The sequence below is a fragment of the Carcharodon carcharias genome, chromosome 30, assembly GCF_017639515.1.
Source record: "Carcharodon carcharias isolate sCarCar2 chromosome 30, sCarCar2.pri, whole genome shotgun sequence".
NCBI lineage: Eukaryota > Metazoa > Chordata > Chondrichthyes > Lamniformes > Lamnidae > Carcharodon > Carcharodon carcharias.
Window position 1 is genome coordinate 30,161,837 of NC_054496.1, and position 72,089 is coordinate 30,233,925.

General features: G+C 45.8%; 1 protein-coding gene across 2 annotated transcripts; it reads right to left on the minus strand.

The window, feature by feature from the left end:
* Nucleotides 1–4,334: 4,334 nt before the first annotated feature.
* On the minus strand, nt 4,335–46,093 carry LOC121271351 (asialoglycoprotein receptor 2-like). 2 transcript variants are annotated; one of them, XM_041177302.1, is made up of 8 exons: nt 45,944–46,091; nt 45,198–45,317; nt 34,118–34,192; nt 28,502–28,573; nt 26,535–26,606; nt 22,165–22,316; nt 18,223–18,332; nt 4,335–4,811 (listed from the first exon to the last, which is right to left on the minus strand). In XM_041177302.1, exons 1-8 carry the CDS (start codon nt 46,032–46,034, stop codon nt 4,676–4,678), a joined length of 828 nt encoding a protein of 275 aa, XP_041033236.1. In that variant the 5' UTR covers nt 46,035–46,091; the 3' UTR covers nt 4,335–4,675. The 2 variants fall into 2 exon arrangements, with proteins under 2 accessions (XP_041033236.1, XP_041033237.1); XM_041177303.1 differs by lacking the exon at nt 45,198–45,317 and having other exon boundaries at nt 45,944–46,093.
* Between the last annotated feature and the right edge of the window lie 25,996 nt (nt 46,094–72,089).

A 72,089-nucleotide genomic window follows, 5' to 3' on the forward strand; every position in this document is an offset into this window, starting at 1 on the left:
CTGTGGTGGTGGGTTGAAGGTGAGAAGTGGGATAGGAATATATTGGGGGGGTTGGGGGGAGGGGGGGGGGTGGGGGGGTGGGGGGGTGGGGTGGGTTGCGGTGTTGGGACTGCTTCCTGATGCACTCCTGTTGCCGGGGTGCTTTCTCAAAGGGTTAAGAAGAGGGTCGTCCATCTGCTCCAAGGAGTGGGACATCCAATTACAATCATTTAAACTCCCAATGAGGAGGCGATTTTGTAACATCACTGACATTTCGCTGGCAGCAGAGTGGCTCCCCCAATAGGTGCGGAGGTTGTGAACCCCCTGGAGGTGGTCTCCCTGCAACAATATGACAGGCCATTATAACCGGAGACTCTGTGCTCCAGAGAGGGGATTGTGGTTACAAACAGCCAGAATGGTGGTTGAGAACAATCCAGCAGAAAGGGGTTTCCACTCCTTGCCAATTGACCCACCAGCCTGGATCCTGGTCCTTTGATGGCTGCTGTGCAGGCCAGCAAGGTCGCCTCCTGTTGGGGCTGCTGAGGCCCCAGAGCTGTTGGCCCCCCCCCTCATTCTGCCGGTAGCATTGAAACCATGCCCACCTCCCTTAACACTCCGATGTGGCCGGTTAGAAACCTGCCTCTGGGAAGATCGCTGAGCCGGTCTCACTACCGGCAAGCATGGGAGTCCCATTTTGGAGGGGGTCCCAAAATCAAGGTCTCCAGTTTGGGCTGAGTTCATTAATCATTGGTGTGGTGGTAGTAAGGGCTGGACAACTTGCCTCTACCCCCTTGGATAAGAAAGGGGAAACTTGTCATCATCCCACCCAATTGATATTTGCCAGTCTTTGCTGCAAGAGTGTGTGTGGATATTGGGTTGAGTTGAAGCAGTTCAGTCTTCTGGTTCTCTGCCATCAAATAATCTAAGCCTTTCTTCTGGTTCTCTGCCATCAAATAATCTAAGCCTTTCTCTGTCAAAGTTCAATCATGGGCTCTGCTCTTTCTCCCAAGTCTGTCCACAGGCTCGGAAGCACCAGGCTGAATTGGAATCCAGCAACATGGAGCAGCACTCGCCATTTCGGTCCCTGCTCATTTACATTGAACCTACAGCAAAGAAACAGACCATTCGGCCCAACTGGCTTATGCTGGCCTTTATGCTCGACATGAGCCTCCTCCCACTGCTCTTCATCAGATCCTGCTAGCATGACCTCCTATTCCTTTATCCCTCCTGTGTTTATCTAGCATCATCTAAAATTAAGATAGTGGCTGAATGAAGGCAAAAATAAATAAATAGGTGACCAGTTGGATTTAAGCAGCAACGGTGCCAGCAATGGCAGACAAATTACTGTTTGGATGTGGGAAGTGGCAGTGTGCAGGTAAATCACAGAATCACAGAATTGTTACAGTGTATAAGGAGGCCATTCAGCCCATTGTGTCTGCACCAGCTTTCTGAGCATTTTAACCGAGTGCCAATCTCCTGCCTTTTCCCCGTGACCCTGTACATTGTTTCTATTTAAATAATCATCCAATGCCCTCTCGAATGCCTCAATCGAACCTGCCTCCAACACACTTCCAGACAGTGCATTCCAGACCCGAACCACTCGCTGTGTGAAAAAGCTTTTTCTCACCTCATAGTTGCTTCTTTTGCAAAACACTTTAAATCTGTGCCTCTGGTTCTCGATCCTTTTATGAGCAGGAACAGTTTCTCCCTGTCTGTTCAGACCCCTCATGATTTTGAAAATCTCTATCAAGTCTTTTCTCCTCTCCAAGGAAAACAGTCCCAACCTCTTCAGTCTTTCCTCATAACTGAAGTGTCTCAGCCCTGGAACTATTCTTGTAAGCCTCTCCTGCACTCTCTCCAATACATTCAGATCCTTCCTATACTGTGGTACCCAGAACTGTACACAATACTCCAGCTGAGATCTAACCAGTGTCTTATATAAGTTCATCATAACCTCCCTGCTCTTGTACTCTATGCCTCTATTAATGAAGCCTAGAATACTGAATGCTTTAGGAACAGTTCTCTCTACCTGTCCCACCACCTTTAATGAATTATGTACATATACGCTCAGGTTTCAATATATTTTTGGTTAGTATCCATTGGCCCCTTGAAACCTGCTTGAAATTTTGGGTTGAGGACCCCAATTTCCTCAATTACTCTCACATGTGTTTCCCACATTCTCACCATTGTCTGGGTAATGAAGATTCTCCTGAATTCCATATTGGATTTATTAGTGATAATCTTATATTTTTGGCCCTTAGATTTGGTATCCCTTACAAGTGGAAACTTATTCTCTCCATTTGCTCAATCAAACCCCTTCGAGACACTATCAAGTCACCCCTCAACCTTTCTCTTTTCTAGAGAAAAGAAATCCAGCCTGTTCTGTCCTTCCTGAACAGTTGTACCTCTCAGTTTTGGTATCATGCTTGTAAATCTTTCTTTATGCCTCCTCCAATGCCTCTATTTCTTTCTATGTAATATAGAGAACAGGTCTGTGCACAGTGCTCCGTGTGGTCTAACCACATGGTTCCACTCAAGTTTAACACAACTTCTCTGTTTTTCAACCCTGTACCTCTAGAAAAATAACACCTCAAACCCAGCTTGTGTTTCTCATGCTCTTATTAATCTGCATCACGTTTACATCCATTCTGTCTGGAACCACGGTCTCTACTCTGTCTCTTATGGACAACTGAAGGAAAATGCTGTTTGATTCAAACAGCCGATGACTGGGACTTACAGCCTATGTACATGGCTTCATACATTAATACACGTTCACATTCATACATGATGCTGCACAACTGAGTGGCAGGAAATCCTTTTCTTGGACTGGCAGCAACACAGGAAATACCACTCGAGTAGCAACTGCAGAGAGTGGCAATCTGAAAGTACTTGCTCAATCTGCCATCCAAATTGTTTTCCATATCTTGCCTTTCCAGGGTAATTTGAGGTAGGCCAGGCACTTTTTAGGTCCGAAAGTGTCAGCCTTTGGCCAATTTGTTAGTTTGCTCGATACACAGCGAACAAAGATCCAATCAGTATAGCCACTGTCCTGCAGGGTAACTTTGATGTGGCTCTGTTTCTGCATCAAGCCTGCAAAGTGCCCTATTTCCAAGATTGCTGATAAGGCCAATCTCACAGCACTTGGAGCTCTATGAATCCAAACATGTATATTGACAGGTAAAGTAGGCTTGTGGTAGACAGTGGTAGACAATCCATTTGTGGATTTCTCAACTAGCACGTCAAAAAGACTACTTCATCTCAAAGGTGAATTCGAGCACAGGATGGAGCAGATTAAGGTGTAAAAGGAAAACCTTAAACTCAGCTGACATTCAAAGATTGTGAGTGTGTCATCTACGTATCAGAAATCAGCATGGGTTGGAGGTTAGGTTTATTCCATCAAAAATGCATCTCTCATTTCGGCAAAAATGTTAGTGAGCCTGGACCTAGAGAGGTTCCCATTGGCTACAGCATCTATTCGGGCATACGTGGTGTCATGAAACCTGAACTCAGCTGCACGAGCCACCAGGTTCATAATTCAACCATCTAACTAGGGGAGCACAGAGATGCTGGAATGTCGTGGGGTTGCAGAAGGTTACAGAGACAGGAAAGTGTGAGGGCAGGGATGGAGCTGTAAACAACAATAAGTATTTTAAAGTCAAGGTGTTGCTTGACCAAGAGCCAAGGTAGGTCAGCAAACACAGGGCCTGATAGGAGAACAGGGACACCAGAGTTTTGAATGACCTCAATCCAGTCCTGGAAAACAGCCTTGTTGTTACAGACATATCAATCTAATCTGCTAATCGACCAACATAACCAGAGGTCTGACAGCTCCCAAGCTGCTTCACAGGGCCATTAGAAAGCAAAATGTGACAACAGGGCCACATAGTTGGATATCAGGTCAGATGGCCAAAACCTTGGTCAATGTGGTAGGTTTTCAGGAGGGAAGTGAGGTAGACAGAGGAAGAGGTGTAGGGAGGGTATTCCAGAGCTTGGGGCCCAGGCACCCAAGATGTGAACACCAATGGTGGAGCGATTAAAATCGGGGATGCTCACGAGGTCAGGATTAGAGGAGCACAGAGATCTCAGTGGGTTGAGGGTTGGAGGAGGTTGCAGGGAAGTTAAGTGAGCACAGGGGTAATAGGAGAACAGGGCTTGGTGCGAGTTATGACATGGGCACCAGAGATTTTGATGGGGTTATGAAAGGTAACATGTGGGAGACCAGCCAGAGATGTGCTCGAATAGTCAAGTGTGGAGCTAACAAGGGCATGAATGAAGGTTTCAGAGGCACTTGAGCTGAGACAGAAGTGAAGTTGGTCGATGTCCTCCTCTCTAAGGCACAGGATACGAAATACTTGTGATTTCCAGAACAGCTTTATTCCAATAGAACTTGAGGAAACAGGAAGCACAGATAGATATGCACTGGCACTCTCCAACATCCTGATGAATGGAACTGCTTCACCATTGCTCAGGACAATAGAGACATTCTACCATTGCATTTTTAGGTTAAAGTAAATGAACAATCCTGAATGTGACCAAAGACTTTTAGGGCAGTTCCAATCAAGAGGAAGAGGGAAAGCCCTGGGCAAACACATCCACCACACCAACACCAACTCCAGTCTGCTTTCCCAATGTAAACAGACTGAACATTTAAAAATAGGTTCACTTTCCATCGACTGTAACATTCAGGAAGACAATATTATGCTGATTTTTCACAGATTGTGGAATGAAATGAACTGCAAGGCCAGTCATGCCATTTTCCATCACTAGAGGTCACGACACAATCTTCATCCTCTTCACTTTCATCACCATTGGGTTGGTTAACGTACCAAAACCTGGGTGAGGAAAGAGAATAGAACAGAATAAATTGAGAGTGTTGGACACTAAACTTAGTGAAAAGACCCTTTCCAATGCACTCAATGCAATAAGAGTTTCCAATCTAAACTGATGTTTAAACATTTAATAGAGTCACTGTAACCTCTATAACAGCACAATGATGATTCAGCACATGAGCATTGGATTTCCTGTGTGTTGGTTGGTATAAACATTCATTCATAAGTTGCTGCCATTATATGCACTGACACTAACATAAGGTGCCCTCCTTCTCCCTTCCACTCCTGAAACTCTGCTGCCTGCCGGATAGTCAGGCGTTTGGCCCAAATCTTCCCATCAGAACTGGAGCCCTTTGATTCTGACCAAACAGAAAGACACCCACTTACCTGCTGACAGTGAAAAGGCTCCATCTCCCAATGGGCGGTCCCACAGGACTCCCTCAGGGTGAGAGTCCCCACAGGGAGCAGCGAAGGGAACCCCAGCACAGAGGCACTGATTTATACGGCACTAGCTGCCGGACTCTGGTAAATGTTAAGGTGACCCCAGGCTTCTCAGTGTGTTAGTGAATGAGTGTGTGCAGTCTTTTTGCAGCAGTCCTGGGCCTGAAGCTCTGAGAGTTGTGCGTGCGGCTGGACTTTAAATATGGTGCTTGGCGTGATGAAGCGGCGAGGGGATGATGTGGTGGGCGAATGAGAAGCCACCCACCCTGGAAACGGCGTGTTTCCTGGGAACGCATAAAAAGAATGTGGCGAGGAATAGGCAAGTTCATCTCTATCTGTCCATTGCCACTTGCTGAGGCTGCCAATTCGAGGCTGCTTTCTACCTTTTCCCATCCCTTCCACACTTGAACAAGCATCACTCTTACAGTATAAGAATTACGTCATGCTGAGTTTCTGCGTGAATCCAGTTAATTGGTGATTAAAAAGTTTGACTCCATGTGTTAGTGGGTCAGATCTTCCAGTCTCCAGGTTGTCAAAGACTGGAATCCCCCCCAACCCCAACTTCCCAGAGGCAATTTGGGACCCCTCAGAAGCCCCAGTCCACTGACTCCGTGGATATTGCCTGGGAAGTTTGAACACCCATTGGGGGCAATTCCCCTGCTCCCTGGTACCCTCTGAATGAGTCTCCATCTCTGACTTAGAGTCAGAGAATTCAGACAGTTCCAACCCACTCACCTGGATAGTTACCCAGGAAAAGTCAGACAGAAAAATCCTAGTCTAACCCTTAGGAACTATACAAATGATTCCCCAACTACCCCACCGAGCCCTGACTACCCTACTGACCACACCCCCACTCACCCACTGACCAGACCTGGACTAGCCCCTACCACCTGAATCCCCCCTGGCTTCCCCCACTGACCAGATCTGAATAGTCCCTGACTAGTCAACCCCTCTCAACATAACCTGACTGATCGCACCCACCCCCCCAACAGACCAACCCACCTTACCAATGTACCACCCTACCCAGCTGCCACCCTTCCAGCTGCCCACCCACTTACGTACCTACACACTCACCCTTTCGCTCACTCTTTCACTCATCCACATCCTCACCTCCCCCATTGAAGAGCTGGAAATAAGCAGCCTGGAAGACCCATCACAGCGCTTACCCACACCCTGCACCAGCCCAGAGACACACACCTCAGTGGGACTTAGATCTAGAGCAGGTTCGGGTTCACAATCTGGTGGTTACCACAAGGAGACGTGTCCACAGCAGGAGGAGGCAGGTTCAGCCGAGTTCCCCGGCACTCAGAGGGCTGCTGGGGAAGAGGCATCTGTGAGGTGTGAGTCAGATGATGAGCCTCTGGATTCAGCCTTCCAGCTCATCCTGGAGAGTCAGCAGAAGGCGGGGGAACATCACACAGAACTGTTGGAAACCCTCAACAGAGGGGCAAGTGAGTTGGAGGAGTGTGTCCGCCTGCTCTCTGATGAGGTGGTGCCCACATGTGCGCATATGGAGATCTCCATGGGGACAATGGCGGACACCATGGAAACCCTGGTCCAGCAGAACGTGGAGATGTGCGCAGACCTGCACTCGATCACGGGAGCCATGGATGAGTGGTAACAAGAGGGAAACAGGGCAGCTCGACCTCCATCCAGGTGCTCTTCCCCCTCAGCAAGTGAGGCTGGGGGCCCCAGGCACAAAAAGGGAGGAGCAGCAGCAGCTGGACACCCCTGGGTCTTCCAGTCAGGTCCAATCCCTCCAAGTCCCCTTTGCCTCTCAGCCCTTCAACCTCATCCTCTGTCACCACAGAGGGAGCAGCTGGCCAATGAGTGATCCTGGAGGGAGAAGTGTGGCAGGGCCTTTCGGAGCCTTGTGTAAGCACTCACTCCCACGAACACGGATCATTCCTGATTCACCCTCATCTCAAGGTCTGGAGCATTTTGAATGCTGCCCGCTGGGGTTCACTTTCAGTTGTCCATCCGTCCACCCACTGGTCACACTCCCATGCTGCACCTGATCTTGCCCACCATGACTGTCTTGATTCGGTTTTACTTTCACTCCCCCTTCGCTTCCCCTCTGCCAATCACCCATTTCCTGTCCCCTATCACAGTTGACGCCCCCCCGGCATCACCTTCCACCTGCCCTCCGTGACGTATCAGCCACAAACCTTTTCCTTCAGGGATGCCCACATGCACATTCCCTTCCTTCCTGAAAATCCCACCCCCATCCACATTCACCTCCCCAACCTCCAGCTTCCCACCCCCAGGGTCTGTGTCTGCCTCCGAGTCCCCACCAATCACCCTCGCCATCCCTTCTACCATCGAAAACCCCACCCTCCCACCCAAACGCCTCACTCTGCCCTTGGTCATTCTCATCATTCCCCCATACCAATCCCACCCTCAGTTCACTCCCCAGGAGGCAAATGTGGACTCATCAGACTCTCCCTTGCTCATTCACCTGCACATCCCCCCCAGGGGCATTTTTCCACCCCAGACCTTTACCCCCACCAGGACCCCGATCTCCCCCCTGGGACTTCTTGCCCCTCCAGACGGCATCCCCCCACCCCCTGGGATGCCTTCCCCACTCTTAGTCCTCCCACCCCTGGACTCCCCCTCACTTAGTCCCTCCCGCCTCCTGATTCCTTCCTCCACCCCTACTTCTTCTGCTACCATTAGTCCTTTTCCCCAACTCCTTCCTCCAGCCTCATCCTCTTCCTTTAGCCTTACTCCTTCCCCCTTCCTGACTCCCTCAGACACCTGTACTTCTTCCTCCAGATTTACCCTTTCCCCCTTCCCAGCTCCTTCCTCCACTCTTATTTCTTCCTCCACACTTACTCCCTCCACTCCCCACACACCTTCCTCCCCCTGGACTCCCTCTCCTCTCTGCAATCCTTCCTCCTCATGGACTCCCTCCCCTCTCCTTCCTCCCCCTGGACTCCCTTCTCTCTCTTCAAAATCCTTCCTCCCCCTGGTCTCCCATCCCTCTCCGCACTCCTTCCTCCCCTTGGATTCTCTCCTCTCTCTACATTCCTTTCTACTCCTGAACTCCCTGCCCTCTCCACACTCCTTCCCCCCTCCGAACTGCTTCTCTTACACCTTCACTCCCCTTACACTTACGTCCCCAGTTGCGTCTTCTCCTGTTATCCCCTCCTCCCCTCATACTCTGCACCCCTCCCAACCACACCCCCCCCGAAAACCTCTTCCTCTCCCAGTCGATCCTAGATCTTCCTCTCCCACCCCATCAGTCATCAGTGTGAGCAGTAACACTGGCTAACCAACTTGGCAGCAGAGCCATGTCCATGAGAATCCACCCAGCATGTCATAGACATTCCTCCAGTGTGCCGTTCCTGTCGGGTCCAGCATCTTCTGCTCCTCGGATGTCCACGGTTAGAGCCAGACCCTGGCGGTAAGTCCTGACCTCTGCACGTCACACTTGTCAAGAGTTGCTCTACATGAGCGTGTTTTCCAGGTGACATGGGGTGGAACGATCCAGCAGAGGGGTGGGGGAATGATTCCGGTGGGCTGGTTTTGCAATGCTGGTGTGTTACAGTGAGGGGTTCCTGGCATCCGGTGTTGGGAAACACATGCCCTCCCATCCATGGGCTGAGCCGACAACTGCAAACTGGTTTCACGACGTCGCAAAACCGATTTTTGACCTTCTCACCATATTGTCAGCTCACGCTACCGAAAATTCCACCCCTCGTTCTTCCTCCTGTAATGTGTCACCTCACGGTCATGTTCTCCATGTTCAATTCTATCTTGCTGTGTCTCAGAGCCTATTTCGCTCGCCTTTCTAAGCCCTTCTCGCTGTTTGTTCAAGCTTTCACCTTTCTCTCAGGAGGCTTTGTAGGTTGTGCTTGTTATTGTTAAAATATAAAAAGGGCCTCGAGTCCCATCGATCCACAGGGCCCTGATGTCAATGTATTTATGAGGCCGAGTCAGGCAGGTACTCAGCTGCCTATTAAAGCAGCTGTGGAAAGGTGATGGTGAGACAGGAAACCAGCGTCAAGTTCTCTGGCTTTGATTTGAACTCAGTCCCATCTCATTTTCACTGGGCGGAGGGAGTTAAAATCCCCCTTTAGATCGACAATGAAGAATATTTAAACAGGAGGTGGTAAAGATACAAATCAGGTACAAGTTAGAAAGCTGAAAAGTCTATTGAAAGTACACAAGGCTGTTCAGGATCATAGAACAGTGACAGTGCAGAAGGAGGCCATTCCACCCATTATGTTCATGCTAGCTTTCTGCAACAGCAACTCAGCTAGTCCCACTCCTCCCACCTGTCTCCTGTAATATTTTTGTCATCGTGTTGGCAAGGTAATCAGGAAAAATCTTATATTGGACCTGCGTGTTTAGCAGTGAGCCTGCCCTTGTCTAAGGTCTCTGTGTGGGGGATGAGCTGGGTAGCAGTGTTCACAGCATTTTGCAGTCTCAGTTGGCTGGCAGAACTAAAGATTGTGAAAATCAATCACACATATGCAAAGTCAGACAAGCAAACTTCACAAAACTAGCAGCTGATTTGGAATGGGTAGACCAGTCACTCCTTCTGGCTGGTGACTCGGCTGATGCAGAATACAAATCAAAAAGCAAAATAGAAAGTGTACAAGGCAAATACATACCCCGGGGGCCAAAGAACGGAATGTGGTGAAAGAAAAGCCAAGATGGCTTAGCTGGTCATATACAAAGACAAACAAGATGCACAAGAGTGTTTCTATGAATTGCTAGGTATCTAATACTTAACTCAACTGAACAGAGTTGAGTATAAGCAGCAGCCACGTTAATGAAGACTGTTATCAGATCAGCCAGAAGGTGAACAGAAAAGAGAATCATAGTTTTCCCATTATTTTTGTAATTATTGATGTGAAAAGCTCAGTAAGTATGAAGGGCTGTAATGGGCCTTAGCACTGAGATGGGGAGAAATTTCATCACTCACAGGGTTGTGAATCTTTGGGATTCTCTACTTCAGAGAGTTGTGGATGGTCAGGCGTTGAGTATGTTCATAGATCGATGGTTACTAAGGAAATTAAGGGATTTGGGGATAGTACGCAAAGGTACAATTGAGGTGTAAGTTCAGCCTAACCCCTCCTTGGGCTGTATTTTATGGTCTCCTGATAGGCATGGGGTCAACCCCCCCTTTAACCCTCCCCCCCCCGACAAGATGTCGCCCCCATCACCCCCCCTAATTTGTTCCTTCCCTTCTGGCCTCCAAAACCCACCCCTCACCCCTCTCAACCCCCTTCCGAAGACGAATGATCTCTTCTTGCTCTAAAAGTCCAGGGCTAGCCTGGGTCCGGAAGCCATTTCCAGTTCTCGTGGGCAGCACTCGCTACTGAGCTCTGGGTGTTGCTGGGACTGCGGGAGCTGCTGACAAATCTGATTGGCTGGCAGCTCTCGACCATGGGGTTTCCTGTCCGTTGAGGGGTGGAAGTCCAGCCCTCAGCTTGTCACCACCCGACAGCTCTGGGCAAGACCTTTTTCAAAAGTCGGTGAATGTGGTGGGTAATTAAAGAACTTACCAGTGGAGGAGGCTTCACAAACATCCCCATCCTCAATCCTCAATGCTGGGGGAGCCCAGCATGTCAGTGCAAAAGGAAAGGCCAAAGTGTTCACATTCATCCTCAGCTAGAAACGTTGAGTGGATGTTTAGTTCTGTTTGTGACTCCTCAGATACTGAAGCAGTCTGGATCCATGTGCAGCAAGATCTGGACACCATTCAGGCTTGGGCTGATAAGTGACAAGTAACATATCCACGACACAATAGTGCCAGGTAATGACCACCTCCAACAACAGAGAACCTAACCATCTTCCCTGGCATTACCATCACTGAATCCCCCATTATCAACATCCTAGGGGTTACCATTGACCAGAAACTGAACTGGACTAGCCATATAAATACTGTGGCTACGAGAGCAGGTCAGAGGATAGGAATTCTTCAATGAGTAACTCACCTCCTGACTCTCCAAAGCCTGTCCACCATCCACAAGGCAAAAGTCAGGAGTGGGATGGGATACTCCCCATTTGCCTGGATGAGTGCAGCTCCCACAACACTCAAGAAGCTCGATACCTTCCAGGACAAAGCAGCCCACTTGACTGGCACCACATCCACAAACATTCACTCCCTCCTCCACCGACGCACAGTAGCAGCAGTGTGTACCATCTACAAGATGCACTGCAGGACTTCACCAAGGCTCCTTAGGCAGCACCTTCTAAACCCACAACCTCTACCACCAAGAAGAACGAGGGCTGTAGATAGATGGGAACACCCTTCAAACCAACGCACCATCCTGACTTGGAAATATATCGCCGTTCCTTCACTGTCAGTGGGAAGAACTTTCAGGTCGGCGAGCAGGAAGGGAAAAGTTACTTGGATGCTTTATACCAGGAGGCAGTCACAGATTTGCTCAGCGGTAAGGGGCAGGAGGGTGTGATTGAGAGTGAGGTAAGTAAGGGGACCCAGCGGGAAGGAGTGCAGGAGTGTCAGCCTCTCCAATTGTCCATTGGTTTGAGGTTCTCTCAGCTTGTTTGGATGAGAGTGGGGGCTGCAGGGTGGATGAACAAACTGACCATGGCACCTGGCACAGGAAGCCATTCAAGGGGGGTTGGGGGGGAGAAAAAAGGAGCATAATCGTAGTATGGGGAAGTACAGTGAAGGGAACTGACACTGTTCCCTGCAGGAAAGAACGAGAATCCAGGAGGCTGTGTTGCCTGCCCGGTGCCAGGGTTCAGGATATCTGCTCAGGGTTGGAGAGGAATTTGCAGTGGGAGGGGGAGGATCCAGTGGTCATGGTCCATGTAGGTACCAATAATATAGGTAGAACTAGGAAAGAGGTTCTGCAAAGAGAATATGAGGTGTTGGCACTAAATTAAAAATCAGAACCTCAATGGTTAGAATCTCTGGATTATTACCTGAGCCGTGTGCAAATTGGCACAGGGAACATAAAATTAGAGAAATGAACATGTGGCTCAAAGATTGTGGGAGAAGTGGGGTCCGGTTTGTGGGGCACTGGAACCAGTACTGGGGAAAGTGGGGGCTGCACCATTGCGACGGTCTACACCTGAACCAGGGCCAGTGTTCTTGCAAAATGCATAACTAGGGAAGTAGAGAGGGTTTTAAACTAAGTAGCAGGGGTGAGGGATCAAATGTGGAAAGACGTGGTATGTCAAAGAGTAGAAACAAGGTAAGTGAGGAAAATGGTAATATGGGAAAGGAAGGTCAGACAACGGCAGGAAGGGCCAGAGAGAAAAAACCTACAAATGCACCAACAATCAAGACCAGATGTTACAAAGATAACCAAAAGACAAAACTGAAGGCTCTGTATCTGAATGTACACAGCATTCATAACAAAGTAAATCAATTGATAGCGCATATTGAAGTAAATTAACATGATCCGCTAGCTATTACGGAGACGTGGCTACAGTATGACAAGGTTGGGTCCTGAATATTGGGGGCTATATGACATTCAAGAAGAATAGAAAGATAGGTAAAGGTGGAGGGGTAGCACTGTTAATCAGGGAAGGCATTGGAGCAATAGTTGGAGACGACCTTGAAGATCAGGATGTAGAATTGGTTTGGGCGGAGATGAGGAGTAGTAGGGGAAAGATGTCATTAGTGAGAGTGGTCTACAGGCCCCTAACAGTAACCACAATGTAGGACAGATTACATGAAGAAATATTGGGTGAAGACATCCAAGTCAAAGGCATAAGCAGAGTTACTGTCCATTACGGAAGCCAATCAGCAAAACCTTGATGGTGGTAGCGGGTGAAGGGCCAAGTCTCCTGGGACGAAGCTGGCTAAAGGAGATTAATTAAGAATGGGCTGAAATTTTCCAGTTGAGAGCAAGTGGGTTACCAGAGCAACTACAAAAATAAGCCTCAATCTTCAAGGATGAACTTGGGAAGGGAAGATCCAGGGTCTGCAAACAAAAATTCATGAAGGCAGGAAAAGGTCAACACCAAACTGGACAGATGAGAGAAACTGGGTGTTATACAATCTGTACAGTTCTCAGAATGGGCAGCACCAATAGTCCTCATCCTTAAACCCGACCAAAGCATCTGAATTTGTGGAGGCTACAAAGTTAACAAAGTGACTAAGCTGGACAGACACCCCATACCAAAAATCGAAGGCCCTGTATGCCAAGCTGGCAGGTGGAACCACTACACGAAGCTTGACATGAGTCACGCTTATCAACAACTAGAGTTGGATAATAACTCCCAGGAATTTATCACAGTTAATACCCACAAAGGGTTGTACCAATATACTCAATTACCTTTCAGCATCTCTTCAGCTTTTGCCAAATTCCAGACAACAATAGAAAGTTTACTGCAGGGACTGCCCCAGATTGTAATTTATTTAGACAATGTTCTGGTGATGGGATTCATTGAAAAGGAGTATTTGGCGAACTTAGAAGTCTTATAACATTTCTTGCAGGCTGGAGCATGTTTAAAAATGAGTGCATGTTCCAAGTGAGGGTCTATTTGGGTCACTGGATAGATTCACAGGGCCTCCACCCAGTTGTGGAGAAAGTGGGAGCCATAAGAGAGGCACCTGCACTAAAGAACAGCTCAAAGCTCAAATCATTCCCAGGAATGATCAACTATTATGGCCGGTTCTTACCCAATTTGTCTACAGTGCTGGCCCCCCCTGCATTGCATTATCTAAACAAGAACCACCAATGTTGGTCTTGGCAAGCACCACAGAAAGAAGCTTTCATAAAGGTGAAGCAATTGTTGCACTTGTCCAACCTGTTAGGACATTCTGACCAGAGGAAAGAATTGGTGTTGACATGTGACACATCCCCCTAGATTGGGAGCAGTGCTCTCCCATTGGATGGATGATGGTGCGGAACAGCCTATAGGATGTGTCAAGAACACTCACCACAGCGGAAAAGGGATACTGACAGATAGAAAAAGGCCTGTCAATTAACTTGGGTGTCAAGAAATTTCACCCATACGTACATGGCCATCATTTTACTATTGTTTCAGAACACAAGCCATTGCTAGGATTGTTCAGCAAGGACAAGGCTATACCACCCATAGCCTCAGCAAGAATACAACAATGGGTGTTGATCCTGGCAGCATACGAGTATACTTTTGTACATAGGCCTGGAAGTCAAATTGCAAATGCCAATGTACTGAGTCGTTGGCCTTTACAAGAAAAAGATGAAGATGTCCCAGTTCCACAAGAACTCGTGTTATTGTTAAATTGCTTAGATTTACCACTGGCATGCGCTGGACAGATCAAAGACTGGAGAAGTAGGGACCCAGTCCTATCTCAACTATGAGAACCAGTGCTTTATGGTTGGTCACAGGAGCCTGTATCTGACAAAATGAAACTGTACTTTAACAGAAGACATGAAATAACCAGCCAGGATGGTATCTTATTGTGGGGAGCACGAATGATATTCCCTCCAAAGGGAAGAAAGCCATTGTTGAATGAACTACATAGTGCACATCCAGGAGTTTCCTGAATGAAGACCATAGCACGCAGCTATCTATGGTGGCCTGGGATGGATGGAGAAATAGAGAGCTTAGTGAAGAATTGTGTCCAATGTCAGAAGTTCGAAAGTTACCTTCATCAGCTCTGTTACACCTTTGGGAGCAGCCAGGAAGACCCTGGGTACGATTACACATTGACTATGTGGAACCTTTCATGGGAACCATGTTTCTGCTCATTGTTGATGCCCATTCAAAATGAATGGACACACATGAGGTGAAGTCACCAATGTTTTCTGCTGCAATTGAGAAACTATGTCAAAATTTTGCCATTCACGGACCACCAGAAGTGGCTGTATCCATTAACGGCATGGCATTTACGCGTGCTGAGTTTCAGCGGTTTATCAGCCTCAACGGAATCACTCAAGTAAACACTTCACTGTATAACCCTTCTTCAAATGGACTGGTTGAAAGAGCAGTTCAAACGGTCAAGCCTGGCATGTAAAAATTAACTGGTGATTCCATAGCAACCAAGCTAGCACGCTTTCTTTTCCACTACAGGACCACCCCTCACACAACAACAGGTGTCACGCCTGCAGAATTATTGATGAACTGCTGTCTCCGGACGCGATTGAGCTTAATAACTTAGGGGGGAAGGTGGAAGGGAGTCAGGGAAGTCAGAAAACTGGAAAAGAATGGCATAGTAGTGACAGGAAGTTTACCACAGGAGAAACAGTATACGTGAAGAACTTTGGAAAAGGACCAAAGTGGTTACCGGGTGAAATAAGTGCAGTGACTGGACCTCTTTCTTACCATGTGAAGGTGGAAGGCTGAATCATACAGAGACATGTGGATCATTTGAGGAAGAGAGAGACAAATCAGCAAGAACTGATTCCACCAGTGTTCACAACTGAGTCAATATTTCCTGTTGAGAGAACTCAACCTGGTGCAGATGTGTCAGATGTGCCTGCTGTATCTGCAGGAGTTGAGGAAACAGATTTGCAGCTACCCGCTGAAGCACCTGATGTTCAGACAACTCCAGAGAAGGAGGTTCCTGACAGGACATTTGAAGCTGTAGAGCTGAGATGTTCCACATGCATAAAGAAACCCCGAGAAAGACTGAATTTGTAAATTACAAATTACTTGTAATGTGTTATTTTGAAAAGATTGTGATTGTAAATGTAAAAATATGCTTCTGAGTAAAGGGGGAGGGATGTGGTAACTATGGTTTTATATAATGTGTTGGATATATTTAAGAAGAATGTTATAAAGGAAGATCACTTGCATAATCAATAGTGAGTAGCGTGGGCTAACTCTAATTAGTTAGTCAGTTGGAAGTCAGTTGTCTGCAAGTGAGCATCAGGAGTACATAGATAGAGTTTGGTGTAGAAACACAGATATGTAGCTGTGGAATAACATGTAAATAAACACAAATGTGTTCAACCTAAGAAGTGTCTGCAGAAATTCTCTATCTAAATCACCAACCCGTTCACCCTGCAACAAGTGTGCAAGTGTGACTCACAAGTCACAACACTTTCCTAATTACCTGCTGTACCTACATACCTCTGCTCCTATTTCACATGTTCATATGTTCAGATGATTGCACAATGTTCAGCACCATTCGCGACTCCTCAGATGCTGAAGCAGTCTATATCTATATGTAGCATGACCTGGACAACATTCAGGCTTGGACCGATAAGTGACAAGTATCATTCATGCCACACAAGTGCCAGGCAGTGACCATCTGAAAGAAGAGAGAATCCAACCATCTCCCCTTAACATTCAGTGGCATTACCATCACTGAATCCACCACTATCAACATCCTGGGGGGTTTCCAGTGACCAGAAACTGAACTGGCCTAGCCTTATAAATAATGTGGCTAATAGAGTAGACCAGAGGCTGGGAGTTCTGCAGTAAGTAACTAACCTCCTGACTCCACAAAGACTGTCCAGTTGTCCAGGCATAAGACAGGAATGTGATAGAATATTCTCCACTTGCCTGGATGAATGCAGCTCCAAAAACAGTCAAAGAAGCTTCACACCAACCAGGACAAATCAGTCTGCTTGATCGGCACCCCATCCACCTCATTAAACATTCATTCCCTCCACCACTGACGCACAGTGGCAGTAATGTGTATCATCTAGAAGACGCACAGCAGCAACTCACCAAGGCTCCTTCGACAGCACCTTGCAAACCTGTGACCCACACCACCCAGAAGGGCAAGGGTAGGAGATGGTTGGGAACACCACCACCTGCAAGTTCCTCTCCAAGCCGCAGACCATCCAGACTTGGAACTATATCGCCATTCATTCCCTGTCACTGGGCAAAAAACTGGGAACTCCCTTCCTAACAGCACTGTGGGTGTACGCCCAACACATGGGCTGCAGCAGTTTAAGGAGGTGGTTCACCACCACCTTCTCAAAGGTAATTGGGGATAAGTGGCAAATATGGACCTTGGCTTGTGATACTCACACCACATAAATTAATAAAAAGAAATGTAGGGGAATGATATTAATTGGGTAACTCTTTTAGAGATCTGGCAAAGGCAAGTTGGACATCATGGCCTCTTGCAGAGCTGTATGATTCTATGTAACTACGAAAGGTCCATTTAGCAAGGGAATGAATGGCGATATGGTTCCAAGTCTGGATTGTATGTGGCTTGGAGAGGAACATGCAGGTGGTGGTGTTCCCATGTATCTCCTACCCTTGTCTAAGGGCAGATATTAAAAATGTTGGTCCAAATATATAGGGGAAAGCTTCTGCAATAGAGATCAGAACGACTGAGGGAATAAGAGAAAAACAACTAAAAGATAAAAGGCAGTTAAAGACTTTTTCTCCACACATTGAAGTTTGAAGGATGTGTGAACTTTGGAACTAAGTGAACATAGAGAAAGGTGTAAGGCAGGTAATGGACATGATGACTCAATAAGAGATGAATATACTGAATCCTAAGGACCTAATTGGCCATTAGTGACCCTGGGGAAGCTGGGACAGACAGAAATTCCAAAAGCTCCGTTAATAGTTTTTCAAAGTTTGGTGAACAGTGAATTATGCCAGAGGAATGGAGAGGGGAAACTGGGACTCCATCTTCAAAATAATATAGACGAGGCAAGCCAGGGGATCATAGCCCAGTTATTCTCACCTAAATTATATTCTGAAATAGTAAACGCTGGGAGAATCATGAGTTAATCAGGGCCAACCCAATGGAGCTCTAAAAGGAAGATGACACTTGGCCAACCTTCCCAAATTTTTTGAAGAAAGGCGAGAGGAACGGGAAATGCGGTGGATGGGCTTTTTATGATTTTTGAAGGCATTTGATAAAGTATCAGTGGGGAGATTGAGGAAGAAGCAATTCTAGTTGAAGGTAATGGCACATGGCATTAAGGGGATGTAGCTACAGGGGTAGGAAGAAAGCTGGATGGCCGAGAGCAATGGAATAAATTTTGATTCGGTTCAATATGGTGGCTGTGCAATCTGTTAAATTACCTCACAGGCAGTGAAAGTGGAAATGACCTTACTGAGTGATGAAGGCACTACTCACTTGACATTTGAAGCATAATCTGTACCATCTACCCAGTGCCATTTCCCTTCTTTAGTAGCGTCAGTCAGTCCGATCCAATGATCATATTGTATATTCCACTGTAAATACATCTGACAGGGAAAGAAATATATACCAACGTTAATGAATTCCTGAATGGCTACCAACACCGCAAAGGGTTTTTAGTCCAATGACAATAATTCTGCCTATCATTCACACACAAGTGCTTTTATAATTCAAAACTTTATCACAGTCACCCTTTTGATCATCCATTTATACTAAATAGCACGCAAAGAATACACTAAAATAAAAGTGAAATACTGCGGATGCTGGGAACCTGAAACAAAAACAGAAAATCCTGGAAAAACTCAGCAGGTCTGACAGCATCTGTGGAGAGAGAAAGAGAGTTAACGCTTTGCGCCCCCTCTGAAGAAGGGTCATACGGACTCGAAATGTTCACCCTGTTTCTCTCTCTCCCCCAGACAGTGTCAGGCCTGCTGAATTTTTCCAGAATTTGCTGTTTTTGATGCAAATACTACAACCACGTTCCCAGGCTTTGACCACCTCGAGAGTGCACTCTGACACCCCCCCCCCACCCACCCCACCCCCCCCGCGCCCCCCCCGCCCCCCCACCAAGGAGAATAACAGAAATCCTGGAGTGACCAGCTCCTGCCCTCCAGACCTGCATTGAAGGCTGCCTTGCACCTGACCCTTGAGAATGCTCCGAAGTAAAAGAAGACCCAGTTCTATTCTTATACTATAATACAGCCTTAACCTGTGCCTACGTAATACATAGGTACAAATGGATAGTTTACATACTTAACTGACTCTTGCATTTATAGTGTGTTTACCCACTTGCTTTCTTTCAGCCTTTGTCTCTGTGCCCCAGTTTCTAGTGCAATAGGTGCTGCAGCCAAATGTCTATTCTGTTCCCAAGACCCGGATATTTCATTCTCTGCCTGTGTGTTTCCAAACCGTCTCTTGCTCACAGGCAAAATTAAGGCTTTCTCTTTCTCTCATGTTTACTCTACCACCAAGCTTGCTAAAAGGTAGGAGTTAATCTTAATCTTAAAATATTTTCATGATCTAGATCAAAAAAAAATCCCTAACGAAAGTTAATTCCAAGCTTATCTCCACTATATTGGAATGAAATACAGGAGGGTGTTGAAGCACATTTATCTCTCTGAATGTTGTGCCAAGAGTTAAGTAAAAGCAAGAGGGGAGGACATTTGTGTGTTTCTCAAATATCCTGTTCTAATTTTATTTTCTTTATTCATTTCTTTTTTCTTTATTCTTTCATGGGATTTCGGCTCCGCTGGCAAGGCCAGCGTTTGTTGCCCATCTCTAATTGCCCTTTGAATTGATTGGCTTTCCAGACCATTTCAGAGAGCAGTTAAGAGTCATGGGTCATGTAGGCCAGGCCAAAGATGGCAGGTTTCCTTCGCTAAAGGGCATTAGTGAACCAGGTGGGTTGTACAATGATCAATGATAGTTTTATGGCCACCATTACTGAGACTAGCTTTATATTCTAGTTTTATTAATTAAATTTGAGTTCCACCAGCTGCTATGTCAGGATTTGAACCCATGTTGCCAGAGCATTGGCCTGCACATCTCTGGATTATTAGCCCAGTGACATTACCACTAAACCACTGTCTCCCCAAGTTGGTACACCTACCCCTGACACAGGCAGCCTTGATTTTTCATGGTGAATTGCCCTTGGGAAGGTGGAGATTGCTCTCCTCCTAGGCCCACACCAGTCTGTGTGGTGTCGATACTCCCAGTTGTTAGGGAGGGAGATTTGGACACAGCAACAGTGGAGGAATGGTGATAACTTTCCAGGTCTGGATGGCATGTGAATTGGAGGGAAGCTTAAAGGGTGGTGGAAGGTAGGTCCAAGTGTTGACAAGGTGGTGTAACTGGCCATCTTTGGCCGCTTCTACAAGCGTCCGACACATCTCTTACTGGAGAATAACCGTGACATTTTAAACTCACTGGGGAAGTTTTCACACCCAGAAAACATATAGGTTTAGACAGGGTGAGAGGATTAAAGAATCTGAAACTCAAAACCAACATGCACTGAAGCTGCCCAATCCTGCTTTAACTGGAGGCAAGGTGAGAGGTGGGTGACCAGTCTGCCCCCCATGGGGAAGGATGCTTATTTTAATATTATAATGAGGTTGCATGTACTCTGATTTAATCTCCATTTTAAATTTAACTCAACAACTAGGCCCATCGGGTAAGTGCCTTACAAATTTTCTTTATCTTGCTAGTGGGATCCAGCGTACTTACTTTCTCAGCACCCTCCCCTTCCCCACAAGTGAAAGATCCAATAGACACTATCTCCTGCTGATCTGACGTCTGATTGATTTGCTTTCACATCCTCCGACATCTATCCCCTAGTGATACCTCTAATCTAATTCCCTACACCCCTTATCCCACTGATCTCTATCTCCCCCTCTGGCCTCAAACTTGCCTCCCCCTCACACCCACCCCTAATGCCTCTGACTCCCCCACCCCCCCCAAACCCACTCTGGCCACTCTGATGTGTCTCTGTCATCCAATGTGTCTGGCTTCCTAAGTGTCTCCAACACCCTCACCCCACCCCCACCCGACCAACCGACCAACCCCGACCCATCATCACCACCTCCACCCCCTGATCGATCCAGGACCCCCGGTCCACAAGCTCTCCCTCCCTCCTCTCAGCTTGCCAGCTGCGAGATTTCCCCGCCCGATACCCAGCATCTCAATCGGACACCTGCAGACGAGAACTGGAGATAGAAAGTGTTTATCAGGTTAAATTCGCCAAGTCCTGAGGGAAACAGCCCCTCCCCCACTCCCTTCCTGCCATTGGGCTAACATCAGGCAATGCGTCTTGCACATTGGGATTGTCACACACACACGCCTCAGAACTCACTTGAGTATTTTTCAGAGCTGACTGGGTCCCAGAGATTTCCAGAGCTAAACCCCAGGGGATCAGAAAACAAAAATGGTTTTCATCTTAAAATAAAGGAACAAAGCACGATCCCCATTAAAAAGCTGGAAATCCAACATCAATTGTTGGGAATGTGTTGAAAAACGTAATGAGGAATGATAAAGGAGCATCTTGAAGGCATGAGATAGGCTCATTTATTGAATTCTTTGAGGAGATGGTTGATAGCCAATAGGGGAGATTGCGGATGTTAGCTATCTGGATTTAACAAAGGCTTTTGACATAAGACACTACTACACAAGGTCCAAGTCCATGGCATGAATGGGAAGGTATTTAAATAGAATGCCCACCAACCATTTACTGATGATGAGTAGCAGTGGATGGACAGGTACCTGGTTGACAGCCAGTTACAGGTGGGGTGCCACCAGGCTCAGTGTTGGGGCCACTAGTGTTTATAATTTTTGTAGCTGATAGTGAGGAAGGAATTGGGTCCAAAGTATCCAAATTTGAAACAATTCCAAATTAAGAGAAGGTAAACAGTGACCATCAATGCGCATGAGTTCAGAGACTTTCTGACATGATTAATCGGTGGGCAGGGAAATGGCAAATGCAGTTTAATATAGAGAAATATAATACTACAAGATGCAGCTGAGTGAGATAGATTGTGTGCTAAATGGGAATGTTCTTGAAATATTGGTTCAGAAGAGAGGTCCAGGCATAAACCTAACAAATTTGTCACCATTGTCTTCAACAGTGACATGAGCAAACTTCTAAAGGCTAGGGTGAATCTGTCAATGGAGTAACACAAATTACCCTCAAGTTATGGACAACTGCAACCAATGGCATATTTCAGCTGCACTGCTACCTACTGAACGCTCTACATTGAAATAATGAGTGTAACATTAATATTAGTCTGCAAGTTCCCAGCAGTTTCAGTTCTTTACTTGGAGTAGTGTCTCAACAAATGAGACTGACAACTGATAGCCCCATGAAGATAATGAACAGATAGTTCATACCTGCTCTTCAGCACTGTTAATGACAGAAAGGTTGGCATCCATTAACTGGCAGAACCTCTGGGCTTCTCCCCAAGTTGCTTGATGTGATGAAAAGTAGTATAGCTTTTGCTTGAATGGGGTCCATTGCATGGGACACTGCAAATGAGGCAGATCTATGAAGATATTTCAATAAGTGTTATTGAACAGCTGGGCTACAACATCTCCCACATCTCCTTATTCACCAAGTTTTTGCATACTGGGACGTATTTATAGGTATTCTTTTACAGGTACAACCTGCAGCATTAAGAATCCTCCAAGTGTTGGAAGTCACATCTGTTGAAGGGCTCACACCTACTAAAGGGTGACAACCTCTCAAAAATACCACACCCATTAAAGGTGCCGCACACTTTAATGGGGTCATACTGCTCAGCTGTTAGCCCTGGCTCAGGGGGCAGTTCGTTCAACTGAGTCAGAAGATTTTTGGCTCAAGTCCCACTCCAGAGACTTGTGCGCAAAATCTAGGTTGGAATTTAAGTGCAAAACTGAGGGAGTTATAGGTGCTGATTTCAGGGTGAGATGTCAAACTGAGACCCTGGGCAGAATTTTATGGCCCCATTTCTGTGGAAACCGGGGGTAAAATGCGGTGGGGCCATTATAAACCCCATTGACGACAGCGGGAACGTAAAATCCCACTGTCGTAAAATTCTGCCCCCTGTATGCACTGTGAGCAGAATATGGCACTATTTTGAAGAAGAGAACGAATGTTATCCTCTATGTCATGGCCAATATTTATCACTCAACTAACATCATTAAAAAGACAGGTGATCTATTCAACATCACATTGCTCTTGATGAAATCTTGCTGTGCGCAATTTGGCTGCTGAATTTCTTACATTATAACAATGACTACATTTCAAAAGTACTTCACTGGCTGTAAAGCACTTTGAGATAGCCTGAGGTTGTGAAAGGTGCTATGTAAATACAAATTGTTGCTTCTCTCAGAATGATTATGTCTGTTAAGAGGTGCAACAGAACTTAAAGGGACTGTACTTGTTAAAGGGGTTTACACCTCTGAATGGAACCCCACTCCTTATAGGAGCCACATCGGTTATTGTTGTCTCACCTCTTACATGGAGCACACTTATTAAAGGGGCCATTTCTCTTAAAGTAACTGTAAAAAAAGTTCTTAAATGGTCATTTAATAAATGGTTCTGGCAGAGTAGGTAAGGAGAAACTATGCACGGTAGGAAGGGAGTCACTAACCGGAGGATGCAGATTTAAGAGATTTGGCAAAAGAATCAGAAGGAGATGGGAATTTTTTTTTATTCAGTCAATTGTTGTGATCTAGAATGCACTGCCTGAAAGGATGATGGAAGCATATTCAATAAAAGCTTTCAAGTGAGAATTGGTTAAACACTTGAGAAGAAAAACAATTGCAAGGCTGTCCGGAAAGATCAGGGGAGTGGGCACACGTGTTCCTAAGCACACTGAGAGGGTCAGTAGGAAAGCAGAGTGGTCAATCAGGGTACGAGAGTATTGAGTGCTCCAGGAATGGATAATGATCATTGGATTGACAAAAGTGTCAGCTGCGGCTCAGTAGGTAGCACACTTTCCTCTGAATCAGGAAGCTGAGAGTTTAAGTCCCACTCCAGGGTGTGGGGTAAAGTGAGGCTTCAGATCGACCATGATCTCGCTGAATGGTGGTGACAGCATACAGCACAGCGATCATTGACATGCTGTCACCCACAATCTGAAAATCTTCCTGTTCAAAGATAGATTGTGCATGCGCCTAGCACGTCTCACAATCCAAAGTGATTCACAGCCGATGAAGTGCTTTTGAAGTGTATTTGATGGGATCCCTGTGGGAGCTGGCAAACTGCACCCTGGACCTTGGGGAAGACAGCAACCTTGCAAAATTGGGTGGCCCTATCTCGCTGCTGGCTTGCTGTGACACCAATGGTGGCGAATACACCAACTGTCTGCTGCCTATCTATTCCATGGGATAATCTGTGGTGCTGCCTGACTCTCCTTTATTCCTGTGCTCATTCTCCCTCCATGATAATGGGAGATAAGGGAGATGTTATACCTGCTCCTGAGAAGCATCCCAGCGAGTGGGGCATGGGGGGGGTGGGGGGTGGCGGTGCAGGAGCAAAGGGAAATCTGTTGCTCCTCTGATCCTGTCAGCCTTTGATTTGCAGCAAGAATACCCGAGTGTGGGAGCTGTCTTTTGTGGCTGTGTTCCCAAATCGGGTGGAATTGTCAATTGTAACAGCTACTGGCCACAAAGCTGAGATATTGATATTAATCACAGTCCAATCATCAGTCAATAAAGTAATGAAATGAAATTAAAGAAATTGAAGAAACAGGAGCAAGCTACAGTTTTTTTAAACAGCGGCTATGAGGGTTTAGAGAGATACATTGCCGATCCAAAATTAGATTGACCACAAGTGCAAGGGTCAAGGAACATGCTAACTTAGCAGTCGAGCTTCAAACGGAGGCTGTCAAGGAGCAGAGGCAAGGCAAAACTGTTGAGGGACGTTAATCTTAGACTTTGCACAGTCAAACAAACTGCATATGGTCAAAGACCAAGGTTGATATTCATGTCAACAAACATTGCAGGGCCACTAGCTGCCTCAGGAGCTAGTGTTGAATCTGAAAGATTCCATAAAGACTTATTGTTTTACAGCCTTACAGAACTGTCTCCACAGTAATTGTCAGCCCTGATGCCTATCCTAATTGATCACCTCCCTACTACAGTGCTCCTCCAAAGTGCTCGCCCAGTTAGTCTAGCGTGGAATATGTATCTCAGAGGAACATTTCAAACAGGAGAAAACCATTCAGACTCTCAAACTGATCATGGCTGACCATATCTCAACTCCTTTGACCCACTTTTACTCCATATCCTTAGTGTACTTGCTTCAGAAAAATACATTGATTTCTGTCTTAAAAGGTCCAATTTACATAGCACCCGCTGCCTTTGGGGGAGAGAGTTCCAGATCTCCACTACCCCTTGTGCAAAGAAGTACTTCCTGTTTCCACCTGGAATGGGCTAGCTAGAAGTTTAAGATTATGTCTCCTTGTGCTGGGTGCAAGCAACAGGATAAATAGATTATTTGCATTTACCCATCAAATGCTTTTAACAACATAAACGGTCAGGTCACCTCTTAATCATGAGGACTCTATGGAATACATGCCAAGTTTATGCAGCAAATGTAAATCAGGGACATTTGAGGTGCTCTCGGTTAGAGACCTCTAGCAGCTCGGCCTGAAGAGGGCCTGGTTGCTGACTGTAGTGACTTGTTGTGACATGTTTACAAAGCCAGGCCTTGGCTCTCAGTATATTGTGAAAAACTGTTGAGAGGCATGAACTGAAACTGATACTATTGACATCCAGCTCTCTCTCTTTTTAAAATGTCCAACCCAACCCTTGAAGAAGCAAAAGCAAGCTACAGTTTTTTTCAACAACGGTTATAAGGGTTTAGAGAGATACATTGCCGATCCAAAATTAGATTGACCACAAGTGCAAGGGTCAAGGAACGTCCTAACTTAGCAGTTGAGCTTCAAATGGAAGCTGTCAAGGAGCAGAGGCAAGGCAAAACTGCTGAGGGACATTAATCTTAGACTTTGCACAGTCATATAAATGGCATATGGTCAAAGACCAAGATTGATATTCACGTTGAGTTGAGCTGAGTCGCTGACCCCATGCCCTCTCCATTACAAAGACTACTTAGTGCAGAAATGTTACCTCCATCTCCAGCTTAGCCCATCTACTACTGAACCCCTCATCCAGGCCTTTGTCATCCCCACCAACAATTACTTTAATAGGCTCCTGGCTGGCCTCCCATCTTCACCCTCCCTATCCGTCAACTGGCTTTAAACCTCTGCTGTTTATGTCCTATCCAATAGGCAGCTGCAGCTGATCGCCCCACTACTCCAGCTAAACAATGTCAAGGCCCACATGTGAATAAGCCACAAGGGTCACAGGAATAAGCTGTGGCAAGGTCATGTAACTTCTAACTAGGGCTTGCTACACAGCTAGACCGTTGCCTGTGCCTTCTGTCAGTCAGGAACTGGTGCTGCAATGGATAGCTGAGGCTTTGCAATACTGAAGAGTACAGCCAATCTGACCGACCCCGCTTCCCCAGTGTCAAGCCCTCTCAAACCTTGTGAACAAAAAGTGCATCAACTGTGCCTATATGTAAGAGTCTGAGGTTTACCAGAGGTTAGTAGCCACACTTCACTTCCCTTTTTACTGTGCAGCCTCATATCCTGATCACACCCGGTACATTAATAATCAGAGCCAGCGTTTAGTAGCTGTAGTGTCACCATTCTGATAGTTTCCTGTAGGAGTATTTGCAGATTAAAGGTCTCCCTGATGGTTATTAAACTTACTCTCCTTCAGCTCTGCAGTTGTAGTCCTAAGTTCAGGCACTAATCTTCTTATCTCCTCTTGGATTCCTACAGCTGAAAAAAGAACAGCACTTTAGATCATGTGACACTGTCTGGAGAATAAAGTCACTTTTGCTTTTGAATTATGAGAGATTTTCACAAGAGAAATCAGGAAAATCTACTTCCACTAGTTGGCGAGTTGCTAGCTAGAGGACATTGGTTGATGGAGATCACCGACAAAATGAATGGACACGTTAGGAATTCTTTAATGCAAATGGTTTTAAGACAGGGAATCTGCAACCAGAAATGCTGATAGAAGCGAAATCCAGAGCAGTTTTAAAAGATACTTGGTTAGGTATTTCAAAAAAAATGTAGGAAGATGCCAACAAAGGGCAAAGGAAAGGGACAATGTAGACAGCGCTTTGACAGAGCCAGCACATGTGAGGGGCTGAATGGCCTCATGTGCTGTAAAATTCTATTGATTTTAATTATACAGTAAAAGAGCACGTTTACCATAAGACCATAAGACGTAGCAGCAGAAGTAGGCCATTCAGCCCATTAAGTCTGCTCTGCCGTTCAATGAGATCATGGCTGATTCTCAACTCCACTTTCCTGCCATTTCCCCATTCCCGTACTGATTAAAAATCCATTTATCTCAGCCTTGATTACACTTAATGACCCAGCCTCTACAGCCCTCTGTGGCAAAGAATTCCACAGATTCAATATCCTCACAGAAGAAATTCCTCCTCATCTCTGTTTTAAATGGGCACCCCTTTACTCTGAGATTGTGCCCTCTGGTTCTGGACTCTCCCACAACGGGAAACAACCTCTCTGCATCTACCCTGTCAAGTCCCCTAAGAATCTTATAGGTTTCAGTAAGGTCACCTCTCATTCTTCTGAACTCCAATGAGTTCAGGCCCAACCTACTCAACCTCTCCTCATAAGAAAATCCCTCCATACCCAGGATCAACCGAGTGAATCTTCTCTGGGCTGCCTCCAATGCCAGTATATTTTAGATAAGGGGACAAAACAGTTCACAGTATTCCAGTTGTGGTCTAACTAGCACATGTATAGTTTTTCCCTATTTTCAAACTCCATTCCCTTTGAAAAAAGGGATCTATTATTAAATTGTTTTATTATCACTTATTTAACATTTTCTTGTCCGAAATTCCCCCAACGCATTCCCCCATTTGAAGAGGAAAAGCTTGCAGGGTGAGGGGGAAAGGGCAGGGGAGTGGGACTAGCTGAGTTACTCTTTCAGAGAGCTGACCTGGCACAGTGGGCTGGAAGGCCTCCTTCTATGATGTAACCATTCTACGATTCTATTATTCTTAGGCTTCTATATATTAAATAACTCACACATAACGTGCCCTGAGAACAAACATTTGGTTGGCTCTTGCTTCCAATGTGCACTTCACTGTTTCATCACGTCTCAGTCCCAGGACGGTGTTGCAGGAGTCCCTCGCTGGCACATCCTAGGCCTATCCGCTCTCAGTGGTCTCATCAAACCAACCTGACTTGGATATACGTCAGTGTCCAAGTGGGGAGGAGTAGTAACAGAGAGGGTAAGATGATGCAGGAGACATACAATGTGTGGAATCTTTCCTGCCCCATGGAGGTGGGTTTGACAGCGGGACAGGGAACAAATTCTGAGCCCTTCGTATTGGGTCAGCTCCCTGATGCATTCTCGTCTCGAAGCATTCAGTCCGGAGGCAGTTGCACTGCGACAGTGATCACCCACCCAGGGGTGGTGGGGAGTCAATTAGGGCCACTTGAAGGACTAATTGGGGGGCAAGATGCAGAGAGAAAATGGCAATTGTTTGCTGAAGAGTCCACATAAGATATTTGGTATCTAGAGCCGGTGATAAGTTGCTGTACAGTATTATCAATACACTCACAGTGTCACCATTCATATAGTTTCCAGAATGAAAATCCAAAGTTAAAGGTTTCTCTGATGGTTATTAACTTACACTCTTTCAGCAGTGAAATTTCCGTGCTAATTTTAACGAGTGATCGACTTGTCTCCTCAGATATTCCTGTAACTGAAAGAGAAACAAGTCTTTAGATCATGTGGCACTGTTTCTCCAAGATCATTATCGCTCCATATTTATTTTGAAAATGAAATGATACACCTGAACACACAAAAGAAAGACTTGTATTTACTTAGCACTTCTTATGACCACTTTGAACACTTTAGAGTCAATTTAGTACTTTTTTCAGTACTTTTGAAGTGTATTCATTATTATTTTATTGTAGGAAATACAACAACTAATATACACACATCAAACTCCCACAAACAGCAGTTTGATGATGAGCTGTTAATTTCTTTATCTGAAATGTTGATTGATATTGACTAGGACACCGGGGATAACTCCCCTTCAATGTAATGCTGTGGGGTCTTTCACATCCACTCAAACAGACACTTATGACAGTGCAACACTCCTTCTGTACTGCACCACAGTGACAGGTTTTTTGAGCTCACACCCTGGAGTTGATTTTTTTTCTTTGTTCGTTCATGGGCTGTGGGTGTCGCTGGCTAGGCCAGAGGGCATTTAAGAGTCAACCACATTGCTGTGGGTCTGGAGTCACATGCTGGCCAGACCAGGAAAGAACAGCAGATTTCCTTCCCTAAAGGACATAAGAAATAGGAGCAGGAGTAGGCCATTCAGCCGCTTAGGCCTGCCCCGCCATTCAATAAGGGCATTAGGTGAACCAGATGGGTTTCCACGACAATCGTTTCATGGCCATCATCAGACTTTTGATTTGAGATTTTGTTATTGAATTCAAATTTCACCATCTGCCGTGGTCCCAGAGTACTACCCTGGGTCTGTGGAATACTAGCCCTCCGAAATGAATTGAACCCGGAATCTTGTGACTGAGAGACAACAGCGCTAACAACTGGACCACAACTGATACATTACCAATCTTGAGATTTAAAAGTGTAAAAACCTTACGTTACACACACCCTTCAAAAAACCAGAACAGGAAAAGAAGAGAAGGACAGACACTTAATGCTGATCTTTTCTGAACTGGAAACAGGAACTTACAGGCATCTGCCGAACTACAGGCTTTCCTCAAGAATTTCCTCTGTGAATGGTCCTCAGCACCTTCCACATGGTTCAATGAGGAGAGCAGGAGGACATGCCAGGAGCAGTGCTGGACATACCTAAACATGAGGGGTCAACCTGGTGAAGCTACAACACAGGACTACTTGCATGTCAAACAGCGTAGCCAGCAAACGATAGACAGTGTTATGCAATTCCTTAGCCAACGGATCAGACCTAAGATCTGCAGTCCTGCCACATCCAGTCGTGAATGGTGGTGGACAATTAAACAACTCACTGGAGGAGAGGTTCCATAAATATCCCTATCCTCAATGGGGAGCCCAGTACATCAGTGCAAAAAATAAGACTGAAGCATCTGCAACAATCTTAAGCCAGAAGTGTCAAGTGGATGATCCATCTCGGCCTCCTCAGGAGGTCCCCAGTATCACAGATGCCAGTCTCCAGCCAATTTGATTTATTCCACGTGATATCAATAAATAACTGAAGGCACTGGATACTGCAAAGGCTATGGGCCCTAACAATATTCCGACGATAATACTAAAGACTTGTGCTCCAGAACATGCCGCACCCCTAGCCAAGCTGTTCTAGTGCAGCGCCAACACTGACATCTACCCGGCTATGTGGAAAATTGTCCAGGTATGTCCTGTACACAAAAAGCAGGACAAACCCAGCCAATTACCAACCCATTGGCCTACTCTCCATCGTCAGTGAAGTAATGGAAGGGGGTCATAAACAGTGCTATCAAGCAGCACTTGCTTAGCAATAACCTGCTCATTGATGCTCAGCTTGGGTTCTGCCAGGGCCACTCAGTTCCTGACCTCATTCCAGCCTTGGCTCAAACATGGACAAAAGAGCTGAACTCCCGGGGTGAGGTGAGTGACTGCCCTTGACATCAAGGCAGCATTTGACCAAGTGTGGCATCAAGGAGCCCTAGCAAAACTGGAGTCAATGGGAATCAGGGGGAAAACTCTCCGCTGTCTGGAGTCGTGGAGTCCACTGGACTAGCACAAAGGAAGATGGTTGTGGTTGTTGGAGGTGAATCATCTTAGTTACAGGAAATCACTGCAGGAATTCCTCAGGGTAGTGTCCTCGGCCCAACCACCTTCAGCTGCTTCTCCAATGGCCTTCCTTCCATCATAAGGTCAGAAGTGAATATACAAATACTATGGATACCAAGAGCAGGTCAGGGGCTGGGAATTCTGCGGTGAATAACTCAATTCCTGACTCCCCAATGCCTGTCCACCATCTACAAGGCACAAGTCAGGACTGTGATAAATACTCCCCACTTGCCTGGATGAGTGCAGCTCCCACAACACTTAAGAAACTCAACACCATCCAGGACAAAATAGACCGCTTAACTGCCACCCCAACTCACCAAGGCTCCTTCAAAAGCACCTTCCAAACCTGCGACCTCAACCATCTAGAAGGACAAGAGCAACAGGTACATGGGAACACCACCACCTGCAAGTTCCCCTCCAAGCCACGCACCATCCTGCCTCGGAGGTTGAGAAGGTGGTGGTGAGCTGTCTTCTTGAACTGCTGGCAGTCCATGTGGGGAGTTCCTGTAGATGGTAAACACTACTGACACAGTGCTTTGGTGGCAGAGGGAGTGAATGTTTGTGCATGCGGTGCCAAGCAGACGGGCTGCTTTGTCCTGAATGGCCACACAGCAGTAGGGGTGATGTCACACAGTGGGGAGTGATGTCACACAGTGGGGAGTGATATCACAGTGGGGGTATGATGTCACACAACGATGGGAAGAGGTCACACAGCGAGAGGGGTGAGGTCACACAGCGAGAGGGATGAGGTCGCACAGCATTGGGGGTGAGGTCAGAGAGGGAGGAGTGAGGTCGCACAGAGAGAGGGGTGAGGTCGGCGTGAGGTCACACAGGGAGAGGAGTGAGGTCGCACAGCGGGAGGAGTGAGGTCACACAGCAAGAGGGGTGAGGTCGCACATTGAGGGGGTGAGGTCACACAGTGAGAGGAGTGAGGTCGCACAGCGGGAGGAGTGAGGTCACACAGCGAGAGGGGTGAGGTCGCACAGCGAGAGGGGCGAGGTCACACAGCGGTGGGGGTGAGGTCGCACATTGAGGGGGTGAGGTCACACAGTGAGAGGGGTGAGGTCGCACAGTGAGAGGGGTGAGGTCGCACAGCGAGACGGGTGAGGTCGCACAGCGAGACGGGTGAGGTCAGAGAGGGAGGGGTGAGGTCACACAGCGAGAGCGGTGAGGTCAGAGAGGGAGGGGTGAGGTCACACAGCGAGAGGGGTGAGGTCACACAGTGGGAGGGGTGAGGTCACACAGCGAGAGGGGTGAGGTCGCACAGCGAGAGGGGTGAGGTCAGAGAGGGAGGGGTGAGGTCACACAGTGAGAGGGGTGAGGTCGGGGTGAGGTCACACATTGAGAGGAGTGAGGTCACACAGCAAGAGGAGTGAGGTCACACAGTGAGAGGGGTGAGGTCACACAGTGAGAGGGGAGAGGTCGCACAGTGAGAGGGGTGAGGTCGCACAGCGAGAGGAGTGAGGTCACACAGCGAGAGGGATGAGGTCGGGGTGAGGTCACACAGTGAGAGGGGTGAGGTCACACAGCGAGAGGGGTGAGGTCACACAGCGAGAGGGGTGAGGTCGCACAGCAAGAGGGGTGAGGGCGGGGTGAGGTCACACAGCGAGAGGGGTGAGGTCAGAGAGGGAGGAGTGAGGTCACACAGCGAGAGGGGTGAGGTCGGGGTGAGGTCGCACAGTGAGAGGGGTGAGGTCACACAGCGAGAGGGGTGAGATCGCACAGCGAGAGGGGTGAGGTCGCACAGCGAGAGGGGTGAGGTCGAGGTGAGGTCGCACAGTGAGAGGGGTGAGGTCACACAGCGGTGGGGGTGAGGTCACACAGCGAGAGGAGTGAGGTCACACAGCGAGAGGAGTGAGGTCACACAGCGAGAGGGGTGAGGTCACACAGCGAGAGGAGTGAGGTCACACAGCGAGAGGGGTGAGGTCACACAGCGAGAGGGGTGAGGTCACACAGCGAGAGGGGTGAGGTCGCACAGCGAGAGGGGTGAGGTCGGGGTGAGGTCACACAGCGAGAGGGGTGAGGTCGCACAGCGAGAGGGGTGAGGTCGGTGTGAGGTCGCACAGTGAGAGGGGTGAGGTCGCACATTGAGAGGGGTGAGGTCACACAGCGAGAGGGGTGAGGTCGCACATTGAGAGGGGTGAGGTCACACAGCGAGAGGAGTGAGGTCACACAGCGAGAGGGGTGAGGTCACACAGCGAGAGGAGTGAGGTCGCACACTGAGAGGAGTGAGGTCGCACAGTGGGAGGGGTGAGGTCACACAGCGAGAGGGGTGAGGTCACACAGTGAGAGGAGTGAGGTCGCACAGCGAGAGGAGTGAGGTCGCACAGCGAGAGGAGAGAGGTCGCACATTGAGAGGAGTGAGGTCGCACAGCGAGAGGGGTGATGTCGCTACATTGAGAGGGGTGAGGTTGGGGTGATGTCGCACAGCGAGAGGGGTGAGGTCACACAGCGAGAGGGGTGAGGTCACACAGCGAGAGGAGTGAGGTCACACAGCGAGAGGGGTGAGGTCACACAGCGGTGGGGGTGAGGTCACACAGCGAGAGGGGTGAGGTCACGCAGCGAGAGGAGTGAGGTCACACAGCGAGAGGGGTGAAGTCACACAGCGAGAGGAGTGAGGTCACACAGCGAGAGGGGTGAGGGTACACAGCGAGAGGAGTGAGGTCACACAGCGTGAGGGGTGAGGTCACACAGCGGTGGGGGTGAGGTCACACAGCGAGAGGGGTGAGGTCACACAGCGAGAGGAGTGAGGTCACACAGCGAGAGGAATGAGGTCGGGGTGAGGTCGCACAGCGGGAGGGGTGAGGTCGCACAGCGAGAGGGGTGAGGTCGCACAGCGAGAGGGGTGAGGTCGCACACTGAGATTGATGTCGCCCACTGGAATGATGTCACACACTGAGAATGATGTCGCACACTGAGAATGATGTCACACACTGGGAATGATGTCGCACACTGAGAATGATGTCGTACACTGAGAATGATGTCACACACTGAGAATGATGTCGCACACTGAGAATGATGTCACACACTGAGAATGATGTCGCATTCTGAGAATGATGTCACACACTGGGAATGATGTCGCACACTGAGAATGATGTCACACTCTGAGAATGATGTCACACACTGGGAATGATTTCGCACACTGAGATTGATGTCACAGACTGAGATTGATGTCGCACACTGAGAATGATGTCACACACTGGGAATGATGTCACACATTGGGAATGATGTCATAGAGCTTTTCCAACAGGATTTTAGCTTCAAACACAAAACAAATCCTCATCAAAAGGAGTTTTCTTTCAACATCTTTCAAGCAAACAGGACCATCCTCCTCTATTGTATCTTCCTCAGGAATATCTCAAACACTCTAGACTCAAAAGTCCATATCAGGACGATTGGAAAATGCTCATTTTCTGAAAAACTGAAGGACTCTGAATTGGAGAGATTGGGATTTCACACTCACCAGTACTCTTCAACTGGGAAAGCTTCATCTCAAAACTGGCATCTGATGTCTTCATTTCACTGGACAGCTGTGATACTGAAATGGAAACAAGGTATTGACTCTCATAAATCAGCATATACCAGATCTGCTCAACTGGTCTTCATGGAGACAGATCACACTGAGGCCAAGATTTGTGTTCCTCACCCAAAATCAATATTCCTTCTCCCCACTTGCAGTGAGCCACCCTCCCAGAAACCTGTCCTGTTTCTGAAACCTTCATGTGAACAGAGCGAATAGAACATCAGCTCTTGAGTTGAGTTTGGTTTAGTGGGTGTTACTCAGATTGGAGGAGTTCTGGAAGTGGTGGCTCAGGGGTTAAAGCTGGGTTCACATTTATTCCTGGCTTCGATGATTAGTAATCGGCAGAGAGCACAATCGCAAAATGGCTGAAGTGTGTAAAGAGCGAATTAGAATGTAAAAGACCTCAGGAAAGCACAGTCAGGTTAGTGAAAGGGTGGGGGTGATGCAATTTCAACTGGAGAAGTGTGAGATGAGAGAAGCCAGGAAATTATAAAGCTGTTAGTTTAACATGTTGTGGGGAGGGTATTGGAATCCGTAAGCAAGGACAGTATGACTGATCAATTGTAGAAATTGGATCTGATTGAATGAGCAAGCATCACTTTGTAAAGGGTAGGTCATGTCTCATAAAACAAATAGAAATTTTTGAGAAAGTAACGAAAGAATCAGACAGGGAAATGTACGTGGATATTGTTTATATGGACTTCCAGAGGCATTTGCCAAAGTTCCACATAAAAGACTATTCACCAAAGTTAAAGCTCATGCAATTGAAGGCAAATTATTGACCTGGTTAAGAGATTGGTTAGGCAGTAAAAGACAGAGAATAGGGATAAAAGATTTGAACTCAAATTGGATAGAGATGATTCGTGGTAACTCACAAGAACCTGTGCTGAGGCCTCAATTATTCAATTATTCACTACATTTCTTAATGACTTTGATGCCAAAATGCAGCAAGACATGCACTATATTCAGACTTAGGCTGATAAGTGGCAAGTAACATTCACAGCACATAAGTGCCAGGCAATGACCATCTCCAACAAGAGAGAATCTAACTATCGCCCCTTCACATTCAATGGCATTACCATCGCTGAATCCTCAGTGTCAACAGCCTGAGGGTTACCATTGACCAGAAACTGAACTGGGCTAACCATATAAATACTGTGGCTACAAGAGCAGGTCAGAGGCTGGAAATCCTGCAGTGAGCAACACACCTCCTGACTCCCCAAAGCCTGTCCACCATCAACAAGGCACAAGTCAGGAGTGTGATGGAATACTCCCCACTTGCCTGGATCAATGCCCCTCCATCAACACTCAAGAAGCTCAACACCATCCAGGACAAAGCAGCCCATTTGATTGGCACCTCATCCACCACCTTAAACATTCACTCCTTCTACCACCAACGCACAGTGGCAGCAGTGTGTACCATCTACAAGGTGCACTGCAGTAACACACCAAACCTCCTTTACAGCACCTTCCAAACCCACGACAGCTACCATCTAGAAGGGCATGGGCAGAAAACACATGGGAACACCACCGCCTGGAAGTTCCCCTCCAAGCCACACATCACCATGACTTAGAAATATATCGCTGTTCCTTCACTGTCACTGGGTTAAAATCCTTGGAACACCATCCCTAACAGCGCAACAAAAACAACATGAAATTATATAAAGTACTGCATTAAATTTATTGCTTAACTAATTCATAAAATTTCAATCAGGTTAACTATATAACAGTAAGAAAATTAATATCGAGCATCAGCACAGAGGAGGCTTGGAAGCATTAATTAAAATTAAGAGTTTACCCAGGGTATTATCTAAATTCTAAAAGAGAGAATAGAGATTTTTCTTAGGTCATGGATGGGTAGCTGCCACTTGCTGCTTGCAATTCTTAAGCCATGTGGGAGCTTCAGGACACTTCATGCATCTTGGGGACCACGTGTGTAGGGATTGTCTCCAGTGGCTCGAGATTGAGCTCAGCATTTCTGAGTTTGAAGGGCAGCTGGAGTCACTGAGGAGCACCAGGAAGGATGTGTTTCCTCAATCGTACTAGGGGGAGATCACCCCACAGGTAGTGAGAGTTCAGGGTAGTAGGTGGGTAGCCATCCAGGAGAGTAGGAAGAGGTGGAGGTGCAGGAGTCTTTGGGATGAGTCACTCTCAAACAGGTACTCAGCATTGGAGACTGTTGGCAGTGTCAACACTTTGAAGGAGTGCAGTCCAGACTATGGCGCCAATGAACCAGGGACTTCACATGAGGGAACAGCAAATGGTATTATTGTAGCCATTATAGGAGACTCCATAGTCAGGGGGAAAGACAGGTACTTCTGTAACCCTCAACCTGAGTCCCACTTGCTGTGTTGTGTTCCTGGTGTCAGGGTAAAGGACATCAAGGAGAGGGTGCAGATTATCCTGCAGGGGAAGGGAGTGAGTCAGAACTTGTGGTACACATCAATATCGACAACATAGAGGGGGCTCACATTGAGGTCCTACAGTCTGATTTTCAGGAGCTAAAGAGGAAAGTAAAAAGTAGGACCTCAAGGATGGCAATCACAATGCCATGTGCTAGTGAGGGTAGGAATAGGAGGTTGGCAGGATTAATGATGGCTTGAGACATGGTGCAGGAGGGAGCCTTTCAGGTTCATGGGGAATTGGGGCCAGTACTGGGGCAAGAGGCACTGATTCAAAAGGGACAGGTTGCACCTCATCAGGACTGGGACCAATGTCCTCATGACAAGGTTCGCTAATGTGGAATGGGGAGGATTTAAACTAAATCAGCAGGGGGATGGGCACCAGCATACATAAGTAGAGAAAAAGATTGAGGTGCACAAAGGAAGTTGGATAGTACTAGAGAAGGAAGTAGGATCATATTAGATAGCAGCAGACTAAGACTACGAGGGATACAAAGGTGGGTTTACAATGCATGTATGTAAATGCACAAAGTGTGATGAATAAGATTGGTGAGCTACAAATACAAATAGCTATTGGACAATATAATGTAGAGGCAATAATGGAAATGTGGCTTAGAAATGGTGAGGAATAAACATTCAAGGATACAAAAAATGTTCAAAAAAGATATGGAAGGGGGCAAAAAAAGGAAGTGGGATTAGGGAAGATATTGTATTGTTGGAGAGGGAGACAGGGACAGAATCCAATAGGTTAGAGTTGCAAAGCAAGAAGGGGATGATCGTGCTATTGGGGGTATTGTACAGGCCTCCAAATAACGAACGGGAGAGAGAGAGAGAGAGAGAGAAGTAGATACAGGCTAGGTACATTCAAACAAGTGTAAAAGGTGGGGAACCTAAGCCAAGTCTCCTTAGACAATAAGAAAGGTGGTGAATATGATGAAGCAAAAAAAAAGGTTTTATGATATATTTCAGGTGAATTCTTCAAGGACAAATATAATAAGTTGAGAGCAGAAGTGAAGAGGAAAATGTGACTGGCAAAGAAAGAATATGAGAATAGAATGATAGTTTACATAAAAGGGAACTCAAAAACATGTAAGTGGCAAGTGGATAGTAAGAGATTGGGCGGGGTGTATTCAGGGTAAAGAGGGTGATATGCTTAAAGGCGCAGGACAAGGCTAGAATACTTAATGTGTTGGTGTTTACTAAGGAAGACAAAATATCAGTGGAAGTGGGTATGGTAAAGGTAAGGAATGGGGTGAAAATTGATACCTAGAACGTTCTGGAAAGGCTGACGACTCTTAGAGTGGATAATTCGCCTGGTCCGGTTGGCTTGCCTCCCAGGTTGTGAAAGGAAATGAGGGTGGAGATAATGGAAGGACTTGCCATAATTTTCCAATCTTCCCGAAATACTGGGAGGTGTCAGAGGATTGGAGAGTGGAAAGTGTGACACCCTTGTGCAAGAAAGGGTGTAAGGACAGTCCTAGCGAGACAAAGAAAAACTGTACCCATTTGGTGGTGTGGCAGACGGTGAAGATGATTCAGACAAACAGGACAAATATAGCCCAGCAGAATAGATAGACAAGTGGCAGATGGAACTCAATACAGAGAAGTGTGAGCTAATGCATTTTGGCAGAAGGGATAGAGAGAGGCATATAGACTAAATGGCACAGTTCTAAAGAGTGTTGTGGATCCTGGTCACCAGTTTGTTGGCACTTATGGATCCTGGTTGCACGCCTGTTATGGGATGGCTGAGTTGGTGCAATAGACAGAGTAGGTCAGTAGACACTTCTTAGGTGGAACACATTCTGTTTATTTACAAAGATACTCAGCAGCTACACTTGTGCTTTCAACTCAAACCCTGTCTCTACTGACTAACTATAGACTACAGACTACTGAGGTAGCCCCCACTACTCTTCTATTGGACACTAAGATCATTTGACCTTCCATTAAAACATTCTTCATAAAGGTATATTACACATCAGATTACCACGTCCCTCCCTCTTTACTCAGAAATACATTTTACAGTTACAATTACAATTTTCTCAAAATGTCAAATTATTTACACAGATGGGTAATTTACAAATTCAGTCTTTCTGGGGGTTTCTTTATGCATGTAGAACATCTCAGCTCTACAGCTTCAGATGCCTTGTCAGGAACCTCCTTCTCTGGAGTTGTCTGAACATCAGGTGCTTCAGCGGGTAGCTGCAAATCTGTTTCCTCAACTCCTGCAGATACAACAGGCACAGCTGCCACATCTGCACTAGGTTGAGTTCTCTCAACAGGAAATATTGACTCAGTTTTGAACACTGGTGGAATCATTTCTTGGTGATTTGCCTCTCTCTTCCTCGAATGACCCACATGTCTTTGTATGATTCAGCCTTCCACCTTCACATGGTAAGAAAGAGGTCCAGTCACTGCACTTATTTCACCCGGTAATCACTTTGGTCCTTTTCCAAAGTTCTTCACGTATACTGTCTCTCCTGTGGTAAACTTCCTGTCACGACTATGCCAGTCATGTCAAGTTGCCGGGCTTCCCTGACTCCTTTCCACCTTTTCCACTAAATGTGACACTATTAAGCTCAATCTCAGTCTGAGACAGCATTTCATCAATAATTCCGCAAGTGTGACACCTGTTGTTTCTTCCTTTTGGAGGAACAATCCCTCATGCTCCCCACAATAAGATACCATCCTGGTTGGTTATTTCACGTCTTCATTTCATCAGACACTTGCTGTTGTGACCAACCATGAAGCACTTGTTCTTGTACTTTGGATAAGACTGGGTCTTAACTTGTCTCTGATCTGTCTGGCAAATATCAACCTAAGGAATTCAATAACAAAACTAGTTCTTGTGGAACTGGGACATCTTCATCTTTTTCTTGCAAGGACAAACAACTCAGTACATCAGCATTTGCAATTTGATTTCCAGGCCTATGAATGAAAGTATCCTTGTATGCTGCCAGGATCAATGGGATTATTTGTGGTTCTGTGTCTTCTTTTGATGGGCTTTCTTCTTCCTGACACTGACTCTATTCTCAGCCTTCTTTTTGACTTCCACATTGACCAGACTAATGTCAGGTGAAAGCTTAACTTGAACTCAGTGGTTGAGTTTCCCAGAATTTCTTCATCTGTCTGTTTCTTAGAAAATTCTGTAACTTTTGTCTCCAAAGCCTCTTAAGCTTCAGGCAGCTGCTTCTTCAGCTCTTCCATCTCTTTTTTGCATTAGTATACCGCCTCCTGGAAAATTAAGCATTGCCGTGTCTTCTCTGCCAACTGATCCTTCATTTTGGTCAGGGAGGTGTTGAATTCTTTCTGTTTCTTCTCCTACTTTTCCAGAGGCACATCCTTAGGCAGGAGGGAAACTGGTCCTTTGCGAAGGTCTTTCCGGATGTTCTCAATTTCCTTTTGGAGGTTTCTCACCTCAACCCGGACTCTGTCCCTCAGGATGGTCTCTCCTAGTTCTTTTTGCTGTCCGATTGTGCCTTTGCTTGAAACAACCTGCATTTCTTTAGGTTGCTGGGACTTTACACTCTCTCCTTTTCCAAAACAGGAATGTTTTCAGCTTCCTCTTGGAATCTCTGACAGATCAAGGTTAATTTCCCTCAGCCAGTTTGGTCCTAGTAGGCCTGGTCCTCTGCCTCTCAATACTAACACTTGTAGTTTTTCTGATTGACTTTGGTAATGGACAGTAACTCTGCTTATGCCTTTGACTTCAATGTCTTCACCCTTGTAAGTTTTTAATTTGGCATCAGTTTCTTCCAAATTTCGTTTATATTCACCATAATTCAGATATTTGAAGGTGTGTTCACCAATCACAGTAGTGGAGACTCCTGTGTCCACTTCCATTCTAACAGGTCTGCCATTTACCTTCACTGTTACATATATTGGTTCTGGTTTTCCAACCTTCAGGTTATACAACGAATAAATATCTGAATTTGTTGCTTCAGGCTCTTCGACATTGTAGATCTCATGTTGTTTTTTGTTTAGTATGAAAGGCTGCCTGATTCTCTTTGCACTGTCTCATTATGTGTCTGTATCGATGACAATAAAAACAATTGATTTTTTTAAACTGCCAGTCATTATAAGGTTGTCTGTTTCAAACTCTGTTGCAATTATTCCTTGTTTTCGCTGCTAAGTCATTTCTCTTTATTTGTCTGCTATTGGTGTCTCTTCCCCGCTTCTTGGCAGACTCTTGCATTTTCACGCCCTTTTTGGCTGGGACTTCTCTCCCAACATGGAGGACGTTTTGCACTCCCTGCATGGATTTTAAATCCCTTACTGCGCTCTCCATGGCCAGTGCTATACCTAGCACCTTCTTAAAATCTAAATTTCTTTCTGACAGTAATCTCTTCTGAATCATGCCCTCATTCACACCGCACATGAAACGATCTCTGAGCATACCACTTAAAGATGTACAAAACTTGCAAAGTCCTGTTAACTGTTTCAGACTTTCCACATAACAAGCAAATGTTTCTCCACACCACCCCCCACCCTCCCACACCCTGGGCTCAATTTCTTGAGTTAAATTTGAACCATTGCAGTGTTACTGAGGGCTTTGGCTGGTAACGAATGAGCTTTTACGAGGCTCACCAGTTCCTCAAAGCTTTTCGAATCAGTGGCTCCAGGTGTCATCAGACTTCAAATCAAGTCTTAGGCTTTACTCCGTGGATAAGATGATTGCTCGCCTCTTCTCTTCCCGCATAATGCCTTTCACTTGGAAAAAGAACGCAAGATGTTCAATGCAATTCAACCAATCATCCATGGCTGGATGGAATGGGTCAATTCTTCCGAATTGCAGAATTCTGTAAGGGGATTGCTTAAATCATTAGGACGGAAATTCTACTTACAATTACCACGCGAGGTACAGCCCGATTTCATTTCTCTTGATTTCTTTCATTAACTTGTTTTATTCTCGAAGCCAGTTTATGTATCTTCGCTTTTTCCTCACTTTTTTCTTTCTTCTTCCTCGCCCCCAGTTTAATGGAACCTGGTCACCAGTTTGTTGGGACTTATGGATCCGGGATGCACACTTGTTGTGGGGTGGCCGAGTTGGTGCAATAGACAGATTAGGTCAGCAGACAATTCTTAGGTGGAACACATTCTGTTTATTTACAAATGTACTCAGCAACTACACTTGTTTGCTTTCAACTTCAACCCTTATCTCGACACTACTGACTCTAACAATAGACTACAGGCTACTGAAGTAGCCTGCGCTACTCTTCTATTGGATACCAAGGTCATTTGATCTTCCATTATAACATTCTTCTTAAAAGGTATATTGCACACCACATTACAACAAGTGCAGGGAGAAAGGGACCTTGTGGTTCAGGTGCATAGATCTTTGAAGATGGCAGGACATATTGAGAGACAGTTAGTATGGGACCTTAAGCTTTGAGGATAAAACAAGCAGAGCTGATAAAGGGGAACCGGTAGATGTAGTATATTTGGATTTCCAGAAGGCATTCGATAAGGTGCCACATAAAAGTTTATTGCACAAGATAAGGGCTCACAGTATTGGGTGCAATGTATTAGCATGGATGGGGGATTGGTTAACACACAGAAGACAGAGATTCGGGATTAATGGGTCTTTTTCAGTTTGGATAGAAGTAATTAGTGGAATGGCACAAGGATCAGTCTTAGGGCCTCAATTATTTACTATCTATATTAATGACTTGGAGGAGGGGGCAGAGTGTAATATCTCCAAATTTGCTGACGATGCAAAAATAGGTGGGAGGGCAAGTTGTGATGAGGACATAAGGAATCTACAAGGGGAAATAGACAGGCTGAGCGAGTGGGCAAAAACTTGGCAGATGGAGTTTAATGTAGGAAAATGTGAGGTCATGAACTTTGTTAGAAAGAATCAAAAGGCAGACTATTATTTAAATGGAGAGAGACTCCAAAAAAGCACAGCACAGAGGGATCTGGGTGTTCTTGTGCATGAAACACAAAGTTAGCATGCAGGTGCAGCAAGTAATTAAAAAGCCAAATGGAATTTTGGCCTGTATTGCTAGGGGATTGGAGTTTAAAAATAGGGAAGACTTGTTACAAATGTACAGGGTGTTGGTGAGGCTGCACCTGGAGAACTGTGTACAGTTTATGTCCTCGTATTTAAGAAAGGTTATACTGGCATTGGAGGCAGTTCAAAAGAGGTTCACTAGGCTGATTCCTGGGACAAAGGAGTTGAATTATCAAGAACGGATAACAGGTTAGGCCTTTATTCATTAGAGTTTAGAAGGATGCGGGGTGATCTTATTGAAACGTACAAGATTCTGAGGGGGCTTTGCAGGGTAAATGTTGAGAAGGTCTTTCCACTAGTGGGGGAATCTCGAACAAGGGGACATAGTTACAGAATAAGGGGACACTCATTTAAAACTGAGTTTTGAAGGAATTTTTTCTCTCAGAGGGTAGTGAATGTCTGGAACTCTCTACCCCAGAGAGTTGTGGATTCTAGATCACTGAAAGTATTTAAAGAGGAGGTAGATAGTTTTTGAAATATCGGGCAGTTGAGGGCTATGAGGAGCTGGTACGAAAGAGGAGTTGAGGCCTGGGGCAGATCAGCCATGATATTATTGGATGACGGGGCAGGCTTGAGGGGCCAAATAACCCACTCCTGCTCCTATTTCTTATGTTTCTTGTGTTTCTTATAAATGGAGACTTTAGGTACAAAAGCAGGGAAGCTCTGCTGTATCTTTATAAAACTCTGGTTAGACCACAACCAGAGTATTCTGTCCAGTTCTGTGCACCACACTTTAGGAAAGATGTGTGGGTCTTTGAGAAGTACAGGGATGCAGAATAGTTTCAGGGATCAGGGATTTTAGTTACAAGGTTGGACTGGAGAATTTGGATTATTTGTTTTAGAACAAATATGATGGGGAGGACATTTGGTAGAGGTGTACAAAATGATGACAACTTCAGATAAGATAGACAAAGAAAAACTGTTCCCATTAAGCTGATGGTACAAGGACCAAGAGAGACAGATGTAAAGGTTCTGGGCAAGAGATGTGGGGGAGAATGTGAGGAAGATCTTTTTTAGACAGCGGGTGCTGATGACCTGGAATTTACTGCCCACAAGGGTGGTGGAAATAAAGGTGATGAATGATTTCAAAAATAAATTGAATAGGCACTTGGGGGAAACAGAGTTAGGGTTATGGGGATAAAATGGAGTAATGGGACTCATTGGATTGCTCGGCAGAGAGTCGGTGTGGACTCAATGGAGTGAATGGCCTCTTTCTGTGCCATAATGATTCTTTAGGCTGAATTTTCATTTTCAATGTGGGAATTGTGAGTTTGGGCATTTTCTGATGCTGCCATTCCCCCTCCTGCTCAGCAGTGCCCCCCCCCCCCCCCCCACCCCCACCCCAATGTTACTGTCATGGTGGGGCAGCAAAGATGGGCTGGAGTCAGGGCTGCCACCTCTGTAAGCGGGCCCAAGGTGGGAACGGAGACAGGTGGATGCTGAAGTATGCAGTTTAGAAGGCCTGCCTCAGTTTGTTAGGGCATCAGCCCGGTTCTAGAGATGAGTGTGAGGCCCCCAAACCCTCAATACCATACCACACCCCCTCACCCACTAACTCCCCAATGCCCACTCTCACCCACCCCCATCCACCCCTTTCTAGAACCCTATGCCCCTCCCTTATCCTTCCTTACCTCCCAATACCTCCCATGCTTTCCCGCCTGTGGATGAGGTTTCATTGAAAAATGCAAAGATCGCTGGGTATAAGTTTGGACGGGCAGTTTTCTCAATTGGCTTAATTAGTTCATTAATGGCCTTAACAGGCCTTTGACAGTTCGGCGGGTGTGCAGCTGACTCCGGTGTGTGCCCTCTGAACTAAAGATCAGAATGATGCGCGGTGACATCGGGACACACGCCCGACATCATCGCGCATCATTTTACGCATCAGCATGCAGGGCCCACACCACATGCCAAACAGAGGATTCTGCCCCATGTTGTAGGGAATTATGTATTTGAACCCTGGGTCTCCATTCATCACACTCTTTGGACTTACCATCAGTGAACGCTCCCATTCCTTGCGTTCCCTCTGGAAATGCACCTCTTCACATATCTTTGCTTAAATCCCATTTGTCCCTATTGGCCCAATTCTGTACTTCAAGGAAAGCTCTCATTGAAAAGACAAACATTTTCAGATTAATCTTTCGTTCGCCTGGAAGAACAAGTCAGCATGTCCAGTGGATCAGAACACGACAGGTTGTTACAACACTCTGTGCTCTGCTCAGCCTCACCAGCCCCATGGAGGGTGTGGCTATTGATTCTGAGGGGTGAAGGGTGGTCAAGATTACAGCAAAGCACAATACTGAGAAATACTGCAAGAGAGACGGCACTGCACTGTTCTGGTCCCATTACTAGCACAGACAAGAGAGACAGATACCACGCTCTCTAAATGCCAGTCCAATCCCCTATTACATTAGCGAGTTTATGCTTGTGATATCAGATTGCTAAGTATCTAATCATGTTTCATAGGTTCACCTAATGTTTATTGTTCCTCTGTCGATTACTGAATTAATATTACCTGTGTTAGTAGATGCTAATTCACACACATCTCAAATTAGCCATAATGACTATTATTGCAGAATTCACATCACTAAGTTCCATAGTTTAAACTTACACAGCGTCACTGCAGTGCCTAGAATCATTATGGACAGCAGGATGGAGAATACCAGGAGGATGTAGGTGATGAGAGGTGACCACCTTCCTCGGATGGGCTCTGCTGATCGAACACCATGTTCTGTAAAGTGTAAGAGAAAGTCAGAGGGACTCCAAACTTTTTCTCATTTGAGAACAGGCACAAGAGTGGAGTGTTGTTGTCAACACTGGAAGGTTTTAAACTTTGCACTGTCAGGCCCACTGAACACACATTTCTTCAATTCAAGAACATTCATTTACAGCAGCTTAAAGGGCTGAACTCAGCAAGAAATCGAAGCGACGCAAGTTATGTGCAGTGACAGACAATAGACACAAAATCCTATTGTCTCAGGTCATCTACATGACACCTGGAATAAAGGCCAATCACGCATCTCACACCCCCTATCTTCATTCCTTCAGCATTTTGTGATCTCTCAACCAGCATCTAAACTTCAAAACCTTTCTCATAAATTTCATTGCAAATCAGTAGCACCATTCGTTAGAGGGGTGTTGGTGACAGGGAGATTTCTGACCCCACTGCTTTGTTTCATTGTTTAACTCTAAAATCCATCAGTTTTTCTAAACAAGAGAGGATTCCTGACAAAGTAGTTGTCTCAACCCAAAAGAATTGAATGTTTCATTGTTGTTAATTGATCTGAGGGTGATAATGAATTCTAGTTCATTAACTCAAACTGAATAAACTGTACAGTAATGATCACAGCTAAGTACCTGGCTTCAACCTTTCATGTTTTCCTCTGTCTTCTTTCATTTCATCAAGGTGAAAGTCACCGAGGTTTCCATATGCAACATTTAGTTCCATGTTATCAGCTGGAAGGACTTCTTGTTTCTGAATTGTGTGTGTGAAGCAATGAGAGGGATGTGGGAGTTTTTCCCTCACACAGTTCCTCTTGCTGCTTTTTCAGTGTTTTGCTGAAAAAACACAATCATAAATTGTGCCAGTTAAACACAAGATAGTTTAGTAGTTCTGCTTTTTTGCCCTGGTGTTATGATGTGGCAGATGATGTGTGCCAGGTGGTTAAAATCAATGAGGGAAACTTGGTGGTGCTTTCACAATGGCTTTGCAATTTGTATTTATTACAAGATGCACACACTGAATTCAGAATAAGTCCATCAAGACCTTGAGAGATGTTTAAAAAATTAAATTAAAACATTTATTAACAAAATAAAAGATTTCAAGCACATACATAAGACTACAATTGTTACTATAATGCAGAATCAGTGTTGAAACTTCTGCCAGACTTCCCACGGATGTTAAGTGTGCATACACCATCCTATTTATCGAGATGGAGCCCAGTGTGCTTCTGTTGTTGTTATGGTACAGCCGATGGTAAACGCTGAGCTGTTCAAACACCAAAGGGAAACTTGAAACAGCTGCCACAACTTGTTTTGCAATTTGTATAAATTTCGAGATGCGTGCCCTGAATTCAGTCGCCATAAAGCCACCAAGTCTTTGCAAAACTAAATTAAACATTAAGAGCAGGCTATGCGAAACACAGAGCACTCTGTTAACTAGATTAACACAGAGCTGCCTCAGCGAGCTGAAGGTTTATAAACTGAAAAATAAAAAATATGTTAGCAATGCTAGAAGCACGTCCCCTGTTATGGATGAAATTTAAAAATTGTTTAATTTATAATTGCTGTTGGATACCTCATCCCGCCCGTGGGTGAGGTTTCCTAAAAAATCCAAAGGCCGTTTGGCCTATTCACCTGCCTGCCAGCCATAAGATTGGACAGGCAGTGAAAGATTTCAGTCAATTATTACTTTAATGGCCTTAATAGGCCTGTTAATTATTGGTGGGCGAGCTGCCAAGTCCTGCATGTGTCTGCCGACCAAAATATCACATGAATGCACAATGACATCACCACGCTTGCCTGATGTCATTGTGCGTGATTTTACCCTCGAATGTGTAGGGTGCTCGCCCACCAAGCGCAAATTTCAGCCCACTGCTTCTAAACTACACTTGGCAAGGTAACACATTTCACCCCACCTTTGAAAACAATGTAGTGTGGTTTATTTAAAAATGTAAATGTTCTTTTATCTTACATTCTAAATTTCCACCATGTTTACATCAAAGCCTTCAGACTAACTGCCTTTAATCCAATTAAGACACACACACACACACGCACTTTTACGATAAATTCCAATTACAAGAATGATTATATCTTCCTGACATCCCCCTCCTTATTAAAAAAGATGAACTGTCATCATTTAAAAAGAAACCTTTATTTTTATTCATCCATTTTATACTTGGCAGAATTTTGCCCTCGGTGTGCGAGCAGGCCCCACCGGCTCGGTGGTGGGCGGGCAGCTGACCCTCGCCACTGAAATGGAGCCTGCTGCCATTTTGAGTGGGTGGGCCAATTAAGGCCCACCCACCACCCGAGAAGAAGCGCTATGCCCAACTGTCAAAGTGCGCTTTTTCATGCATGTGCGCAAAAGAGCGCACTGCTCCCTGAGACAACGTGCTGTCTCGGAGTTTACTGACAGGTAAGAAAAGTCAAAAAATAGAGAAATATTAAAATTATTAACAAGACCCCCTCATGTGACAATGTCACATGAGACGGGACATGTTAATAAGAAACACATAAAGTTTATAAAATTTATTAAAAACGGACATGAAACTTCATCCTGCCAGTGGATGAGGTTTCATGAATAATCTGGAGCCTGCTGGGACTCCTGGCCTGTCCACCAGCCTTAAGCTTGGACGGACAGGGTCTTTAACAAGGTTAATGAGCCTGTCAATAGCCTTAATTGGCCATTGACAGGTCAGCGGGTGGACAGCTGATTTTGTTGTCCGCCCGCCTTCCTGAAGATTTAAATGGATCGGGATGATGTCGGGCGTTCCTCCCAATGTCATCCCATGTCAATTTCCCCTCGGAGAGTGGGCCCCACCCCCAAAACACCGAGGGGAAAATACTGGCCACTATCTCCTTTACTTATCTATATACTTACACTATTAAATACCAGATGCATTAACATAATATATACAAAAATATACAAATCCTTCATATCAGCAGAAGTCATTTCAGTTCAGTGTCTAGGTTTTAAATGTCCAATTTCCCCTTTAAACTTCAACTCTTGATAGTGCATCTACAATCAGATTTTCTCATCCCGCTACATGTATAATCTGTAGATTAAATGGTTGCAGTAATAAACTCCATCTGAATAGCCTTGAATTTCTATCTCAAAATTTGTCCAGAAGTGTTAAATGATTGTGGTCTATATAAACAATTGTTTCTGACAAATTCTTTGCAACATTGAAAAGGGCTACAATGCTAACACCAAACACAAAGTCTCCTCTTCAGTTGTTGAATATCTTCTCTGTTGTACATTCAGCTTCCATGAAAAATACCCTATGGGTTTTTCAATTCCATTTTCACCTTCTTGTAACAGTACAGCCCCAATGCCTGTATCACTTGCGTCAACGGCCAACTGAAATTGCTTGGTGTAATTGGGTGCAGCCAAAGCTGGTGTCGTAGTTAATACAGTTTACAAACTGTCAAATACCTTCTGACACTCCAGTGTCCATTGAAGCTTCTTGTTCATTTTTAATAGTTCAGTCAATGGAGCAACCGCACTGCTAAAATTTGGTGCAAATTTGCAATAAAGCCCACCCATGCCCAGAAATCTCAAAACTTCTCATTTTGTTGCAAACACGAAATCCACAATACCCTTGAGTTTCATATCTCTCAGAGCCATATTACCATGTCCGATGGTAAGGCCTAAATACGTAGCTAGCGCTTTTGCAAATTCACTTTTAGCAAAGTGAACCACCAAATTAGCTTCCTATAATTGAGTAAATAATTCTTCCAGATGTTATAAATGCTCCTCCCATGTATGACTGAATAATATCAAGTCGTCAATATAAACAGCACAGTTTCTCAGACCTGCAAATACTTTGTCTGTCTTTGAAATGTTGCAGGTGAATTTTTCACACCAAACGGCATGACTTTAAACTGATATAATCCATCTGGTGTCACAAAAGCCAACAGCTCCCTTCCTCTCTCAGACAACGGTACTTGCCAATATCCTTTCAGCAAGTCAATCTTTGTGATAAATTTTGATTGTCCCACTTTCTCAATACAATCCTCCAGCCATGGTATAGAAAATGAATCTGCTTTGGTCATCATATTCATTTGTTGACAGTCCACACACAGTCTCTGTGTTTCATTTGGTTTCAGTATCAGTATAATAGGTGAACTCCAATTACTACAGCTAGACTCAATATCATTTTGAAGCATGAAGTCTATTTCTTTCTGTAATTGTGATAAATTTGCCAGCTTTAATCCATAAGCATATTGCCTTATCAAAGGTGAATCTTCTACAGACATATCAGGTATAGGTAAATCTGTTCCCCCCCACCCCCGCCAACTTATTTCCACAAATTGCTTTGTGTGACTGAATAGCTTTTCCAAATCACTTTGACACTTGTCTGGAAGGTAACTCAATATTACATTTAAATTTTCAAGTACCCCCTCATTATCCAATTTGATTAGAGGAAAATCAGTTTCAGAATCCTGCATTTCTACTTCTTTCTCATTATCTACCACCACTAACACCTCCTTTTGTTCTTCTTCCCTTTTTAAGCATATTTACATAACACATCCTCTGCTTCTTTCTTCTATCTGGAGTATTTATTAAATAAATTTATATCACTCAGTTTCTTTTTAAGTCTAGTAATGCCCAATAAACCTTGCCTTTAATGAGTCACCCAGTACTGGTAACAGAACTAGCACTTTCTCTCCAGCAACAAAATTCTGAGCTGTAGCCTTCCCATTTGCTTTTACTTTCATCACTTGCTGTGATATCCTTAAATGTTCCCGAGCCAGCTCACATGCTCTGTTCAATCTTTCCCTGAAATTTGAGATGTAATCCAGGAGAATAGTTTCTGAATTTTGACACACCAATTTCTCATGAATCAATTTCAGTGGTCCCCTTACCTCATGACCATAAACTAGTTCAAAAGGGCTAAAACCAGGCAATGCATTAGGAACGTCTCTAATAGCAAATAACAAGAATGGAATTCCTGTATCTTGATGTTGTGGATTATACTGAAAGTACTTTCATCATAGTTTTTAGAGTTTGATGCCATTTTTCCAAAGCTCCTTGTGACTCAGGATGTTAAGTTATTGACTTAAACGGTTTTATCCCCAAACTGTTCATTACTTCCTTAAAAGGCTGTGACAAAGTTTGAACCCTGATCTGATTGTACCCCCTTAGGTAAACCAAATCTTGTAAAAAAAATTAGTAAACTCTTCCACAATCTTCTTAGTTGTAATATGTCATAAAGGTATCGCTTCAGGAAATCTGGTAGACACATCCATAATTGTCAATAAGTAGTGATTTCCATTTTTAGTTTTAGGGAGGGGTCCTACACAATCAATCATGACCCTCATAAAAGGTTCTTCAAATGCTGGTATTGGGATTAAAGGCGTCGGCTTAATCACTGCTTGTTCATGGTTTATCTGTACACAAACCATAGGTTTTTGTCTGTGCCTTAACCTCAGAACCCACTGAACTCTTGCTTTCAGAAAAGAAATGTCTGCACCCCTGTAAAGGTACTGAAAGCACAGAGCTGCCTCAGGGAGCTGAAGGATTTTAAAATGAAAAAATAAATGTTTTAAATATTATATAAACATGTCCCCACATATTACTCAGTACACAAAGAGGGACATGTAAAAAAGGATGTTAAAAATTGTTTATTGACTTTTAAGTAACCGTTGGAAACGTCATCCTGCCTGTGGATGAGGTTTCATTAAAAATGCAAAGGCCGCCTGGCCTATTCACCCACCCGCCAACCAAACAGTTGAGCGGGCAACGAAAAATGCCACTTAATTAATTACTTAAATTACTTAATAGGCCTCTAAATTGTGCACTGCCACCTCTCGCATGTGCCCATTGAGTGAAATATTGCGAGAGTGTGCAATGAGGTGGGAATGCTCACTGATGTCATTTTACGCTCAAACAGGATGGGTGAACGCCCGTCTGCTCAGCACTAATTTCTGCCCAATATAATTTTTCCAGGCTGCTTTCTCATATTCCTAAATTTCTGCCTGTATGCCTTGGGAACCAACTCATATGCACTCAAAATAGTTTTTTTTTTAAACCATATCATAGTTCATCAACATTTCTTCTGACAGTGAAGCATAAACCTCCTGTGCTCTACCCACCAACCTGGATTGTAACAACAATGCCCAGTTTTCCTGCAGCCATTTCACCTGTTTAGCTAGCTTCTCAATTGAAAGAAAGAAGGCTTCAACATCTCTTTCTGCAAACTGTGGAATAGCTTATACAAATTTAAGCTTCAGTTCTTTAAGCTAATATACCATTTCTTTCCTTAGTTCTCTCTCCATTGCTAATGTTTCCTTCTGGGGATCAAGTTTATGCATTTCCATTTCTTTTTGAAATATCCCCCCTTTTTCCCCTTTCTTTTTCTGCTGCCTTTCGTTCCATTTTTTTCATTTCCAATTCTTTTTCCTTTTCGTTTACCTCCAATTTAAGTTTTCTCAGTTCCTTTGCTTGTTCAAATTCAAGCCTCTTCATTTCTAACTGAAGTCTCACTACCTCCAGCTGTGACACACTAGTGTCAGGTATCACTTCCAACTTGAAATGCTGTGCTACACATTCGATTATTTCTGCTTTCTTCAACCCTGCAGGTAACCCCAAATGTAATTTATCCACAAATTCCATTAACTTATCTTTATTTGCCTTTTGTAAACCAGCCAAAGTTATAACGTCAGCTCCCAGACAAGTCTGAGCAACTGCCAAAGCCATATTGCAGTCTCACCACTACAAGAAAACCAATTCCTGAATTTGAAGTGGTTCTTGTACTCATAACCTCAAGATTCACCAACTCCAAACCAGTCAAGGAATTTCAAACATATCCCGCAAAGAGCCCCCATCTATGTTATGGCACAGCCGTTGGTAAATGCTGAGTTGTTCAGATCACAAAGGGAAATGAAACAACTGCCACAACTTGTTTTGCAGTTTGTATAAATTTCGAGATGCAAGCCTTGAATTCAGTCGCAATAAGACCTCCAAGCCTTTACAAAGCTAGATTAAACATGAATAAGAGAAATGATATATAAATACATATATTGACCTACAAATTATTACTATCATAACTTCTAAATCCCATAGTCAATCTAACTCCCAGTTACACTTTTGTTAAGGCAACAGTAAGACACATAGATTTTAAAAGACCCAGGCAAAGAAACATGATACCCTGAACAAGACAAATTCAAAGTGAGTTTTCTTAACTTCAGTCCTTTGAAGACAGCAGCTTGAGGTATAGATGCTGAAGGCTTTTCTCCATTGTTAGATCTTAAAATGCCTTCCATTACACACAGCCTTAGCTCCTTTATACATATTTTCTCCGTTGAATGCAAATTCCCATTTTTCACTATGTCTTTGGACTTTATCATCCTGATAATAAAAACCTTGCATAGCACTAAACTTTACCAGTGTTCTTTGGGGAAAATAAACACACTGTTTCTAAACTTCACCTGGCTAGGTGACATATTTCACCCCCTCCTTTGAAAACAATCTAGCCTGGTTTATTTAAAAGCGCCAATGTCCTTTGACCTTACATTCTAAACTTTCCCTGTCTACCAAGTTTACAACATCAAAGCCTTCAGACCAGCTGCCTTTAATCCAATTAAGTTGCACCTACACGTGTGCACATACACACAAGCATGCCAGCGTGCACACACACACAAGCATGCACACCCCACTATTACTCTATTTTACAATAAATCCCAATAACATTGAGAATTATTATATCTTCCTGACAGTCATGGCTCATATTAGTTGTTATTCTGGAGGGCTAAGAGCACTTTCACAAAAAAGCAGAATATTATTTAATTGGAGCGAGACCACAAGATGCTGCGGTACAGATAGATTGGGTGTCCTTTTACATGAATCACAAAATGTTATGCAGGTATAGTAAGTAATTAGCAAGGCAGATGGAGTGTTGAGCTTTATTGGAAGGAGGATGGTGAATAAAAGTAGGGAAGCCTACTGCAACGGTATAGGCTGTTGGTGTGACCACAGCTAGAGTACTGTGTACAGTGTGGGTTCCCTTCTTTAAAGGAGGGATGTACCTGCATTGGAGGCAGTTCAGAGAAGGTTCCCAAGTTTGATTCCTGAAGTGGTGTCTCATGAGGAAAATTTGAGCAGATTAGGCCTTTACTCATTGGTGTTTAGAAGAACAAGCAGTGATCTTATTGAAACACAAGATTCTGAGCTGTTTGACAGGGTCAATGCTGAGACAGTGTTTCCCCTCATGGAGGAATATAGAACTGCGATGGGGGAGGGGCCACAGTTTTCGAACCAGGTGTCTCCCATTTGATATGGAAGTGAAGAGACATTTCTTCTGTCAGAGGGTCACTAATCTTTGGAATTCTCTACTCAGAGTAGTGGGGGCTGGATCATTGAATGTATTCACGTTGAGCAGATTTCTGATCTTCGAGGGAGATAAGGATTATAGGGGGCAGGCTGGAAAGTGGAGTTGAGGCCGTGATCAGTTCAGCCCTGATCGGATTGAATGTGGAGCAGGTTCAAAGGGCTGAATGCCTACTCCTGCTCTAATTTCTTATGACCTATTGTTCACTCATGGTGCCGCTACTGAGACCTATTTAATCCCTCACCACTGCCCCCACACCCTTCATGGTCAACTCAACAGGAGCAGAGAGGGAATGGGGAGGAAAAGAGTTTGAAGGATCAGGAAAATGAGATGGAATGGTTATAGTCCTGAGTTTCCTGTCTTCAGACATGCTAATTATTTGAAAGGTCTTCTATCATTGATCATTCACAGCTTTGGATTCACCAATTGGCAGTCCCACAGTTCCCAATGCAGCATCTGATTTACCTAATCCATCTCAATTATTCAAACTCCAGCCTAGGTATACACAGTGAAGGTTAATAGTAACATAGATCAGGGGATTTCGGTGTTTTGTTTCTGAGACACCTGATCTGTTTTATAAAAATTCCTCAAAGACACTGTAATAGAAAAATACTATTTATGCATAAAAATATATACACAATTAATCATATTTATTATTGTTTTTGTTTTACTTAATGTGGAACTTGGTACTGTTGCCGAGGGATGATTCTATAAAGACATGGAGATCTGAGCTCCGAGGTGTGCAGTAGAAGGATTCCCTCTGCCTCAACTTACCTGAACCACAACAAAATTATGAGCTAAATTTCAGGCAATAAAGGGAGCTTGTCTCACACAGAGAAGACTCTGGGTAAATGCAAACTGTGATCTAGTAACCAGGAGGAAGAACCAATCCCAAGGTGAGGATAACTCTGCTAAACTCCCTCACACGGGACAATGCATTATGTTGTACGTGGTGGCAAGTGAGTTTGCTGGATAGCACTGGACTTAAACATTCAGATATCAAGTTAGCTGTCACCCTATGCAACCTCCCAGTCACAGAATTGAAGGCAGTTGCTGCATCTCATGGCTAAACAGGGAAACTCTGAGACTTGGGTGGGCAACAAATGGAGGCATTACCTGGAGATTCAGCCAGTGAGAACTATGCAGTCTCTATCGGGAAACAGTCCCAGAAGGCTGACCAAACTTCAATGGGACACCTGGATGCATTAATTCCCTGTGCCCCTTCGTTCTGTCAACATGCACCAGAACTCTCTGCAGTCACGTCAACAGAATCTCTTTATCATGATAGAGTTTGGAATCCATATCTGGATCATGCATTTGTTTGGCTGGTTTAATATAACCTTTGACATCTAAGTTTTAGCGTTGAGGGATCAATTCCTCTATTCTGCTCCAACACTGCTCAAAATAAGCCTGTTGATAATTTTAATTGTTACAGTTCTTAGAAGGAATGAGGAACTTGAATTCTTGCTTCAATCTCCCTCAACATGTTCCCTTTATTTGTGTGGAGCATTCCTGAGTATCACATTACGTTCAAAAATTAATCCTATGGTGTTACTGGGGTTGGAGGCTTTTGTTCCACTTTTCCTGCATCTGTAAATAACATATCTTTTTATTTCTGTTGGACTGGAATAAAATTATAATGACTGTAGTTTGAAAGACATGTCCACTGGAACAGTGTGAGGGCTTTATACAATGTTGCTGTCCTGGAACAGAGTGTGCCATGAAAGACAGGATGGTGCCAGGGAGGAGTCTGGTCTAACGGGGAACTGCCTGGCAACAACATTTTAATTGGCTCCTGATCAGGTGACCAGTATTTGTGTGATAGCAGTGCAGTGGAAAAAGCTCTTAGCCTGAAAAGAGAAAATACCTTAAACCTCTTTTCCCTTTGTGTGTAGAATCCCAATAATTCTACAATAACAGCGAGCTGGCTTTTTCCCCTCATACCTCTATAACCTGCTCTCTCTGAAAAACCTCTGTCAAGAGGAAAAGGGGAAATCATTGTTAGAGACATTGAAAAGCAAGTGCTCAACCAGTGAACTGAAGGGTGCTGGGAAGAGCACCTTGTGTCATCATCGAAGAACTGAAAAGGAATTTGGAAGACTTGGATTAAAACTAACTCGTCGAGTCCTGTACTCTGGAATTGGTGCTATTGAACTGTTTGTCTAATGCTTCTAGTTTCCTCTTTTCAGTCATCCTCCACGACCTGCAGCTCATCATGAGCAATGACGAGGAGCTCAACAAGCTGCCAGGACAAGCCACCATAGCCCAGGGTGGGGTCTTGTCCAACATCCAGGCCATTCCACTGTCCAAGAAAACCAGACATCCCAGCAAGGTTTACACCTGAAGGGGAAACATCAGAAAAAGGGGATAACATAATGGCCAGAATTTTACAGCCCCACAGTGGTCTCTCTCCCCCCCAGCAGATGCGGTGAGACATTTAGATGTCCATTCAGTTTGGCAGGACTGTAATATGATGCTGGGGGGAGGGGCCATAAAATCCTGGCCAATGTGAATTTAAAAAAATGTTAAATAAGAAAATACTGCCCAATGCATAGCTAAAAACCACAATCTCACCTCCCCCATTCAGATCTTCCTGGGTCTGATTTCCCCTGTCATAAGTCGGCAACGCCCTATGCCCAAGTCTCATGGCCCCGGCTCTTCCCCTCCCCATCAGACTGACGCCAATGTACCAGCACCCACTTCAGTCTTGGGGCCTATCCCTGACACTCCCTCAAGCCTTGACTGCCTTGCCCCCCCCCCTCCTCAAGCACCCTTCACCCACCAGCCCCCAACTACTCCCCTCCAGTCTTGCTTTCCCCACTTCCCCACGCCTCGCTCTCCTGCCCTGCCCCCTCTTCCTCCACCCCTCTCCCCTTGTCCCTCTCCTGGACTAACACCTTTTCAGGAGAATTTGTAAGTGCTGTTGGGGAGAGTTTAAAATAGATTGGCTCAGGGATTGAAACCTAAGAGGGAGCTCAGATTTGAGGGAAGCAAAACTGGAAAAAGGAAGTAGCAAAGTTAAAAGCAAAAATAAAAGATGGACAAAGCATAAACAAGCACCAAATAGGATTAAAATAGATGTTAAAGCTTAAAAAGCGGAATTAAAGGCACTCTATCCGGATGCAAGTAGCATTCGCAAAAAAGGTGATATTTTGAGTCATAGAAGTCTGAGGCAGTGATTAATCAAGGACAGTCAGCATGGTTTTGTTAAGGGGAGGTCATGTCTGACTAGCTTGATTGAATTTTTCGAAGAGGTGACCAGGTGTGTAGATGAGGGCAATGCATTTGACGTAGTCTACTTAGACTTCAGCAAGGCTTCTGATAAGGTCCCACATGGGAGACTGATAACGAAGGTAAGAGCCCATGGGATCCAAGGTAATTTGGCAAATTGGATCCAGAATTGGCTGAGTGGCAGGAAGCAGAAGGGTGATGGTCGAGGGGTGTTTTTGTGACTGGATGTCTGTGTCCAGTGGGGTTCCACAGGGATCGGTGTTGGGTCCCTTGCTGTTTCTGGTATATATAAACGATTTAGGCTTGAATGTAGAAGGGTAGATCAGTAAGTTCACGAATGACATGAAAATTAGTGGGGTGGTAAATAGTGAGGAGGATAGCCTTAGATTACAGGAAGATATAGATGAGCTAGTCTGATGGGCTGATCTATGGCAAATGGAATTTAATCCGGGTAAGTGTGAGGTGATGCACTTGGGCAGAACAAACAAGGCACGGGAATACATGATGAATGGTAGGACCCTGGGAAGTACCAAGGATCAGAGGGACCTTGGTGTGCATGTCCTCCAGTCCCTTAAGATAGCGGGACAGGTAGATAAGGTGTTTAAGAAGGCATATGGGATACTTGCCTTTTTTAGCTGAGGCATAGAATATAAGAGCAGAGAGGTTATGCTGGAACTGTATAAAATGCTGGTTAGGCCACAGCTAGAGTATTGTGTGCAGTTCTGGAAACCACATTATAGGAAGGATGTGATTGCACTAGAGATAGTGTAGGGGAGATTTACCAGGATGTTGCCTGGGCTGGAGAGTTTTAGTTATAAGGAGAGATTGGATAGACTGGGGTTATTTTCCCTGGAGCAGAGGAGATTGAGGGGGGACATGATTGAGGTGTAAAAAATTGTGAGGGGCATAGATAGAGTAGACAGGAAGGAACTTTGTCCCTTGGTGGAGGGATCAATAACCACGGGGCATAGATTTAAGGTAAGGGGCAGGAGGTTTAGAGGGGATGTGAGGAAGAATTTTTTCACCCAGAGGGTGGTGGGAATCTGGAACTCACTGCCTGAAAGGGTGGTAGAGGCAGAAACCCTCACAACATATAAGAAGCATTTGGATATGCACTTGCGATGCCGTGGCTATGGGGCCTAGTGCTGGAAAATGGGATACAAATAGTTACGTACTTGTTTGACCGGCACAGACTCGCTGGGCCGAAGGGCCTTTTTCTGTGCTGTAGACCTCTATGACCCTACAGTAGAATTTTCAGGTGGGCGGGTGGCCATAATCGGTCAGGGTGGCTGGCGAACGGATCGCTGTCTGTGGTCCAATTAAGGTGAAAGGCTCAGCGTTGCCGGGGTGGTGGGAGGAGGGTGAGTGCGGTAGTCAGCGTGGGAGCTGCCTCAGGGAGCTGACAAATTTAAAATCAATAAAAACAGAATGTAAAATTGGGAAAAAATGTTCACGAGTCAGAATGAGGCACCTCGACATTTGGATGAGGAATCGTTTTTCAAAACATTTTAATATTTTTTTTTAAATGAATCATGGAAACCTCCTCCCGGCCTTGGATGAGGTTACCTCAAAAAGGCAAAGGCTGTCTGGCCGATTCACCTGCCTGCCAACCGTAACATTGGGCAGGCAGTGAAAACTCTCTGTCAATTGCTACTTTAATGGCCTTAATAAGCCTCTTAGTTGTCAGCGGGCGTGCTGCCAACTTTCACATGCACCCGCCGACCGAAATATCGCGTGAATGCTAGTTGACATCGGGACACTAGCCTGACATCACTGCGCACTACTTGATGCTTAAGCATGTCAGGCATGCGCCTGCACACCGAACAGAAAGGTCTACACCTAGATCCCACTGTACCTCGTAATTCTACAGTCGTTCTCCATTTAAATGATGTTCTACTTTTTCATTATTCCTGCCAAAGTGATCAACTTCACATTTTCTGACATTATATGCCATCTGCCAACCATCAACCTCTCTATATCCATCAGGAAACTCCTTATGTCTTCTTCACGACATACTTTCCTATCTATCTTTGTGTCTTCTCCAAATTTAGCTACCGTGCCTTCACTCCCCTTATCTAAGCCATTGATGTAAATTGTAAAAAGTTGAGGTCCCAGCACAGATCCCTGTGAGACTCCACTTGTCACATTCTGCCAGTCAGACAAAGACCCATTTATGCATACTGTCAGTTTTCTGCCAGCCGGCCAATCTTCTACCCAGGCTAATATGTTACCCCCTACACGATGAATTTTTCTTTTTCGCAATAACATTTGATGTGGCATCTTATTAAATGCCTTCTGGAAATCCAAGTACAGCATGTCTACAGGCTCCCCCCTATCCACAGCAAATGTTACTCCTTCAAAGAACTCTAATAAATTGGTGAACCACCACCTTCTCAAGGGCAATTAGGGATGGGCAATAAATGCGGGCCCAGCCAGCGACACCCACATCCCATGAATTAATGAAAAAAAGATCTCACTTTCATATAACCATACTGACTCTTCCGATTACCTTGAGTTATTCTAAGTGCCCAGCTATAACCTCCTTAATGATCGATTCTAACCTCTTCCCCACGACAGGCGTCAAGCTAACTGGCCTATAGTTTACTGTGTTCTGCCTCCCATCCTTCTTGAATAGAGGGGTTATATTTGCTACTTTCAAATCTGAATGCAACCTTTCCAGAATCTAGGGAATTTTGTAAAATTAACGCCAAAGATCTACTATCCCATTAGCCACCTCTTTTAAGACAATAGGATGAAGTCCATCATAACCCAGAGACTTGTCAGCCTGCAGCTCTGTCAATTTCTTCCTACTGAGTCCCTCATGATTGTAAATTCATCAAGTTCCTCTCTCCCCTCCACTTCCCAATTTGCAGCTATTACTAATGTTTTTGGATCCTCTATAGTGAAGACAGAAGCAAAGTTTGTTCATTTCATCCGCCATTTCCTTATTATCTACTATTAACTCCCCATTCTCACTCTCTAGAGGACGAACACTCACTTTACTTACTCTTTTCCTTTTTAAATACCTGTAGAAACTCTTGCTATCCATTTCTACATTTCTAGCTAGCTTCCTCTCGTACTCTAATTCCTTTCTCCTGGTTAACCTTTTAGTCATTTTCTGCCGTTCTTCAAATTCTGACCAATCATCTGACCTGCCACTCTCCCTTGTGCAGTTATATACTTTTCCCTTAAGTTTGATGCTTTCTTTAACTCCTCTAGTTAACCATGGATGGTGGGTCCCCCCCATAGAATTTTTCTTCATAGTAGGAATATACTTATCCCAAGTATTCTGAAATATCCACTTAAGTGTCTGCCACTGCTTCTCTATGATGTATCCCCCAGCCTAGTATACCAGTTCATTTCAAATAGCACCGTTTTCATGCCCACATAGTTGCCCTTATAAGTTTAAAATACTAGTCTTAGACCCACTCTTCTCCCTTTCAAAATGGATGTAAAATTCTATCATATTTTGGCTGCTGCTACCTAGGGGTGCCTTTACTCTGAGGTCATTAATTAATCCTGTCACATTGCATAATAACAAGTCTAATATGACTTGCCTCTGGTTAGTTCCAGAACATAATGCTCTAAGAAATTATCTCCAAAGCATTTTATGAACTGCTGTTCCAGGCTACTACTGCCAGTCTGATTTTTCCAGTTTATATGTAGATTAATGCCACCCATGATTATTGCAAACACCCAATTTTTCTTCTTGTATATTTTATCCTACATTGTGGTTACTATTAGGGGACCTGCAGAGCACTCCCACTAGTGACTTCTAATACAGTATCAATGGATTACTGCAATTTACACATAGACAGGCTTAGCTAAGTTAACACTAATGCTGTGGAGGATGAATTCTTGGATTGAGTCCAAGTTGAGTTTCTGGAGCAGTATGTTGAGGAGCCAACTAGGGATCAAGCTAGTTTGAGTTTAGGATTGTGTAATGAGAAAGGGCTAATTAACAATTAACACTCCCTTTGTCTTATGTCCATGACATCCTTGTCAATCTTTTCTTTGTCACACCTATACCTGACCTTCTATCTTGCTTCAACTGCTCCATCTCCTCTTAAACAGTATAAAACCTGTCACACTCCTACTTCTCTTCAGCTCTGAAGAAGAGTCATAGGGATTCGAAAAGTTAACTCTGTTTCGCTCTGCACGGATGATGCCAGACCTGCTGAGTTTTTCCAGCATTTTCTGTTTGTATTTCAGATTTCCAGCATCCGCAGTGTTTTGTTTTTACCTAATTAATAACCTTGCTGTAAAAGAGCCTCTGGGAAATAGTGACCATAAGCTGATAGAATTTCGTATTAAATTTGGGTGTGATATAGTTCATTCTGAAGCTTGGGATTAAATCTGAAGAAGGGAAATTATGAAGCTTTGAGGGGAAAGCTGTCTATAGTGGATCGGGAAGATACTTTAAGGCCTGAATATTTCAGTCGTGGACAGGCTTGGTGGGAGCAGGCGGGGTCTATCGCGGAGCAGATCCCCGCCCTCAATTGTCTCCATGCTGCCATTTTACGTGGGCAGGGCAATTAATGCCCGCCCAGTGTAAGATGCTAGCTGTAGTGCGGGCAGAGGGGAGGAGGGTGAGCCGGGGCCAACGCTTTTTCACGCGCACTTCAGTCTCCCTGAGGCACGGAGCTGTCTCAGGAGATTGAGGCGGTTTTCAAATAAGTAAATAAATGAATCGAAAAGTTATTTAAACATGTCCCGTCTCATGTGACTGTGTCACATGAGACTGGACATATTTCTATATTTCATAAATTTGTAAAAATTTATTTTAAAAAAGCTTTAGGAAAGCTCATCCCGCTCGTGGATGAAGTTTCCTAAAAAAAACGTGAAGGCCGCTTGGCCTTTTCGCCTGCCCGCCAACCGTAAGGTTGGATGGGCACCATCAACAATGACCTTAACTGCTTCCTTAATGACCTTAAGCCCTATGTCATTGTGCCTCATTTTACATGTCAGCATGTCAGGCTCACCCCTACACGCCAACCAAAAAATTCTGCCCTAAAATATTTGACAGTACATCGCCAATGGCTAGTATTTAAAGAAATACTACACGGTCTTCAACAGATATACATTACTCTCAGTCCTTAACTCCCAAAAGGAAAGGCGAATTAACAGTGGTTGACAAAAGAAGTTAAAGATTGCATTAGGTGGAAGGAAATAGCTTATAAAGATGCCAAAAAAAGTGCTAAGCCTAGGGATTGGGAGCAATTTAGAGCAAAGGAGGACCACAAAAGTTATTAATAGAGGGAAAAGAGAATATGAATGCAAACTATCAGGAATGTAAAGGCGCACTGTAAGATCTTCTTTAGGTATATGAAAAGAGAAAGTTTAGCTAGGGCAAACGTGGGCCCATTTCAGGTGGGGGACAAGAGAATTTATAGCAGAGAACAGGGAAATGGCAGAGAAACTAAACAGCCACTTTGTGTCTGCCTTCAGAAAGATACAGAAAAACTCCCAGGAATACTAGGCAACCAAGGGACTTGTGAAACTGAGGAATTAAAATAAATTAGTATTAGTAAGGAGGTAGTATTTGAAAAGTTAACTGGATTGAAGGTTGACTAATCCCCTGGACCATATGAGCTTCATCCCAGAGTGTTGAAGGAGGTGGCTTGAGAGATAATGGGTGCATTGGTGGTTATCTTTCAAAATTCTTTAGATTCTGGAAAAGTTCCTGCAGACTGGAAAGCAGCAAATGTAACCCCACTATTTAAGAAGAGAGAAAGAGGGAGAATGAAGCCAATAGTAGGGAAAATGTTATAATCTATTATTAAGGATGTGATAACTGATAATTAAAAATTGGTAAAATTGGGCATAGTCAACAGGGATTTATGAAAGGGAAATCATGTTTGACAAGATTGTTGGGATTTTTTTAGAGGATGCTACTTGCAGCATAGATAAAGGAGAACCAGTGGATGTGCTGTACTTGGATTTTCAGAAGGCTTTTGATAAACAGGAGGTTAGTAAATGAAAGAATGCATGGGATTGGGGGAAAACATGATAGTATGGATTGAGAGTTGGTTAACAGACAGAAAGCAGAGTGTAGGAATAAATGGATCATTCTCAGGATGGCAGGCTGTTACTAGTGGGGTACCACAAGGATCTGACAAGGTCCACAGCTGTTCACAATCGAAATGATTTGAATGTGGGGACCAATTGTATTATTTCCAAATTTGCTGATGACACCAAACTGGGTGGGCTTGTAAGTTGTGAGGAGGAAGCAAGGAGGCTTCAATAGGATTTAGAAAGGCTCATGAGGACTCAAAACGTCAACTTTTTTGTTCTCCACTGATGCTGCCAGACCTGCTGAGTTTTTCCAGGTAATTCTGTTTTTGTTTTGGAAAGGCTAAGTGAATGAGCTAGAACATGGCAGATGAAATATAATGGAGATAAGCGTGAAGTTATTCACTTTGGTAGAAAAATCAAGAAGGCAGAGTATTTCTTAAATGGTGAGAGGTTGGGGAGTGTGGGTGTCCAAAGAGACCTGGGTGTCCTTATTCATGAGTCACTAAAAGCTAGCATGCAGGTACAGCAAGCAATGAGGAAGCCAAATGCTATGTTGGTCTTCATTGCGAGGGGGTTTGAATTCAGGAGGAAGGAGGTCTTGCTGCAGTTATATAGAGCCTTGGTGAAACCTCACCAAGAGTATTGTACACAGATTTGCACCCCCCCCCCCAATCCCCTCCACACCCCCCCCCCCCAACCCCACCCACCCCCCCCCCCCCGCCCCCATCTAAGGAAGGGTATACTTGCCATTGAAGAGGTGCCATGGAGGTTCACCAGATTAATCCCTGCAATGGCAGGATTGTTTTGTGAGGAGAGATTGGGTCTGTATTCCCTACAGCTTCAAGGAATAAGGGGTGACCTCACTGAAACTTACAAAATTCTTACATGAATTATTTTGGGCTAGCAGGGCTCAGAGTGAACAAGTCCCTAGTGTCATTGAGAACTAGGACTAGCAAGAAATCCCACTGTATCCTCCTGATCTCTCCAATTGCATCCTCTCTGACTACGAACACACAGCACAAAAATAGGCATGAGACTCAGGAATACAAATCATTTTTATTAAGATTAGTAACAGCAAGATGAAAATAAACAGCAGATTTAACCAGATTAGTACTTCATGTTACTTATTTTGATCTGTTTCAAAGCAATAAAAACCAAAAGCGTTCATCAGTTTTCTCCGGTACTTTAAATAGCTTGTACCATATGATGTTAATGGAATGCTTTAAGATGAGGAACTAAACCCCCGAGGGTCCTTCATCTCACAATAAAAAATAAGCACATTCCTGCAGCTTAGCTTTCTCGTTCCTTATGATATTCAGCTAATGCAAAAAAAAATCAGCGGACACGTTGTTCCCAATTAACTAAGGCTCACCCACTGACAAATAATTCACACAGTTCCTGACCAGTCAAGCAAATTAAATTTCACAGCTACGGGAGCAGTCAGCCTGAAACCAGAGAATAAATTCACACACCTTCAGGACACAGCTTGAGGGGCCTTGCTCACAGGTCTCCCTGCACAGGCCTTAACCAAAGGTTTGAGTGACCGGCAGCAGCTTGGTATTGGTTAATTCCATAACCAGGCTGGTGGGATCTTGTCAAGAGGCTGGAGGTCTCGCCTGCTGCTGGAGAGCCAGCGAGAGACCCATGTTGCCTCTTTTCGGGAAGGCTGGCCGACCCACAGGTCAATCAGGCAGTGGTGAAGCCAGAGGCAGGCCTTTCCCTAGAAACAAGTCCCCGGGGGTGGAAGACTCGCCTATCGAGAGCTGCCGGCTGTGCACTGCAGGGGAGGCAACAGTTGCTGCAGTAAAATTATCTACTGGCTCTCAGGTCACAGGTACATAATGTGGGGGTGGGGGTAGTTTTGAGGGGTGGGGGTGACAGGAGAGGGGTGTAGGGTGGTCAGCAGTAAGGGCAGGCTTTCAGCTTTTGACCAAAGAGGTGGCAATCCAAGAAGAGGGACAGATGATACAGGCAGTGGGAGAGATAATCTGGAGAAGGCAAGGAAGTGGCAGTTAGGGCTGTGGGGTGGGGGCAGGGATGGGGGAGGGGTGAAGGAGGACATTGGTGATCTGGGGTGGGGAGGTGGGTGCTATTGGCAGGCGGTCTGGGGATCGGGGTGTTATTGTGTTTGGAAAAGCCATGCGATCTGGGGATAGGGGTATTGTGGGGTTGGGTGGAGAGAGATGATCTGGGGATGAGGGTATTGTGGGTTTGGGTGGAGAGAGATGGTCTGGGGTGAGGGTATTGTGGGGTTGGGTGGAGAGAAATGGTCTGGGGATGGGGGTATTGTGGCGTTGGGTGGAGAGAGATGATCTAGGGATGGGGGTATTGTGGGGTTGGGTGGAGAGAGATGATCTTGGGATGGGTTTATTGTGGGGTTGGGTGGAGAGAGATGGTCTTGGGATGTGGGTATTGGGGGTTGGGTGGAGAGTGATGATCAGGGGATGGGGCTATTGTGGGTTTGGGTGGAGAGAGATGATCTGGGGATGGTGTTATTGTGGCGTTGGGTGGAGAGAGATGATCTGGGGATGGGGGTATTGTGGGGTTGGGTGGAGAGAGATCATCTTGGGATGGGCGTATTGTGGGGTTGGGTGGAGAGAGATGATCTGGGGATGGGGGTATTGTGGGGTTGGGTGGAGAGAGATGATCTTGGGATGGGGGTATTGTGGGGGGTGGAGAGAGATGATCTGGAGATGAGGGTATTATGACGTTGAGTGGAGAGAGCTGATCTGGGGATGGGGGTATTGTGGGGTTGGGTGGAGAGAGATGATCTGGGGATGGGGGTATTGTGGGGTTGGGTGGAGAGAGGTAATCTTGGGATGGGGTTATTGTGGGTTTGCATGGAGAGAGGTCATTTGGGGATGAGGGTATTGTGGGTTTGGGTGGAGAGAGATGGTCTTGGGTTGGGGGTATTGTAGGGTTGGGTGGAGAGAGATGATCTGGGGATGAGGCTATTGTGGGTTTGAGTGGAGAGAGATGATCTGGGGTTCAGGGTATTGTGGGTTTGGGTGGAGAGAGATGATCTTGGGATGGGGGTATTGTGGGGTTTTATGGAGAGAGATGATCTGGGGAAGAGGGTATTGTGGGTTTGGGTGGAGAGAGATGATCTGGGGATGGGGGTATTTTGGCGTTGGGTGGAGAGAGGTGATATGGGGATGGGTTTATTGTGGGGTTGGGTGGAGAGAGATGATCTGGAGATGAGGGTATTATGAGTTTGGGTGGAGAGCGATGATCTGGGGATGGGGGTATTATGGGGTTGGGTGGAGAGAGATGATCTGGGGATGAGGGTATTGTGGGGTTGGTTGGAGAGAGATGATCTGGTGAAGGGGTTATTGTGGGGTTGGGTGGAGAGAGATGATCTGAGGATGGGGGTATTGTGGGGTTGGGTGGAGAGAGATGATCTGGGGATGGGGGTATTGTGGGGTTGGGTGGAGAGAGATGATCTTGGGATGGGTTTATTGTGGGGTTGGGTGGAGAGAGATGGTCTTGGGATGTGGGTATTGGGGGTTGGGTGGAGAGTGATGATCAGGGGATGGGGCTATTGTGGGTTTGGGTGGAGAGAGATGATCTGGGGATGGTGTTATTGTGGCGTTGGGTGGAGAGAGATGATCTGGGGATGGGGGTATTGTGGGGTTGGGTGGAGAGAGATCATCTTGGGATGGGCGTATTGTGGGGTTGGGTGGAGAGAGATGATCTGGGGATGGGGGTATTGTGGGGTTGGGTGGAGAGAGATGATCTTGGGATGGGGGTATTGTGGGGGGTGGAGAGAGATGATCTGGAGATGAGGGTATTATGAGGTTGAGTGGAGAGAGCTGATCTGGGGATGGGGGTATTGTGGGGTTGGGTGGAGAGAGATGATCTGGGGATGGGGGTATTGTGGGGTTGGGTGGAGAGAGGTAATCTTGGGATGCGGTTATTGTGGGTTTGCATGGAGAGAGGTCATTTGGGGATGAGGGTATTGTGGGTTTGGGTGGAGAGAGATTGTCTTGGGTTGGGGGTATTGTAGGGTTGGGTGGAGAGAGATGATCTGGGGATGAGGCTATTGTGGGTTTGAGTGGAGAGAGATGATCTGGGGTTCAGGGTATTGTGGGTTTGGGTGGAGAGAGATGATCTTGGGATGGGGGTATTGTGGGGTTTTATGGAGAGAGATGATCTGGGGAAGAGGGTATTGTGGGTTTGGGTGGAGAGAGATGATCTGGGGATGGGGGTATTTTGGCGTTGGGTGGAGAGAGGTGATATGGGGATGGGTTTATTGTGGGGTTGGGTGGAGAGAGATGATCTGGAGATGAGGGTATTATGAGTTTGGGTGGAGAGCGATGATCTGGGGATGGGGGTATTATGGGGGTGGGTGGAGAGAGATGATCTGGGGATGAGGGTATTGTGGGGTTGGTTGGAGAGAGATGATCTGGTGAAGGGGTTATTGTGGGGTTGGGTGGAGAGAGATGATCTGAGGATGGGGGTATTGTGGGGTTGGGTGGAGAGAGATGATCTGGGGATGGGGGTATTGTGGGGTTGGGTGGAGAGAGATGATCTTGGGATGGGTTTATTGTGGGGTTGGGTGGAGAGAGATGGTCTTGGGATGTGGGTATTGGGGGTTGGGTGGAGAGTGATGATCAGGGGATGGGGCTATTGTGGGTTTGGGTGGAGAGAGATGATCTGGGGATGGTGTTATTGTGGCGTTGGGTGGAGAGAGATGATCTGGGGATGGGGGTATTGTGGGGTTGGGTGGAGAGAGATGATCTGGAGATGAGGGTATTATGAGTTTGGGTGGAGAGCGATGATCTGGGGATGGGGGTATTATGGGGTTGGGTGGAGAGAGATGATCTGGGGATGAGGGTATTGTGGGGTTGGTTGGAGAGAGATGATCTGGTGAAGGGGTTATTGTGGGGTTGGGTGGAGAGAGATGATCTGAGGATGGGGGTATTGTGGGGTTGGGTGGAGAGAGATGATCTGGGGATGGGGGTATTGTGGGGTTGGGTGGAGAGAGATGATCTTGGGATGGGTTTATTGTGGGGTTGGGTGGAGAGAGATGGTCTTGGGATGTGGGTATTAGGGGTTGGGTGGAGAGTGATGATCAGGGGATGGGGCTATTGTGGGTTTGGGTGGAGAGAGATGATCTGGGGATGGTGTTATTGTGGCGTTGGGTGGAGAGAGATGATCTGGGGATGGGGGTATTGTGGGGTTGGGTGGAGAGAGATGATCTGAGGATGGGGGTATTGTGGGGTTGGGTGGAGAGAGATGATCTGGGGATGGGGGTATTGTGGGGTTGGGTGGAGAGAGATGATCTTGGGATGGGTTTATTGTGGGGTTGGGTGGAGAGAGATGGTCTTGGGATGTGGGTATTGGGGGTTGGGTGGAGAGTGATGATCAGGGGATGGGGCTATTGTGGGTTTGGGTGGAGAGAGATGATCTGGGGATGGTGTTATTGTGGCGTTGGGTGGAGAGAGATGATCTGGGGATGGGGGTATTGTGGGGTTGGGTGGAGAGAGATGATCGGGGGATGGGGGTATTGTGGGGTTGGGTGGAGAGAGATGATCTTGGGATGGGGGTATTGTGGGGGGTGGAGAGAGATGATCTGGAGATGAGGGTATTATGAGGTTGAGTGGAGAGAGCTGATCTGGGGATGGGGGTATTGTGGGGTTGGGTGGAGAGAGATGATCTGGGGATGGGGGTATTGTGGGGTTGGGTGGAGAGAGGTAATCTTGGGATGGGGTTATTGTGGGTTTGCATGGAGAGAGGTCATTTGGGGATGAGGGTATTGTGGGTTTGGGTGGAGAGAGATGGTCTTGGGTTGGGGGTATTGTAGGGTTGGGTGGAGAGAGATGATCTGGGGATGAGGCTATTGTGGGTTTGAGTGGAGAGAGATGATCTGGGGTTCAGGGTATTGTGGGTCTGGGTGGAGAGAGATGATCTTGGGATGGGGGTATTGTGGGGTTTTATGGAGAGAGATGATCTGGGGAAGAGGGTATTGTGGGTTTGGGTGGAGAGAGATGATCTGGGGATGGGGGTATTTTGGCGTTGGGTGGAGAGAGGTGATATGGGGATGGGTTTATTGTGGGGTTGGGTGGAGAGAGATGATCTGGAGATGAGGGTATTAAGAGTTTGGGTGGAGAGCGATGATCTGGGGATGGGGGTATTATGGGGTTGGGTGGAGAGAGATGATCTGGGGATGAGGGTATTGTGGGGTTGGTTGGAGAGAGATGATCTGGTGAAGGGGTTATTGTGGGGTTGGGTGGAGAGAGATGATCTGAGGATGGGGGTATTGTGGGGTTGGGTGGAGAGAGATGATCTGGGGATGGGGGTATTGTGGGATTTGTTGGATAGAAATGATCTGGGGATGAGGGTATTGTGGAGTTGTGTGGAGAGAGATGATCTGGGGATGAGGGTATTGTGGCGTTGTGTGGAGAGAGTTGATCTTGGGATGGGGGTATTGTGGGGTTGGGTGGAGAGAGATGATCTGAGGATGGGGGTATTGTGGGTTTGGGTGGAGAGAGATGATCTGGGGATGGGGGTATTGTGGGGTTGGGTGGAGAAGAATGATCTGGGGATGAGGGTATTGTGGGGTTGGGTGGAGAGAGATGTTCTGGGGTTGGGTTTATTGTGGGGTTAGGTGGAGAGAGATGATCTTGTGATGGGGGTATTGTGGGGTTGGGTGGAGAGAGATGATCTTGGGGTGGAGGTATTGTGGGGGGTGGAGCGAGATGATCTGGAGATGAGGGTATTATGAGGTTGGGTGGAGAGAGATGATCTGGGAATGGGGCTATTATGGGGTTGGGTGGAGAGAGATGATCTGGGGATGGGGGTATTGTGGGGTTGGGTGGAGAGAGATGATCTGGGGATGGGGGTATTGTGGGGTTGGGTGGAGAGAGATGATCTGGGGATCAGGCTATTTTGGGGTTGGGTGTAGAGAGATGATCTGGGGATGGGGGTATTGTGGGGTTGGTTGGAGAGAGATGATCTGGAGATGGGGGTATTGTGGTTTTGGGTGGAGAGAAGTAATCTTGGGATGGGGTTATTGTGGGTTTGGGTGGAGAGAGGGCATTTGGGGATGAGGGTATTGTGGGGTTGGGTGGAGAGAGATGGTCTGGGGATGGGGTTATTGTGGGTTTGGGTGGACAGAGATGATCTGGGGATGAGGGTATTGTGTGTTTGGGTGGACAGAGATGATCTGGGGATGGAGGTATTGTGGGGTTGGGTGGAGAGAGAAAATCTGAGGATGGGGGTATTGTGGGGTTGGGTGGAGAGAGATGATCTGGGGATGGGGGTATTGTCATGTTGGGTGGAGAGAGATGATCTGGGGATGAGGGTATTGTGGGTTTGGGTGGAGAGAGATGATCTGGGGACGGGGGTATTGTGGGGTTGGGTGGAGAGAGATTATCTGGATGTGGGTATTGTGGGGTTGGGTGGAGAAAGATGATCTGGGGATGGGGGTATTATGGCATTGGGTGGAGAGAGATGATCTGGGGATGGGGGTATTATGGGGTTGGGTGGAGAGAGATGATCTGGGGATGGGGGTATTGTGGGGTTGGGTGGAGAGAGATGATCTGGAGATGGGAGTACTTTGGGGTTGGGTGGAGAGAGATGATCTGGGGATGGGGGTATTGTGGGGTTGGGTGGAGAGAGATGATCTTGGGATGGGGGTATTGTGGGGGGTGGAGAGAGATGATCTGGAGATGAGGGTATTATGAGGTTGAGTGGAGAGAGCTGATCTGGGGATGGGGGTATTGTGGGGTTGGGTGGAGAGAGATGATCTGGGGATGGGGGTATTGTGGGGTTGGGTGGAGAGAGGTAATCTTGGGATGGGGTTATCGTGGGTTTGCATGGAGAGAGGTCATTTGGGGATGAGGGTATTGTGGGTTTGGGTGGAGAGAGATGGTCTTGGGTTGGGGGTATTGTAGGGTTGGGTGGAGAGAGATGATCTGGGGATGAGGCTATTGTGGGTTTGAGTGGAGAGAGATGATCTGGGGTTCAGGGTATTGAGGGTTTGGGTGGAGAGAGATGATCTTGGGATGGGGGTATTGTGGGGTTTTATGGAGAGAGATGATCTGGGGAAGAGGGTATTGTGGGTTTGGGTGGAGAGAGATGATCTGGGGATGGGGGTATTTTGGCGTTGGGTGGAGAGAGGTGATATGGGGATGGGTTTATTGTGGGGTTGGGTGGAGAGAGATGATCTGGAGATGAGGGTATTATGAGTTTGGGTGGAGAGCGATGATCTGGGGATGGGGGTATTATGGGGTTGGGTGGAGAGAGATGATCTGGGGATGAGGGTATTGTGGGGTTGGTTGGAGAGAGATGATCTGGTGAAGGGGTTATTGTGGGGTTGGGTGGAGAGAGATGATCTGAGGATGGGGGTATTGTGGGGTTGGGTGGAGAGAGATGATCTGGGGATGGGGGTATTGTGGGGTTGGGTGGAGAGAGATGATCTTGGGATGGGTTTATTGTGGGGTTGGGTGGAGAGAGATGGTCTTGGGATGTGGGTATTAGGGGTTGGGTGGAGAGTGATGATCAGGGGATGGGGCTATTGTGGGTTTGGGTGGAGAGAGATGATCTGGGGATGGTGTTATTGTGGCGTTGGGTGGAGAGAGATGATCTGGGGATGGGGGTATTGTGGGGTTGGGTGGAGAGAGATGATCTGAGGATGGGGGTATTGTGGGGTTGGGTGGAGAGAGATGATCTGGGGATGGGGGTATTGTGGGGTTGGGTGGAGAGAGATGATCTTGGGATGGGTTTATTGTGGGGTTGGGTGGAGAGAGATGGTCTTGGGATGTGGGTATTGGGGGTTGGGTGGAGAGTGATGATCAGGGGATGGGGCTATTGTGGGTTTGGGTGGAGAGAGATGATCTGGGGATGGTGTTATTGTGGCGTTGGGTGGAGAGAGATGATCTGGGGATGGGGGTATTGTGGGGTTGGGTGGAGAGAGATGATCGGGGGATGGGGGTATTGTGGGGTTGGGTGGAGAGAGATGATCTTGGGATGGGGGTATTGTGGGGGGTGGAGAGAGATGATCTGGAGATGAGGGTATTATGAGGTTGAGTGGAGAGAGCTGATCTGGGGATGGGGGTATTGTGGGGTTGGGTGGAGAGAGATGATCTGGGGATGGGGGTATTGTGGGGTTGGGTGGAGAGAGGTAATCTTGGGATGGGGTTATTGTGGGTTTGCATGGAGAGAGGTCATTTGGGGATGAGGGTATTGTGGGTTTGGGT

What these genes read in the sequence shown, in the direction of transcription:
- LOC121271351 (XM_041177302.1), bottom strand. Translation starts at nt 46,034, where the DNA reads ATGGAACTAAATGTTGCATATGGAAACCTCGGTGACTTTCACCTTGAT. An exon ending in AACTGCAGAGCTGAAGGAGA is followed by an intron (nt 22,317 to 26,534) that starts GTAAGTTTAATA and finishes ATATCTTCATAG; the next exon opens with ATCTGCCTCATTTGCAGTGT. An exon ending in GATTATGCTTCAAATGTCAA is followed by an intron (nt 4,812 to 18,222) that starts GTGAGTAGTGCC and finishes TTCCTCACCCAG; the next exon opens with GTTTTGGTACGTTAACCAAC.